At 38.2% G+C, this 72,089-nt stretch overlaps 1 protein-coding gene and 2 long non-coding RNA genes across 10 annotated transcripts; 2 read left to right on the top strand and 1 right to left on the bottom strand.

The window, feature by feature from the left end:
• The first annotated feature begins 11,675 nt into the window (after positions 1–11,675).
• Positions 11,676–14,220, top strand: LOC125485527. The gene is made up of 2 exons (XR_007264237.1): positions 11,676–11,874; positions 14,104–14,220. It is a non-coding gene; the product is annotated as an uncharacterized LOC125485527 (long non-coding RNA).
• Positions 14,221–26,224: 12,004 nt separating this feature from the next.
• LOC125485524 lies at positions 26,225–27,641 on the bottom strand. Its single transcript, XR_007264229.1, has 3 exons — positions 27,558–27,641; positions 26,922–27,032; positions 26,225–26,770 (listed from the first exon to the last, which is right to left on the bottom strand). It is a non-coding gene; the product is annotated as an uncharacterized LOC125485524 (long non-coding RNA).
• Positions 27,586–47,969, top strand: gata5 (GATA binding protein 5). 8 transcript variants are annotated; one of them, XM_048608630.1, is made up of 7 exons: positions 27,586–27,695; positions 31,016–31,737; positions 36,398–36,564; positions 37,738–37,863; positions 41,923–42,010; positions 46,513–46,637; positions 47,020–47,969. In XM_048608630.1, the coding sequence occupies exons 2-7, from the start codon at positions 31,209–31,211 to the stop codon at positions 47,182–47,184; spliced, it is 1,200 nt and encodes a 399-aa protein (XP_048464587.1). In that variant the 5' UTR covers positions 27,586–27,695; positions 31,016–31,208; the 3' UTR covers positions 47,185–47,969. The 8 variants fall into 8 exon arrangements, with proteins under 8 accessions (XP_048464587.1, XP_048464590.1, XP_048464586.1 ...); XM_048608633.1 differs by having other exon boundaries at positions 27,636–27,653; XM_048608629.1 differs by lacking the exon at positions 27,586–27,695 and adding an exon at positions 29,950–30,051.
• Positions 47,970–72,089: the final 24,120 nt, after the last annotated feature.

The following is a 72,089-nucleotide window of genomic DNA, read 5'->3' as shown; positions in this document are numbered from 1 at the left end:
AACTAAAAACTGATTTATCCAAAACCTTTCCTACCACCGCAGAAGCTCCTGATATATAGTCATGTGAAGGAAAACTATTTCCTTTGGAATGGCTTTGGAAACTGATTCTACTTGTAACAGCATGAATCTACCATTAGTTTCAATAGTAAAATTAGCGACAGCTTTATAGTATGAATGCTCAATGAGTGGAAGTAGTTCTGGTGGCAAGACTTATTTACCTTTGTTAATTGGTTTATCTAGTTTGATACTGGTCAACTTCTTCCGGCCATCCCCACCACCCACTCACCGCTTTTAGTATCTCACTGAGGTAGCTATTCAACAATGAGGAGAACATTGAGAAACTGAAATATTTCTACTAGGGCTGAGAATACTGCTGAGTGACCTGACTGAGGACTTCAAGATTAAAAGGATTATTGTAGGGTAGATAGTGATTGATTGTCTCCACCGGTCAGCAAGACAGTAATGAAGGGCCACACATTTGCAAGAATCAAAAGAATTAAGAAGGCAGGTTGTTAAGAATGTTTTTTATGCAGTGAATGGTTAGAATTTGAAATTTTCTGTCAAGTACTTTTTTTGAAAGACCCAATGAGTTATTTTGGAAATGAATTTGGAAAAATAGAATGAGGAATGGAATAGTGGCATTAGACCAGGTAGCTTATTTATAAATAAAAACAACCCAAATTGGGGAGCTACAGGTCTGGCCTGTGCTGCAGCATTCTGTAATATGTAACTCCAAAAATGATTATTACTGGGGATTCATTTGTGGAAAGTATCACAAAAGAGGCCAATTCAGATTGAACCTGATGTCCTCAAACAATCACCTCAAAGCTTTGGTAACTCATTAGAAATTAAGTGCAAGAACTGTAGCTGATTTTAATAAAGATATAGAACCATCACCTCATTCTTGCTAGTGCACCCACTTTCTTTCTTCTGTTTCTTCTTAAAAGGCAATATTTACCTGGATTCAATAGCCAACCATGTTAATAAATCCCCTGTTACATTAAACTATTATGTAGAACTGTGAGTCACAGATGACTCAGCACAAACCAGGGATCTTTTGAAGAGTTTCATCTTTCTACTAAAGAAAAGATATTGCCTGCAGACTTGCAGATTATAGATTTTCCTTTGTCAATGGGCAATATGTAATAAAACATGTTATAAAATCACAAGTATTTTTGTAACTATGCTTTTGAGTGGAATGAATTCCATTAATAACAGAACGCCTAAACCCATTCAGTTTTATTTTAATGCATGCAAATATGCATGTAATAATTTATATTTTGTATAAATTATGCAAATTAGAGGTAATGACATATAAAGGCAACATAAATTGGTTGCTTGATTTATGCAAGTTATAACTGATCTTTTTTCATTTGAAAGCAGAATCTGCCTAGAATTGTGTATTACGATGTAACTACCCTCAATTCTTAGAAGTGTGATCCTGCCCTTTGCTGTCTACTCAAACAGAGGGAGACATTGGAAGCTCTGATGAAAAGTTGCCAACTTGAAATATTAATTCTGTTCTTCTCTCTCCACAGATGCTGCTTGATCTGCTGATTATATTTCAGTACTTCCTGCTTTAAATTCCACATTTTCATCAAACGTGGTATTTTCTTTTGTTTAAGCTAGAAGCAAGTTACTTCCCACTAGGAGTGCAAGACACTTTCATTGTGACTGGCTCAAGAGCTATGTTGGCAGATAGTTGACAGTGAACAGCTAGACTGTCCTTTGGATCAAGGAGTGGTTAACAATACAGAGAAGCCTAAAAAGATTGAAAATAAAACCCATAGGAGAAAGCAGAACAATATTTTTTAAAAGAAGAAAGTTGACTATGCATATATCATTTGACAAAAGTAAGGGTTACACGATGTGTTCATTTGGACAACATTATACAAAGTGCACCAGGTAATAATGAAGCGTTACAGTGAGTTTCAAGATATTTGTGACTTTATCAGGTAAGTTTATAATCCATAAAATAAATGACGTGTCTGCTGAACTGCAGTTGGCCTGTATTTTTCTTCAGAAATCCCATAACCCTTTTCAAAGCTTTATATCACTGAAATTCAGGGTGAGCCAAAGGCAAAACTTTCCATTTCGCTTAAACAAATAATACAAGCAAATCACTTTTGAAACAGGTCATTTACAAAGGATATTTTTCACAGGAATTGCTGTGCATTTGTTCTTACTTCTTCAGCCAATTTGTCTCATTTACTGAAGCGAGGTCTACTGGGACACAGAAGCTCAGCCCAAATTCAGAGATAGGCGTCTGACAAGGTAAAACAAAGCACAGAGATTAAAAACATGCTCTGGGCAGACAGGAGCCTAACTCTCCCTGTTAAAGATTATTCAGACTCCTTCTCTGGAAACCTCCACATTCTCTGAAATCCTGGCAGTAGTCTAGCAATCTTGTGTAAATTGACTAAATTAACCCATTGCATACATGTTGCTGTAAGTGCAAGATCCATTATCTATTTGTAAATCTCTCCTTAATCAGTCTTTAAAATCAAATATAAAATAGACAGTGTACTTTTGAAGAACTACGGTTGCTAAATGATACTATTTTCATGCCTTTCACAACTATCCATGTAACTTCTCTTATGTTCGGAGGACAGACAGTTGAGATGCAAACTCCTCCATTCCTTGCAATGTCAATTTTTTCTTCATAGTTTGACTAAGAAAGAGGGTGTCTAGTGGGCACTCTTTAAAAAATTCCTTTGCATTTATTTATCGTAGGAAATTGGAGCTGACACTTTAGTACAGAACTAAGAGAGTTATGGAAAATAGAACATTGGCAAGGTGGGGGGGGTGGTGTTACAATTCTGTACCACCTCTCAGTGAGTCACAGAACATTGAAAGTCACAGATTAGACAATGAGTAAGTTAGAAACATTTAAAAGACTATTATTGCTCAAAGGGTGAATAAAGGTGTCCTGCAACTCTGTACAATTGCACAATTGTTCTGTAATTTGTTCTGCTTTCGTATTTACCTGTTTACTGACATTTTGATGCACTCTCTGATGCAATGTATGTTCACAACTAATTGCCACTACTCTATCACTTGTACATGTGTCTTTCTGGCATTTTTGTCAACTGACTTGAAGTGGACTCAATCTCACAATCCATCAACTTTGAAGTAATGTTGACCAATCTACTACACAAAAATAGATATTTAGCAAAGTAAAACGAACACTTGAATTACAGAACTGCTGGCCTTTCTTTTTGTAATTTTAAGTGTTCATATTAAGTAGAGTGATTGGTTGCAGCATCAGAAATTTGAACATTTTTACTTTTAAGATCCAATTTCTGCAACAAGTTTTCTCCAGTCAGGTTCAGAAAAAGAAACTACAAGAAAACATGGAATGAAAAATAGTAATCTATCTCACAAGCTTAGAATTGGCTGCATGAAAAGAAGTTATGGTTAGACTTATATGAAGCTTACTCATTTTTGGAATCTTTAGCAATATTTTTCACCGCAGGCTCATTGCTGTGATATATCAATCTCTAAGGATCTATTTCTTTTAATTAGTGAGTTAAAAATGGCAAAGTGTGACTCACTGCCCTTCATAACACTTACATCTAGGGACTCTGGCTAGGAATGCTTTAAAGAAATACATGAGTTGCAAAGCCCTTCACTACCTTTAGTAGTTCAGCAGGATAGTCAAATTGGAAATCCAGATAAATGACTAATTTTAGCAACATTTCATAATGGAATATGCAATATTGAATTAAAACCTTATTTCAGAGAAAGTTTAAACATTTCTGCATACAAAGGGATGTATTGATTGACAGCTTTCCAGTATATGCAGACTTCTAACACAAAATGCCCTTTAAAAACTATAACGCTTTAAAAGTCACAATAAATCACATAAGTGCAGTGACATTCATGACCAATATGAACATTTTATTCTATAGTATCAATAAAAAATTTATGAAAATTTGGCATTTATAAAGTCATTTAATAATATCAATTTCATGATTGTATCATTTTTAGTTAGAACTGAATATTTTAAGTTGAACACATTATTGTGTGAAAAATTCCTTATTTTCTTTACCAAATGATCTACTCAGTTTTATTGTTACAAAATACTGAGGTTTATTCTGACATTGATTCTACATAGCCACAATTTCATTACAAAGGGACTCCTAAACTGACTATTAAGTTCTCAGTGTTGGTTCTGCAGCTGAAGGTACTGGGTTAGCTCAGTACACATATTACACTGTTAACTTTTCATGTGTTCTGTTTGCAAATCCAATCTCTATTCAATTTGTCTCACTATTCGGTTGTGTTACTAAGTAATTGTCATGTTTATCAGTGGGAGTTGTCCAGTAACTGCCAGCAGACTAACAGAACGCACATCTCACGAAAAGTCAACACACCAGAAATGTTTTTGTTTTCCACTGTCATGGCCAGTGAAACAGTGAAAACTTTAAGAGTCAAAATATATTGAACATGAAAAATACATATATATATTTATGAAAATTGTGGACTGCAAATCTGAAATAAATAGAAAATTCTGAAAATATGCAAAAGTATTTGTGTCCTGTTAAAGAGAGAGACAAGTTAAAGTTTTGGGTATTGACCCTTCTTCAAAATTACTCAGAGAAAAAGTTTATATCCAAATATTATTATATTTTTCATTTTACACTCTAAATGTGTATCCCACATGTTCTGCAAATATTTATCTCAGCATGAAAGCATTTTATAAATAAATAATGATCTCTTGTGAACTCCAAATAGGAATGTCATCATAGTTTTAACAAGCCTGTTTGAATTTAATTACAAATTGGGCTATCTTTTTAAGGTGAATTCTAAAACAAGAGTCAAAACAATATTCACCATTTCAATTTTTTATCATTGGGGTAAACAATGTGTTCTTTAAAATTTAAATTTGGATGTCCATGTTCTTAAAATAGTGCAAGCACACAAAATACCTGTATTAAATTTCTGACAAGGTAAAATTATACATGTTCATCAAATGCCTCAACATTTAGTTGAACTAAAATACAAAACAAATCAATAAGATTGCATAATGAGATTGGCACACCAATCTATCCTTCATGTGGTTAGTATCAATAATATCAATAGTGTTTTGTAATACTATTGATGTAATGAGTCAGTCAATGCACAATATTCAGAAATTAATACATGCTTGAATAACAGCTCTTGAAAAATCGTTTTTGATAATAGCAAATTAACAACAGACATCCAATACTCGTATTATCTTAAAATGAAACTCCTTGACAAAGTTGCAATTTATTCCTAAAACACACTGTTCAAAATAATTAGTATAGCATTTTGGTAACATTTTGCATGTAAGAAATGAACCACCTCAGGGCAAATACTACTGGTTAGATATTGTAAGGCCTTACGTAGGGTTTCAATTTTGGTTTGAGTACATAAAGTATAAATGAATGAATTGCATGAAAAGGCATTGTACTTATTAATTCAGTACTTAATTGAGAATACAAAATGTACGGAGTGTGCAAGAATCTCACCCTGTATCATGTTAAGCTCCCAGGGTTCAACTGTGAAGTTTGTAGGGGGTCTATGATTGAATGACCTTGCCAAATTTACAACCTCAGCTCACATATGAATATTGGAATTAAGCATTGAAACAATATTCTGAATAAGAGTCACTAGACCCAAAACATTGACTCTGCTTTCTTTCCACAGATGCTGCCAGACCTGAGTCTCTCCAACAATTTCTGTTTTTGTTTCAAATTTCCAGCATCCTCAGTTCTTTGTTTTCCTTTGTTTCATGAATAAATAGTGTTGGTCATAGACTTCGTTCCTACATTAATTCACACCTTGATGAAAAGAGGCAAAAAGTTGGAGGAATAGCTTCTAATTTCAGCCAGACTAATGAGTTACAATGTTTCAATTTTTTTCTTCTTTACCACCTCCAGGAGTGTTGCTAGAACATAAAAAGATAAACTTGGTTTATAATTACCATTAATTTACAAACTAAATGACCCATAATTCAATATGTATAATTTTACTTACAAAGTTCTTTAGAACGGGTGGTGTGCAAAAGTTCAAACTCACTTTGGTGCATTAAGGAATGCCTTGTTATGGTTAAAACTTGGGAATTTTTCATTCAGGTCATTATTAGACATTTGGACCATCTGCTTTTTCATGTCTTCCTATCATATGAGAGGGTTTCTGGCTTCAAAAAAAGACATCTGTGTGCTACTACTGACAGTCCTCTGCTTGATAAGTAAAAGCTTTCTTTCCCCCAGTGGAATTTTAGAAAAGAAACCCTTGAAATGTATAAAGGTTATGCAAATTGTATGCATGGGAAAGTTGAGAATCAAATATTAAAAATCATGCAATTGTGGAAAATTTTACTTGCTGGTTTGATTTTTCTTTCCCTTGCAATGTGCTCATTTAGATATAGACTGATTTCTGTCAAGCAAAAAACCCAGAGTTTTTTATAGTTTTAGTTATTAAGTGTAATAGAACAGATTGAAATATTCTGTTTACAATCCAATACACTACAAAGAATACAAATAGTTAGCAAAAGTAACTGAAGATCTGTTGTATGCTGTAGTGTAATATGTACACAAACAATGCCTGCAGTCAGCTGGGATGTTCACATTTTATTGAACCATACACTTTGATAACTATTAAAATACTACCATAAAGCATGACAAGAATTAAATTCAAACAAGACCATATGACCATAACAAATAAGAACAAGATAAGACTGTCCAGCCCCTCGAGCCTGCTCCACCATTTGATAGCATCATGACTGATTCAAAATTCTTTACCCAACATTCCATTTTGCTGCCCTTGCCCTCTAAGCCTTGATTCCATTACTGAGCAAGAATCTATACACGAGGAATCTACCCAGCACCTTTCCGTGGCAAGGAGTTCCAAATACTCACAACCCTCTGAGAGAAGGAATTCCCCTCATCTCAGTCTTAAATTGGCACCCCTTTATTCTGAGACTATGCACTGTAGTCCTAGACTTTCCCATAAGGAGAAACATCCTTTCTGCATTTACCCTGTAAAGCTGCTTAAGAATCTGATATGTTTCAATGAGATCGCCTCTCATTCTTCTAAACTCCAGTGATTAGAGCGCAAACCTGCTAAGACTTTGGTCATAAGACAATCCTTCCATATCAGGGATCATCCTAGTGGACCATCTCTGAACTGTCAATGAAATCATATCTTTTCTTAAATGAGGGGACCAAAACTGCTCACAATATTCCCAATCTCATCTCAACAGCACCTTGCATAGCTGCAGTAAGACTTTTCTACTCTAATTGTCCAACTGCCTTGAAATAAGGGACAATATTCCACTCAGAGATAGTAAGAACTGCTGATGCTGGAGTCAGAGATAACACAGTGTGGAGCTGGAGGAGCACAGCAGGCCAGGCCAGAGGAGCAGGAAAGTTGACGTTTCAGGTCAGGACCCTTCTTCAGAAATGGGGGAGGGGAAAGGGAGCTCAGAAATAAATAGAGAGGGGAGGGGTGGAGCTGGGGAAGGTAGGTGGGATGGTGATAGGTGAGTGCAGGTTAGGAGTGGGGGGATTGGTCAGTGAGGGGGGAGGAGCAGAAAGGTGAGAGAGAAGATGGACAGTATGTGTCAGATCAAGGAGGCGGGGATGAGAGGGAGGGTTGGTCATGGGATGAGGCCGGGGGTGGGGAAATTTTGAAACTGGTAAGAGCTTGAGGAGCCGCAGTGTAAACTGTTTTTGGAGGATCTGGATGTTGTGTACGTAGAGGTTGTTGCGGTCAGGACCAAATTGGGATGGCCTGAATGTAGGTTGGAGTCCATGGGGATGATCCAATTCTGTAGGCAGGTACTGAGAAAGGCAATGTGGCTGTAGTACCTGGTTTGCTTGAGTATGTGTTCAAAAAGTTTCAGGGCCGAAGAGATTACCAGAGGGTTGCAGTGGGAGAGAGATCCACTGAGGTCTTTCCGGAGGGAGGAGGATAACTTCTTCAAGGTAGGCATCCTTAGAAGAAAGTATCTCACAATTTTCCACTAGCTTTCTTGATTACCTGCTACACCTTTTTGCTAGCTTTATGTGTTTCAGGCACAAGTGCTCGCAAGTCCCTTTGTGTTGCAGCATTCTGCAATTTCCCTCCATTTAAATAATATTTATTCCTTTATTCTCCCTTCCAAAATAAACAAGTTGACATTTTCCCATATAATGCAAATAAAATGCACTTTGATCAATATAAGCTATATGATGGAAATGTTTCCTGACAACCACATCATCCCAATGACAACTTCATGCCATGTTACATCACTGTTTCTCAACCTTTTCCAACTCATTCAGCCTACATTAACGCAATGACTTTTCCCTTGAAGTATTCTAGTTTGGATCATGCAGTGACAGTTTCAGATGTAAGATGCTGCAGTGCACCTGATCCTGAGGTTTGAGACCCTCTTCAGAAGGTTGACACAAATTTTGAGTTCCAGAGCGTAGACTGTTTCAGTCTTAAAATATGTAGCCAAAAAATTTCCACCAACACTTCCAGATCCCTGCAAACAGGAAACATAAATTTACAAACAATATGTCAAAGCCACTGAAGTAAGCTATTCCACCCTTCCAATCTGTCAAAGTGTGGTTGATAAATGCTCAAATCCATTCAATCACCATTGTTTCATATCTCCTGATATAATTACCTAACACAAATCTAACAATATCAGTTTTGAAAGTTATAACTGGCCCATCTTCTAAAGCCTTTTAGTAGGAGAGTTCCAGACAGCCTTAAGATATTGACTTCCAGAAATCTACTTACATGAAGAAGATTCACCCCTAAATTACATCCTACCTGTTTGACACAGTAAAGTAATATTAAACAGTATAGTTTGCAAAACTGAAACTTGCAGCATTGATCAATGTCCTGAAAAGTTGACCTGATGCTTTCATTCTATACAATGCAATACTTAGAAGTCTCAAAACTCTCTGGCCAGTATCAGTCTGCAGTAACAACGATGCAGTATCCGCATGTTTTGACACTTTTGTCCAAACTGTTAGGTTTTAACATTTGTATTAGGGTGGGATGGATGACATTGACATTTTCTTCATCAACACAAAATTAGATGAACTTGCAGAGCATGCAATGGGCCCTTACAACTGTTAATTTGGCTTGTTACCACATTACAGATTTAGTGAAACTAGCGCAAACTCCAATTAGTATGAGATAGCATCTAATAATGGGTTTGATACCAGGTAACTTTGCAACACCGAACAGAAGTTTAATTAATATTGATATTGGGTTTTTTTTTCTGTATCCTAATGAATTAAATGCTTGATGTACGTAGCTACTTTTAATTGTTTAAATTAATCTATCCAGGCATGGTGCAACGTACCTCTGAGGCAGTTGGAACTTGAACACAAGCCATTTAGTGCAGAGGTGGCTCTCTACACTGTGCCACCAGACCCAACGGCTCTAACCCCATTCATGCTGATGTTCAGTCTAAACTATTTCATTTTGCTGTAAACAGGCACTATACATTTTCAACCTTATTGTAAAGTGTTTTAATTGTGTGCAAAATTAAATCTATAAGAGCCCACCCTGATTTGAATCAAATTATTATATAAGTAAGGTACATGGATACCACTTCTCGAACTTTGAAATTTAGCTAATATGCAATGTTTCGATGACATCGTGAATCAGCGAAGAACGGCCTCACAGCTCAAAATTGGAATCTGGCATTTTCGATCTCCTATTGGTAGATTTAATTTTAAATCTATTTTGTTTTGACCAACTAACCTTGCTTGGTATAGTTCTGCCTGACATCAGAGCAAAAAGACAAATCCATTTCAAAATATTTGATGCGGGATAGATCTTTATTTGTTTGATATGAAAATAGGGCTGAGAGAATTTGCGGTGTGTTAACGCCACAGTTTTAGCATTACCGTGGATCATTGTGGCATTGAGATGGATATGTAAATATAGGATCGGATCGACAACTTAACATCCAGCTACACCGGAATAAATGAAGCCCTGGAGATCTTGAACAGTTCGGCTTTTCCTCTTCCCAGCGTCATGGCATCAGGAAATATCTGGGGATTAACACTAGGGAACTCATAACGAGGAATTGAGGGTTGGAAAGGCCGCTGTGAATTAGCTCCTACTGAAGTGCCCCAAAGTTGAGGACGATTTGTGTTGGGTTACCGTATCCAGTGCGAATGCACTCTCAGGTTCAAGTGATAACAGAGCTTCTGGCGCCATAACGCCTTTGGAGGCATTATCCAAGTTACACTGAGTCACACTTTGCCTTAGTTTGAACTCCGTGGCAACTGAGAAATGAGCTCGTTATGTTTTCAGTGGCCTTTTCAGTCAGTGTGATTTCAATCCCGACAGATGCTATTATCCTTGATAACGCATCCAAAACCACTTCGCACCGATGCAAAGGTCCCCGAGAAAGTCGCTGGGGTCCCGCTGGATGAAGGTGAAACTGACCCCGTGTGAAACTGACAGATTCCCGTCTGAAATGGAATGCTATTTAAATACGCTATTCGGGCAGAGGGAGTGATATATAAAAACCTCTGGGCCGTCAGGCTATCGTATCCGTTAGCAAGTATTAATAAAGCATCAGCATGACATTTTTTTCGAAGCATTGGTGTTAGCAAAACTGTATTTAATTTATTGTAACTCCGCATTTGCTCAAATTTCAACTAAACGAGTTTATACTAATTGAGGCGTGCTCAAAGAAGTTGGACTGTATGGAATATTAGGGACATTTGCGTGAAATTTTAATGACATTTCAGCGGGTTACACAATATTCTGAAGGATACAGGCCATCTATTTATCAGGTTTCTATGAACTCAATCGTGTGAATAGTTTCCTGATCAAGGCAAATAAATTCAACAAACAATCGCACAATATTCCTCTTCCCGATTCTGCGTTTCTGAACTGTTAGAAAATTCAGTTCCTATCTGATGCTAAAACTGATGCTTAAAGTAAAATGTAAACGATTATTAAAGCCCCTATTCCAGTTTCAATGCAAGGGCACAGCGTTTTTTATTAGACTGGAGGGTGGGGATCATTTGCTTGTATGGATTTGCTGTCGTTTCACTGATTATTAGGGTTTTGGTAACTATTTAACAGGGGCGTTTGCATTTATCAGACCTCGGCTTCTGGTTCCAAACAAGGTAACTATGCAACCGATTTGCACTGTCCCTAGCACCACGAAAATGTTGTTAATCGCATTGTTGCAAGATTATTAGCCGCAGCGGCCTGTTGTGAGCTCCCCAGAGGCGAAATGTACATACATGCATACATACATACATACAATTGCTCTTTAGCCTTACGGAATTGACTTTAATTCCGATATTAACCTCGTTCCAGGTGACACTGAGTCTGCTGCCTGGTTGTTTCAACACAACTGCGTCTATCCCTGCAGTGTTGAAAGGTAGAATTGCTCGTCTTTATTTTTTCTTAAATATTAATTTCTGCACACAACCTGTAGCGGTTTGCTTAATATAATTAATGCGGTAGACCCAGAATGTAGTCGGTAAAGTTTGCCCCTATTCGTTGAATCAATTTCATTTCCATTTTATAAATGAACTGGAGCTCAGAGCCCAGGATAGGAGTGGAATCTAAAATGTTTCCATTATATAAATAGTAACATATGGGAGCCGTATTCAGACTGAGTGAACCTCGTAGCTGTTTTTACTCAGGCCCTGTGCAGTATGTTTAATTTCCAATGATATCACTAGAATTGATCGTTGGGTGGGAATCTCGTTGCATGTGTGTGAGTTTATGATCCCATCTTGATAAAGGGTCTGGAAAGGTGTTTTCTTGACATCCCTTTTGGACTGGCAGTCCTGGAGTAATGGGAAGGCAACACACCGTGACCCTCAGCAATGCTAGCCCCAAAAGAGTGCAGGATCGCTGCAGTGAGCTGTGAGTATCGCAGTAGACGGGAGCACTCGTCAATAACTATGACAGACATATTGATCGTTTTGAAGAACTATCTTTCAGGTCGATAGTCGATCTGCATGAGAACAATGTCGATGGTTTTGTCGAGGTTGTGCAATGTCTTCGTTCACAAATCAATGAGGGAATATTTCATTCAAACGGAGCGTTCTTTTCACAGTTTGATAATTCTCGCAGCAAAGCAGGGAGCTTTGGTGACAGTGATGGGAGAGCAATTTCATCAATTGCCCGTGAAAATTAACCCACCCACCCCCTCCAAAAGTAAAACTTTCGGCCCTTCAACCTTTACCGTTTTCTCCTCCATCACTCAGGAAACGGGGAATGTCAAGACAACTTTTCAGTTCAACGTCTCCAAATATTTCTTTCAATTTTGCTAGAAATGTACGATTCCATTTGTGGTTTTTATTTTGGATGTGGGGATTTATTTTCTGTATGGAACGCGTCCAAACAAAAGCGAAAATGCTCTGTTTCGCCCGATTTGATTGTTTATTTATTTTGCATGAAATTTGAAAGAATCTACCACTGTGTGCCCCTTTGTTGAAATGCTTCAGGTGACTGCGCTGGTTCAGGTCCCCTCCTGCAAAACATCTACCTTTAAATGTAATATTGATTGTCATCGAATTTAAAAGACTTTACTTGAAGAGTATTCCCTGAAGCATTGAAATGTCAGTCGCTGAGGCGCATCCCTTTTCAAAAGGTGACTGGAACTTTTGCTGTCAGTGGCGACTGCTATGTCATAAACTCTCAGCTCCCACACGTCTGTGGGTTTTATTAGTCAATATCTGAACAAAGTAGAGGAGGTGGGGGAGAGTGATACAAGACCGGGTCCCGGGGGCGCCGCCAAGTCTGTAAGAAAAGCAAAAAAAAAGGACCTGGGGAATATATTTATTTAAAAAGGAATGATCAGACCTTGTCATATACATAACCCTTATCTCCTTCGTCGGCGGCGATTTTCCAATCGAATACAATGAATGAAGACGATTCCCGTAAATTTGGGGCCAACACTTCCAAGCACTCACATTTTTTGCTTTCGAGGGGAAAGTGGATTTTTGAAGATGCTATATTGTGAAGCTATTGAGACATTTGAAGGATTTAATCAGCATTATGTAAAATGTTGGCAACAATTGAACAACTTGTGCCAATGGTTCAATCTGCATCTATCGACAATCACCTATTAAATTGAAGTTATTTTGCAAACAGTACAATGAGGGTATTTAGTTAGTTCACTTATCCTGGCTTCTTCGTTATGAGGCCTCGGTATTGCTGGGTCCACTCACACACCTTGTCAGAGCTTCGAAATTAGCCGCCCACGTCCTCTACGAATGACATACTATTCAGGCAAAAATTCAGACAAGTTGACAGGACGCCAGTGAGGTTTCGAGGAATGTTTAGATACTTAAATTTGGGGCGATAGAGGTTCAGTCTGCAAACGACTAGACAAGGGAGGTGAGTGCGTGACTCCAAACTGATCCACTAACTGCAACTGCACCAACAAAAAGAACAGGGGCATCGCTAGGAATTTGTTGCTTTCGGTTTAATATATTCGGGCCAGACGGATTTACAACTTCCATTTATATAGGGCCTTCCAATGTACTGAAACGTCCCAAGCCATACGTATGATTGTTTGTTGAGGAATAAAACTTCAAATGAAATTAGATAGTCACCAGCACAATCTAAAAAAGGCTAAAGTGTTTTTTTTTTACATAAAGAGGCATATTTCTCATTACTTGTTCTTAATCTGTTTTCGAACATTTTCTTTTCAGTTTATCTTATCCATTTGGTCACTTGCTCCCACACGAAACGCCTTGCAAAAGATCCTGAAATTATCGTTTTTGAGCCAGTTTTATGCTTGAATTATGTTTGGAATATAGCCTGTCGCTTAACGATCAATTTGAAATCATAGGCTCCCAAGTGAGCAGCGTTCACTCTTGTTTAAATATTATTTGTTTCGATGCTATTTGCTTGACACGTTGCAAATAATAAAACTATCGTTAAATGCGACTGTTTAAACGAACGAACGTATATCTATGAGCTAGTTTATCATTTCAATTTAACACCTCCAGTTAAAAACGCTTATGCAATTTTAACGCTGCAAAACACAAAATATATTAGCTCAGTCAACATTGCAGAGTTGCCTTGAGTTAACTATTTTCTACAACTATTACTTTATTTAATATGCCTATCTTTTTCTCGTAGGTTTAAATGGAGCGAGCAGTTTAAATTCGCCAACATCGAAGATTCGACAGTGAATTAAGGAATTGCGTATGTTCCCGGTAAAGGCTAAAACAATAAACTTGTGTATACAGCTGGAGATCTGCGGTTTTGTTTATTGCTAAGTCACGTTAAAAGTTTGAACGAAAAAACGAAAGTAGATGAGTTTTATAGAAATTCTCATCTTCCATAAAAAAAAGAATCTTCCTTCTAACAGCGAGGCAAAGATACTCTCTAAAATTGCAGTAGGAATTGGGAAGGATTTGTTTACCAGCCCGAGAATGCTACGGCTTCTGTGTTGCCAAGTGTGAGCTAGAAAATCCAGCCCTTCAGTTCTTCACTCTGCACATCGGAAGAAGCTAACCAAAAATAAGAGAAATCCATAGGACTTTTACAAATAAAGGAGCTCTTTTTAAAGTTATTTGATTTCTTCAGAACGTAAACTAGCAGAGGGACTTGACAAACATTTAACAGTCTTTGGAATCGGAATTGCTTCAAAGGCATTAGCTTACAGCATCTGATTTAAATGGATTGAAGCTACTGGAGAAAGCTTTCACTTTTGAAACCTACTTCCTGTAGCCATAGTATGTGTTTCTTATCGCATTTGATGAAAAAAAAAGCCTTTTCTAAATATTTATTTATTTAATTAATTTGTGTGGCTAGAAGACAGAGAAAGCCATCCTGTTGCTTCAAAATGAGGAAGTCTCACAATTTACTCCCTGTACACCAATTAATGGTACAGATGCAGCACATAGAATGAAACAGTGTACTGATACCAATACAGAGAAAGAGTACAACTAAACAGCAAGCAGAAATACCATATTTGCAGAAGTACATACAATCATCGTTAGAGCTTCACAGCTTTCAATTGGAGAAAGAGATGACATAAAGGAAGAATTTGAGATAAACACTATTATGAATGTTCCTTCTATGGCTGTAATAATTGTAATAGTTGAGTCTATGTGGTGGAAAGATTTTGTGGACACCTACAACCTATACAATGGAAACAGGAATGACTGTGAGTATATTTGTGTTGTGATCACGCCAATGCAAAAACTGAGACCTTAAAGTCGAGCTTTCACTTATCTAGATGCCTGGGTAACTGAAACCTATATTCCCAAATCTCAAATGTGTGAATACACCCACTAAGCCAACAGCACGATCATAAAATAATGCATAAAATTTCAAACCACACAAGAAGAGTGAGATATCTCCTTGCAGAGATCCATAAGCCTATGTACAAGCAGACAGATTCCATACAGACTATAATGCAAATAGTCCACCACACCTCATGCAAGGGGAAAGGTTGAGAAGGAGAGTTCTTCACAGTAACTTCAGCAGAAATTGAAATCAAACAGATGGTGTCACTCTATATCATGAACCAGTTGTTCAGCAACTGCACATGCATCAACTCAGAAAGAGATACTCTGCAGTCACCAATTCAAAGTAGAAAAACTACTGTATATCTGCAGGTAGATAGAGGCCTCATACAAATACCAATAGACAGTGAAACTTAATTCAGACAGAAATACAAATATATTCAAGTTGATGCCATTATTTAGAGAGAGATCTCACAGGACTGGCAAAAGATATAAAGATCCCACAAAGATATATTACAGATAAGGAGATTCATTCATCATTACAATAAGGACATGTCCATAATTAAATCAGTACAGGAAGTAAAATCCCATGGCAAAATACTTCATACATCTCTATTAAAGAAATGAAAACCTTGTATTGACACCAGGACAGACAGTAAGACCTTATAAAACACTATTATACAGAGATAGAGGGAGAAAAATGCCCTGCTGCCAAAGAGATACAGAAGTTGAGACATAATGTGTGCTGTGAGTGAGACTCCATCCTGACACTGAAGGCTGCATTCTCATCCAACTGCTTATCCCTCAACCAACAGATCAGATCAAAGCTTTGCAGTCCAGCCACAATCAGTTGTGTGCAGTGATAGACGTTTAAACAACAAACCAAGGAGAATGCTTCAAATCGTTACATTTCATGAACATGGAGATGAGCATGTGAGTGCAAAAGACAAGGTTGAAGCATTTGAAACCACCTTCAAACTGATGTAGCGAGTGGATTATTCATCTTAGACTCCCCTTGATGTCCCCCAAAAGAGTATACAGCATGGAAACAGACCCTTTGGTCCAACTCGTCCATGCAGCCCAAGTTTCCCAAATTAAACTAGCCCCACTTGCCTTTGTTTGGCCCATATCCCTCTAAACCTTTACTATTGTGTATCTGTCTGAATGTCTTTTAAATGTGTGACTGTACCTGCATCTATCACTTCCTCTGGCAGTTCATTCCACAAAAGAACCACCCTCTGTGTGAAAAGGTTGCCCCTCGGGTCCCTTTTTAAATTTTCTCTTCTCACCTTAAAAGTCTGCCCTCTAGTTTTGAACTCCCCGACCCTGGTGAAATGATCTTTGCTATTCATCATATCTATGTCTTCATTATTTTATAAACCTCCACAAGGTGACCCTCAACTCCAGGGGAGAGAGTTCTTGCAATCTTCAACCAATTCAATTCACTCCATATGATATCAAGAAATGGATAAAGGCATTGAGTATATTGGTGATTATGGACCCTGAAAAATCTGCAATTGTGATGTTAAAGGTATGATTTAGAACTAGTTGCATCCATAACCAAGCTGATCTTGTACAGCCAGGGCACTGCTCAACAATGTGGAAAATTGCCCAGGTACCTATGCTTGGAGAAAAGTAGGACAAATCCAATCTGGATATTGCCAGCACTTCAATTTATATCATCTGCAAAGTGGTGATAGCTTCTTTGACAGTACTATCAAATGGCACCAGCTCACCAATGACCTATTCATCAATGTTTAGTTTGGTTCATCCAATTCCCATCCTTGCTTAGTGCAAACATAAACAATGGAGTTCAATTCAAGTAGTGAGGTGAGAACCGCTGTCTTTTGACACAATGATATCATTTGAGTAAGTGTAGCAAAGAAGAGCTTTAGCAAAATTGAGATGATTAGGCATCAAGAAGGAAACTCTATGGTAGTTGAGTTCCTAAATAGCACAAAAAAGATGGTTGTGCTTAGTTAGAATGCAGTCATCTCACAGAATCATTGAATCATACAGGACAGAAGAGTCCCTTTGGTCCATCAAGTCTGTATATCCAAAAATATACTACTATCCTCACTAGTTCCACTTTCCCATCTTAGACCCATAGCCTTGAATGCTATGACACTTCCAGTGCTTTTTTAAAATTGTGATGTTTCACACCTCAACTACTCTCCCAAGCAATGCACTCCAGACTCCCACCACCCTCTGAGTGAAAAAGGTTTTCCTTAAATCCCCTCCATCTGCCATTGATCCACCCATCTGACCAATCTGTTTATATCGTCATTTAACCTAATACCTTCCTCCACACTGCCAACCATTTGACCAATCTTTGTATCATCCACAAACTTGTTTATCATCTGTCCCAAATTCCCATCTACATCATTTATGAATATTACAAACGATAAGGGGCCCAGCTCTGATCCTCTGATATGCCACTGCACAGCAGGCTCCAGTCACACAAATATCCTTCTCCCACTATCCTCTGTCTCCTAATTAAGCCAGTTTTGGATCCATCTTGTCTAGTTATTGTTTTACCTTTTTTTATCAGTTTCCCATGTGGATCTTGTCAAAGGCTTCCCTGAAATCCATATAAACTACATCAACTGCCTTATCCTCATCCAAACATTTGGTCACCTGCTTGAAAAATTCCATCAGATTTGTTAGATAGAACCTACCTCTGACAAAACCAGGCTGACTATCCCTGACCAAAGCTTGCCTCCCTTAAAGGAGATTAATTTTCTCCTTCATTATTTTATCCAATAGTTTCCCTCCTACTGATGTAAGACTCATCAATCTCTCGTTCCCTGGTGTATTTCTACCATCCTTCTTGTAAAGTGAAACCACATCAGCCATCCTCCAGTCTTTTGTCACCTTCCCTGTGGCCAGAGCAGATTTGAAAATTTGGGTCAGGACCCCTGTAATTTCCTCCCTCATCTCCCACTGCTGCCTGAGACGCAATCATCCAGACCTGGACATTTGACCACTTTTAAATCTTTCAACATCTCCAATACCCTCTTCCTTCTTAAATCAATCTGCTCACCCCAGTACTAGCTTCAAGAGTTCCTCAGAATGAATCATAGAATCCAACAATTTTCAGGGTTTTGTTTTAATCAAAGACCTTTCTTGGGGCCAGAAGGAGATGTTCACAGTGTTCAGGACCATTTATAACTCCTCAATAACCAAAGTAATTTTCCCTACATGCAGAAAGAGCTGAACATCATTCAGGCTCAGGCTGATAAATGGCAATAGTATTTGTGCTACACAAATAACAGGCAATGACCATCCAGCACGAGCAAAACAATTAACTTCTGACATTCAATAATATGACTATCATTGTATCCACCACCATTAACATCCTAGCAGTTATCCTTGACCAAAATCGTGTGGCTACAAGAACAGATCAGAAAGTGGGAGCTCATCACTGAGGAACTGATCTGACTCCCAAAGCCGGCCCTCCATCTGCAAGGCCCATGTCAAAAGATGATGGAATAATGTCCACTTACTTGATTGAGTGCAGCTCCATCACATCTAAGAACCTTGATACCACAGAGGTGAAAACAGTCCCCTTGACCAACATGACATCCACCACCTTGATCAATATCAGCATCTGCCACAAAACACAGTGGCGACAGTATATCATTAAAAAAAAGATTCCATGAAATAACTCCTTCAACAGCACCCTCAAAGCATGTAACTTCCACCCACTGGAAGGACAAGCAGATGCATTAGAAATCCATCATTTCTACATGTCCTTTCAAGTCACACACCATTCTGATTTGGAATGATATAATTGTTCCATCACTGTCTCTGGCTCAAAATCATAGTAGACCTTTCCTGACAGCACTTTAGGTTTACATGCAGCATATGGATTGCAGCAGCTCAAGAAGGCTGCTCATCCCCACCTTCTCAGAGTCTAATAAGAATGGACAATAAATATTGGCCTTATCACAATACACACGCCCTACAAATGAATAAAAACAAAGCAACAGTATTGTTCAGTACCTTTGGAGTGAGGAAGCAGAAGCTGCTGCTGTTATTCTTCATCACTGCAAGACTTATAAAGGTCAAGGAGAGATTCAATGACTTCTCAAGGGTAGCCAAGGGAAGTCAAAGTACTCTTGCCAATTCACATCTTCTCTCACTCACACAGCCTTCACGTACCTCCACTCTGTCAACAACTTGGTGTTAGGAAACTCACTTGTGCAAGAGAAAACTTTGGAAAGCATTGAAGCACCATCCTTACTCAAAGTTAGTCTGGATGCCAGAGGGCCTGCTGCAATTCTTCAACTGCACTTCATTCAAAGTGACAAGGCGCTGCTACCTCTCATCATCATCATCATCATCATTGTGGATGCACATGTTCATTTACGTCTGTCTATCGCACTCACATGCCTTGAACATTGGTTTCCTTCCTTCCATAGGAATTATTGGCCCATAACCAGCGTCCAAAGAATATAATTACAGGAGGATAAGCTTTGTATTAGCATAAGCATGAAGTCAGGTACAGACTCAGGAGGAGTTGGATGAACAGAAAGTTTGTAAAGACTGGGAAATTCTCCTCATAGATATATGTTCACTCAAGATTTCACATTGCTTCAACACATGACCATTATAAATGTGAATGTAAGCATATCTAAATAGAATATTCTGTGATTCACGTTGTAATAACATTAGAAATAGGAGCAGTCATATGGTTCTTCATACCATTTAATAAGATCATTGCTTATCCTCAGCCACCAATTCACTTTCTTGCCCAATTCACATATTGCTTGATTTCCTTACAGTCCTAAATTCTATTGATGCCAGCAATGAAGATACTCCATAATATTGCCTCGGAAACTCTGGGTTTAAAATTCCAAAGATTCATAACATGCTGGGTGAATAAATTGTTCCTTGTCCTGAAATCTATCCCCTTATTTTGATATCCAGGCCCCTATATTGTTATTTCTTTTCTTAGGGAGAGATGCTTTAATGATTTGTAGAAAGAGACCAATTTTTTGAAAAACTACTTAAGGCATGCTCACAGTCTGCTGGCACAGTCAGATCTTCAAACATTAACACTTCCATCAGAGTTTCTTTACTGCTGCATCATTAGTGCAAAGACAAACATTTTGGAGAAATGACATAGGGAGCCAGAAGTATTCAAATTTGTTGAAATTAACTCTGTCTGTTAACTGACAGTTCAATTCAATGGGTGCATTTTGCATGGCATTGCCATTACTGTTCAGAGTCCACTTGCCAACTCTCCCTCACACAGTATAAATGTTGGTTTACCTCTTTAGTTAATATTCTTGTACAATGTCCTGATGAATGCAAGATGAAAACTTCAATGAAATATTTATTTTATCAACAATCCAAAAGTAAATAAATTGTTTGTGGATGTTGCATTCTGAGTTCATTTCCATTAACCTTTGCAAAGCTTTAAGATAGAATGAAGCTGGGGGTTCCTTTGACTTTCTAACTTAAAAAAAACTCATTGAAAATAAGAAACATTCCAAATTACATTAGCGGAAAGTGGATGGATATAAAGTACTTTCATTTGCTGAGTCAAACTTTATTAATTGAAAATAATGCACTAACTATATTTCTGATTGTTGACAGTTCTAGTCTACCATCTCTCTTTTCAATGTAGCTATCTCATGCCTGTGGATGGTGGAAGTTCTCCACACTCTTGTTTACATTAATTTCTTCTTCATTTTCTGGAGAAACACATCTTTCTTAATTCTGAAGTTATGTGGAATGCAACAAGCTCCAATAACTCTGGAGTTGTTGTTTTAGTATTATTGCATAATATCACTGCATTTATCCAAGCATCTAAGATGGGACTTGTAAATGGCTACAGTTTGCTCAATGATGTTGCATGGGCCTCATTATACCCACTGTCTCATTCAAAAAGTGAAAGCACTATTGGCATATTTCCATGATAATTCCAATCATTCATAAACATGGCTTTGAATCTTAACGACAGGTGTGATAATTCATCACAAAAATTAGTTAAAATGGTAGCATCCAGGGTATTTGAACACACACAGAATCAGGTGATTGAGATTTCACACTAAAATCACATTATTAAGGTAACATTATTCTCTGTGCATAAACTTGAGAGTGTGGTCAAATGGGGCTTTGAATTTATTTAGTCAATTGCTTCTAGCACCTGTTAGACCTGGTTAGTCTATAGGTCCTGGTTCTTGATCTACATTGGAAAGTACACAATTTACGCAGTTTTCGTGAATTAGCAGGCATTGCTAATGAGACAACCTCTCATTTGATTGAAAAAATTTGCAGGTCACCAGATGTTGCTTGGGAGAATCCAGTTTTAAGGGCAATTTGTGACATAATGGTGACACAGCTGAAGTGCTAATGTGGGGACTCAAGTTCATGCTTCGGAAACAGGGCAGGTGATAGAATTTGATTTCAATTAATAAGTCTGGAATGTAAAGTGCATCTCAGCAATGGTGACCATGACAGTTATCATGTATTGTTACAAAAAGCCATCCAATTCACTAATGCCCTTTATGAAAGGAAATCTGTGATTATTACCCAGCCTGAATTCCAGGTGACTCCAGACCGAGAGTGATTTTTTTTTTAATTTGTTTACTGGATGAGGGCATCACTGGCCAGGTCAGCATTTATTATACATCCTTAATTGCCCAGAGGGCAGTTATAAGTCAACCACATAGCTGTGCGTCTGGAGTCACATGCAGGACAGACCAGGTAAGGATGGTAGTTTTCCTTCCCTAAAGGACATTAGTGAACTCGGTGGGTTTTTTCCCAGACAACCGGCAGTGGTTTCATGGTCATCATCAGACTCTTAATTCCAGATATTTCCTGAATTCAAATTCCACTAGCTGTCATGGCAGGATTTGAACCCAGGTTCCCAGAACATTACCTGTGCTTCTGGATTAACAGTCCAGGGATAATACCACTAGGCCACTGCATCCCCTGGCCTTGCTAGCAATATCTGTATCCCATAAACAAATACATATTTTTTTTAAAAGTTACAAACAAATTAAAGACTTAGATGGATGAATAAACTATTGTTTCCTAATGGAAATGAACTTCCTATCTTCAGCCAATGATGCATAATTTCTGCTCCTTTCCACCCCATCCCTAAGCCAAGTGGATTTGAGCAAAGCAGAGCCTTCTGAAACAGTGATTTCTGGAGAAGTCTAATTAAAACATTCTGATTTGTACACAGTAGTGAGTCAGCATGTAGGGGACAAACATCTTCTGTGATGTCTCGCTTTAAGAGTCATATTCTGCATTCGTCTGTCTCATCACCCGAGTGATCCTTGTTCCATGCCAAAGTGCAAAGATGCACGTTTTGCATTGCTACTAAAAATAGCTGCCAAAGTCCTGACAAAACCTCCAAAGCACCAAGCAGATCTACATGCTGCTGAGTAACATAAGCTTTTTGCCTTCAGAACACCACATTGGTGTTATACAGTAATAATAAGTCTGTGCGGAAGTGAGAGAAAAAAATGGTCAGACTGCCACTTAAATGCTGCAGGACAGACTTCCAACAGTTCTGAAAGAAGAATTATGATTTTTGAGGAATTTATTTTTTGTAGAATTTTGGAGCAAATATTCTGTACAGAAAAGACATCCTGCATCATAACTCTGATTCCTGGGATGATGGGAGTGTCTGATGAGGAAAAACTGAGGAGACAAAGTCAGCATTCTCTGGAGTTTAGAAGGATAAGAGGTAGTTGCACAGAAAGTTACAAAATTCTTAAAGGGAGAGACAAAGTAGATGCAGAATGGATGTTTCCCCTAATTGTGAGTTCTAGAACCAGGTGACTGTCTCAGAATAAATGAGATGTTGAGACACTAGAACAAAGGTTGAGATGCCCATAAGGGGACAAAGAAGAAATTAGAATCCTGAACAAAGAACCCTATATGGAGATCAGTACTGAAAATGCAATCCATACTGGTAGGTTTAGAATTAGAATTTATTGTCACATGTACTTTAGTACAGAAGTACATGAGTACAGTGAAAAGCATGCAATGTTGTCATTCTTAATGCCATCTTAGGTACAAAGGTAACTATGTATAAAATCTTAGGTACAAAGTAGAAAAATAAAGAAACAAAGTTAAATGTTAAACATTACAGTCCCCCTTAGTATAAAGTAGAAAAAATAAAGTTCAAAGTTCAACAGTCTTTCTTAAATGCTTAGCCATGCTGAGCTCACAATCCCTTCAAGGGCTCAATACAGACTCCAATAGAAAGACACAGAGACCCCATAAAAGCCATTTACAACTGAGATAAGGAGAAATTTCACTCAGAGAGTGGCAAATCTTTGGGGTTCTCTATCCTCAAGGTCTTGTGGAAGCTCAATCATTAAGTTCAAGTCAGAGATTGAAAGATTTCTAGTTATTAATATTAGCAAGGTAATGCAGGAAAATTAAAATGAGGTAGCTGGTTAGCCAAGATCTAGAATGATGGAAAATGCTCAAAAGGTTGAATGGCCTACTCCTGTTTGAATATTCTGATTTCACTTAATAAGTTACCCCAATTACACTCCAAAAGGAGCAATCCAACCATAATACAATCCTATCTAAATATAAATAAGAAACAGAAAGTGCAGACACCAATAGAGAAGGAACGACATGAATATATGCCAACTAAAGGTAGATAAACCCTATTCAGATAAAAACAAATGGCTACGCCTTATAGATACTCATATAGTCATAGAAATACATCAATATAAATAATAAAACTCCATTCAGAATCCATTACAAGGATGCACACATACACTGGAAATGATCACATCACATCACATCACACCACATCATGTCAAATAGAGTTACCACATACAAATACCAGTCAAAAGAATAAGATCTCCATACTGATAGCAGTGCAGTAATTCATGAATAAAGCATAATAGATTCCAAAGACATAGAAAAAATGAGTTCCCATTGATACATTCTAAGAGTCCAGTGACAGATACCAATGCAGAGAGTCAGGTACCATGTGTAACTCTATATGGAGAAATATAGACCACATTCAGTGAACAACGACAGAGAGTGGGACCTTATAAAACTCCAAAATAAGGACAGACACCATCAACATTGCAGGTGTTGACACACTGGAACAAAGAGTGAGATGCCTATATGGGGACCAAAAGAGCAGCTAAGGGTGCAGTTAATAAAAAACATCAGGCTATCAGAATGAATCATTACCTGGCGCTATAGATGCCTCCTCTTATGGATAGAATCTGGCACAGAGAACCCTATGCAGAGTGTGCATCTACAGAGATTAATACTGGAAATGCAATCCCTACTGTACTATAATATTGTTTTAGGCAGGTTTAAAAGAGAGGTAAGAACGAATTACTTCTCTCAAAGGATAGTTAACCTGTGGAACTCACTAACCTGGAATGCAGTAAATGCCAGAACATTAAATAAATTTATGGATGAAACAGATTTTTAATTAATAATGGGTTAAAAGGTTATGGGGAGTGGGCAGGGAAGTAGAGTTGAGGCCGAGATTCGATCTGCCACGATCATAATAATCGGTGGAACGACTCAAGGGGCTGAATTGCCTGCTCCTATTCCTCTTCCTTATGTTCTTATAAACAAAAAGAGGAAACCAATGCAGATTCCAATAAAGAGAGAGACATCGCACAGACCTTTAGTAAATGACAGCACATGGATACATATGTGGAATGACCTTAACCACAGAGGTGCATCTGCAAATGGATACTCAACATAAGTACAGATATCTGAATTTAAGTTGCAAACTCAAGAATGCAACCTCACACTGAAGCCAATAGAAAAACTGTGAGTGCTAATAGAAAGTGAGATATATTGATAACTGAAATGAGTGCATTGTCTTATAAGGTTGGACTACTGGGCTTGTTTCCACGGGAGTTCTGCATTGTCAGGATGCCTTGGCTGAAGTAAGTAGGATCCTGAATGGTCTTCACAAGTTTGATATGGGTCTTTCCTCTTGTGGGTAGGTTCAGAAACTGCCAACATTGTTTTAAATTTGGGAGTTGTCCCTTTTAGGACTAAGGTGAAGAGAACATTTCTCTCTCCGAGTTGTGGGACTTTTGAGCTGTCTACCACAGAAGGTAGGAAGTTAGGAATACTTTTGGGAATACTTTTAAGACAGAAGTATAAAGGTTCTTGTTAAGCTGTTAAGCTGTCAATCAAAATTTATAGGGGTCCGCGACACAGAAGTGCGGAATTGAAAAGACAAACAGGTTAGCCATCATTTTGTCCAAAGTGGAGCAGGCTCCGGGGCCGAATAGTTTAATTCATGGTTTCATGGTGCAAAAAAAAAATTTACAGCTGGGGTGAGTCTATACAATCACCAAGTGTGTGAATTCCTACACCAAAAAGCGAACACCCTCCTCCTCACTCAACATACAAAACCTCTACTACAGCAAGACCTCAAGTAGTAATCTATAACGTGTTGATATGATGGGGGTCGGGATGGGGTGATTTGGAAGAATCAGAGAGCAGCCCTCCGACATAGTGCGCGTCCAAAGAATTGAATCACTGTCGAACAGCATCAGTGCTTCATTGTGGCGCGACTTATTTTACAGAAATCACTTCACTGCGGCACTAACAGATATTTTGCTTATTTGAACATGAAGTTCACGCCAACTTTTTTTAATACGTTACAAATACGTAACTGGAACGTTCTCGATTAAACATACTCAAGCCATATGGTTCATATTATTCTCGGCAAGTATTAACGCTTCCCGTGTTTTGATGCTGACAGTAATTTTATCAAAAGTGGACATCTTACCTCATTGACCAGATTCAACAGGCACGTCAATTATTTGCAACCGTTTTGTTAGAATAATAAAGAAACTTTGAGTTGATTCCAATAATAATATACAGAAACGTTGCAAAAATAACAAATTAAATCTTTAATGTGACATAGTCTACTGTAAAAGCGTCTTTTCAACTTTAAACACGCAGTTTAAAATATATACCATTCGGTAACAAGTCAACTACTTTTTCAATTTAAAGTCTTTACATGAAATTAAACGTGCACACATACGCAATTAGATACGATTAAATAAGTCATCATTCGGGTTAGCAGTGATGGCGGAGCTAAACACAGCCAGATGCAATAATTGAATGATTTATCAGAAACGCTGTTTTTTTTGCCGGTGCTGGTACGTTTAAAATACACATTAACTTTGGAAAATAAATGTGGACTTCATATGCAAAACGGACGAAGAAATTTCGAGAATTACCAAATGGCATTGGAAACAGTGAGTCAGTAAAATTGATTCAAACCTGTTGTTCGCAGTTAGGATACAAAATACATCAATTTCGAAAGTTACACGCAAATGTATAATTTAATGTAGTTAAGGTAAACAGCTTCAAATCTCTAAATGTGCATCATGGTGAGTAAATTAAAAGTCATATAATCATTCTTGTCATTTATTATCTACGATTACTGCGGATCTTCCACGTGGTTTTCGAAACAGTTATATTTAGTTTGAACTGACCATTGAAGCTATTTTATTGTAATGCGGAATTTGGAAAGCATTCCGAAGGTGAGTCCCTCGCAGTCTCCTGTGTACCTGAGCATTGAAAACACATTGGGGTTTATCCCGTTAGAAATAAATGCAGCGCGCAGTAACGAGGAATCTGATCACATCATCCTCGCTTCGCTCACTCTCTCTTACACACGTACACTGTTTCTCTGTCTCTTTTAATTAAGAATCTATTTACATTATCAGTCGAGGGAAAACAGTGTAAGATGACATTTTCTTTTCACTTGATTGCCCCTCCTTGGACTCCTCCTCACGTCACGAGTCAGCAAACTCCATAAAACCTTGTTACCTTGAAGCGGAGCACACACACAGTTAATGCAATCATTGAAGTCATCTAAATTATATTAAACACATCCAGTAAAGGGGGATTTTACTGTTTACTGTTTCGATATAATTGAATTTACGTCTGCTGTCAGGAGCCAGTTATTATTATCTCAGAGGCGAACAAACACCACAACCAATCACATTACAATGCGTTCATTTACTCCACATCTCCGAGACAATTGCATCGTCACAATTTTGTCCTGATATTCCAGACCATTAAATAAACTACCCTAATCCCTAACAGCACTGGCAGAAAGAGATTACGCCAAATGATCAGCATTAGGATTAGTCAAATTTTATTTTTTTTTGGCTGATATACTTGATGCTATATGATTTCTTGGCCATTTTATTCCAAAGATTATTTTTAATGTTTAATTGTAAAAAAATCAGATTAGAATTGATTACCACGTCATTGTATTCCTGAAACGAATCTGGAATGGGCAGCTTTGTAGTTGGGAAGCAGAAATTTCAGAATGTGCCTTAAACTCACTGTTGTAAAATCCTTCTGTTGTCAGGGTCTGGCCGAGAAGACAAAGTAAAGTCACTCCACACGTACGGTTCAAGATAACCTCTTGCACTGACGGAGGTGCGTTTATCTACAACAGAAACATTTCAAATTGCAAAGGAGGTAAATCTAATGAAGGGATGGAGTGAGATTTTTCTTGAAATTACGGGGGTGGAGAGGGAGAATATTTTTAAGTGCATGCTCCACTTGGAATCAAAGATATGGGCAACGCGAAATCAAAGATATGGATAAAGAATGACCCGAGCGCTACATCGCATGGTTTCAATGCCGTTAACAGTCTCTAAAATGTCTCATCCAAGCAGCAGAGAGACTGACAATTGATTGGTGTATCGCAACCTTTTAAAAATGCATTGATAAGCTTTTTGCTACATCTACGGTCCTTTTACATTTATGTCATACTGCTTGCTAAATAGTTTGCAAGTTATCCTCACTTGCCTTAAACTATCGAGGCGTTCTGTTACTTCAGTTGAAAACGCGCAGAGTTCTTGCTACAGAGTTAAATGGCTTGGTTCAAGTTATCTCCCAGGTCGGACAGGAGAATGGAAAAATAATAGCAACGGGTCAACCTGACCCAAGAACACCACAGTTATTTTCCACTTCGTTTCGACTCCTGGCCCTGCTTGAAACAGTCTCTATGAGGAATTTTACAAGGATACAGACATGCACACACGCATTCAAACACACGCCCTCATAAAAACATACTTACATATACAGGTACATACAAACACGCGTACATGCATATACATACAAACGCACGCATACATACAAATACTCAAAAAAGATACACGCACATACAAACAAATGTATATGCAGGCATGCAGACACACACGTACAAGCATAGATCATGGATATTTAATTCGATCTCAATCAACGTCCTTGAAAAACTCTTGGTAACTATTAGATTTTTTTAGCCAAAATGATCACGAATTAAATGTGAATGGACAAGAGTGAAGCCCCAGTTTTTACTTTCTGGTCTAAAACGCATGCGCTATAATTATTCCGCCGAAAAGTGACAGCATAGACAATATCTTGGCAAATTGTGGCATAATGATTTAATGAAGTCCTCTAAGCAAATCACGGATGATTTTAAAATTGGAATGCACTGATTCTGATATTTCTGTTTCCATGGTCACTGCGGATAAATCATTCCAACGCAATCATTCAGTGCACGAGAAAGGATGATTTATTTCCCGTCTAGTTTTTTTTGTAAGACTGCGAATTTGGAATGCACTTACATATCCAAGAGTTAGTCGCATGCAAACTAAATTGAAATGTTGAATATACAAGGCGAGCTCACGTTATATTGTACACTCCTGTTCTGGCTTAAACGTTAAAAATTGAAATATTACAAATCAAAGATACATATAATTTCAATATTACCGTTTCTATGTTTGTTATATATACTCATCACATGAAATGGCAACATGCATATTTAGATAGATATGCCCAGGTTTTATATTCGGAAGTTCTATACCCCTTTGGTTTTACAAAAGTGAAGGAGAACTCTTACTTCAATCAAACGAGAGTGAAATTAACAATTCAGAACGCTCTAAATGGGCGACAGAACTTTCGAATAGAAGCTCTATGGACTACGAAATGTGGCCATTCTGTGCTGAATATTTACAGGGAGTGCTTGACTAGGCCTCTGGCTCTGTAAAGGCGGAGGTTTCACTGTTCACTCAATTGAAGATTGAAAAATCAAATTCGCATTAAATAGGAATAAAATGAGGAACTTCAAGCAAGGACGTTGATAGTAATTTCGATATCAATAAATAAATGGTATCTATAAATTGGAGATGCATTGCCCGGTTTCATATTCCACTCGAAAGACTAAAATGCATTGGGCAGAATGAGCAAATCCAACATAAATGCAATGTTCTAATTATTAAAACGGATCCCCCGTCAGCAGACAAATATTTTGATCTCTGTCTGTTGCGTCCATTAATGTTACACCTACCGATCTTTTTTTAAAAGAAATGACCTCTTAAAACTGTATGGTTTTGCTAAGTTTTCCTTTGCGTTTGCATCAAATTTATTCTCAGCGCCTAACGCCAGTGTGTCTTAGGAGAACGCGAGCTGAAAGACAACCTTAACTTCTGAAATACATCAATTCATGTTCATGTTTTGCTGTTTATTTCACATCTGAGCACGTGTGTTGGCCTTCAGAATATTATTTTTCAATAGCCCCTTTTGGTGCGGTTAAGAAGAACAGACGCGTGACTAATATCTTGACATTGTTAATTCTCCTGAAATTGGATTATGAAGGCTAACATGAGCTGGGCGCCTGTCTCTTTAAGACACAATGTCCTGCTATGTAAATACAGTGGAGGAGGAGTGGGTGGAGGGCCGGAGTCACGTGATCTCCGAGCTACAATTAGTTCGGGCAATTGGCAGGGTTCAAGCGGAGAAAAAGCCAGCCAGCTTTCTGAAATAAGTCACCAATCAAGATAGGAAACAGGTCAGTCCGTATCAGAGCCACCCGGAGCAACAGTTCCTTCACCGTTGCACACCGGTACAGACCAATAGTACAGTAATCTCCCCCAGACAATACTTTTGGTAATTGTTTTTTTTAAAAGAAAACGTTCCTCCTAATTATTGTTTCTTGCGACTGGTCGCGCTGGATTCGATTTGTAAGTATTCCCGGCCAAAATACTTCGCAAAACTGTGAATCCGTCGGTTGTAGGTTTTTTTTTCTCTCTCTCCCTTTGCGCCCTCCTCGCCCTTATCTGTCATGTTACCTTATCTCCCAGATAGAGGATAAATGCAATGCCTTCACTAACGCGCTATTAACTTGGGGGCCGGAGCAGCTATCGAAACCGTTTTGTGATTTGTGTGTTCGCAGATAATAGAAACTAAACGCCAGCTCGCAAAAAAAAATTATTATATATATATATATGGCGCCTTCTGTTAAAGGTATAGGCAATCTCTCATGGGAATCCTACCTGGGCCTGGGCGCAAAAATCTCTGGGATGTTCTGCCACACACGGACTGGGAGCGGGGAATCGCTCACTTCGAGTACCTGTGTGCAATTTATCCCGAGGATTATTGTCGAGCGGAATATCCGGGTCGAATGGAACTTTTCTGCGTTGAGGCCAGCACACGAGTGAAATTGTTTCTAAAACGCTCTTTTCATCTACTTTATGTGGAATCGCGCAAAATGTCCATTTAATGCGAATTTCAGAGAGGTTCCCGCCCAGCTCCCACCCTGGTCGATTCTGAATTGGTTCAACAGCTTTATTAAATAAAATGACAATCATGTTCCGAATGTAAGGTGTCATGACGTGAAGTTACGGAAAGGTTTGCAAAGTTAAACGGAACTTTCCAGCAGGTACTTTATATCTGAATGGAATCGAAACGAGTGGCAGAATTTGTCTTGGGGATGTTCTGCCAATGGCCTGTAACTGATGCCTTGTTTGTTTCAGGTCAATTCTGACTCGGGGACAGAGAGCGCGGACAGACGCGAACAAAAGGCTATGATCACTCGCTGGTGTCTGTTTGACTGAATCGTCTTGTTGATGAATAATACCGGCCTGAAGAAGATTTCAGTACATTCCGAACTCAAAACCTTCCTACGTGCTTTTTCGCAAAGCGCCAGGACCTTCCACCCCGCAGAAAATGTACCAAAGTCTGACACTGGCAGCGAACCACGGACAGCCCAGCTATCCCCATGAGGTTTCGGGCAGCTTCATGCACTCTCCGACCGCCTCACCTGTGTATGTGCCGACCACCCGTGTCCCCTCCATGCTCCCCAGCATACCGTACCTCCAAAACTGCGAGTCGGCCCATCAGAGTCACCATCTGAGCAACCCGACCGGCTGGCCGCAACCAGGTACCGACAGCTCCGCGTTCAACCCCAGCAACCCTCATCCTTCTACCACCTTCTCGTATTCTCACAGTCCCCCCATGAGTCACGGGGCCGGCAGGGAGGCGGCTTACAGCAATCCCTTGGTCATCAGCGCAAGTGGCCGGGAACAGTACGGCAATGCCCTGGTCAGATCCGTCAATGGATCTTACTCCAGCCCGTATCCCACCTACGTCGGCCCAGAGATGACTTCGACCTGGCCACCTGGGCCTTTCGAGAGCAGCATGATTCACAGTCTCCAGGCCAGGCAGGTCTCTATGTCTGGGAGGAGGTCCAGTCTGGGTAGGTCACCAACATCTCTTTTCCGATTTGCTAGACAACCCAATAAGACACAGGCGTTACTGTACAAGGAGCGTATCAAAAATGCAAGTGTTGGACCGAAGGGCAGCGGGCTAGTCTCCAAATAGAATGTAACTAAATAGTGTGCATCTGCTTCGGGCGGGTTAGGCCCTTTAGCCACTTGTGTTGATGCTGGTTGACAGTACGGTCCACGTGTGAGTCAGGCTGAGTTTTTCAGTCAACAGTCGTGATGATGACAAATAGGGACAGCATTTGGAGCTCTACAGCAAGGAAGCATGACCTCAGGGGCAGCAGCGTTTGGTAATTACTTGAAATTACATTCACCCAGGGAGTGTCATTTCATTTTAAAGAAAACAAGTCTTGGGCCACATTTTCACTCAATTTCGGGCGATTGTTTTCTGATGCCGGTGAGCAGTTGACATCAGTCATCCAAACCCATTGCTCAATGACATGTTATTCGGTAATGGCGCAACTGTTTCCAACTTATGACTTCAGTTCAGATAATCGTTAATGATTAAAAGAGTTTGGAGATTCTAGAAACCCATTTGTCTATCTAATTTGTCTAGTATGCATCCTGAGATCAACAAAACGCAAAGATTCTTATTGCAACTGACTGAAACCAGTATTAATCTCTGTTCACGACATTCTGTTTTAATGGATAGAAAGGGGGAAAAAGACAAGTTTTTTTTTAGTGCATTGAGCCTCATTGTATTGATTGAACCATTTCAGGCTTATATTTGCTCAAATATAGATGTATCACATGGATTGCAGACAGGTATCTCATATGCAACCTATTCAATGTGCATTCAGTCAACCCATTGAACTTGCCTGCATTTGCATTGATCTGTTACATTTGGAACAGACATCCCCTACAAATGCTGCGAATCTCTGATAATGCAACACTGAAAGAGGATATTTATTTTTTCGTAAAATCTGATGCAGCTAAGCAGAAATGAACCGAAACGCTTTAAATTCGATTAGATTTTACGACGTGCAAAGGAATAATTCCGACCATCTGAATTCCTGCTGGTACTTTCAGTTTCCATCAATTTCATTTTGCTCCTTCTGCCATCTCTGGGTTTGTTTTATAATTTTTTGACACACCTACGTATTTAATTCTGTTTCTTTTAAGCCCAGCGTTGTTTTCTCATAGTTGCCTCATATTCCAAGTGAGAGGACTCGGCCTCTAGGATTCTTTCCAGAGGAAAAGGTGTATATCTATGCTTGCAACATTTGAGCAGTCCCTGGGAGGAGATGGGAAGTGGGCTCCAATTTAACTCTGGAGCAGTTAACCAAAAGTCCTTTTAGACATTTATAGTATATACCTAAGGAAGCTTTTGATTGGAGCTTGTAACACATTTCATGGATACGAATTAATCAAGGGGTTACAAGGCCGAAACGAAAAGATGAATCCTACCTTATTCTTGGTTCAGGTGTTAAGAGTATTTTAATTGACAGTATATTAATTAAAAGTCTTTTAAAAGAGAAGTCACATCCATTTCTTGCATTTATTCACTCAGATTTTAATACCTGACTTGCATATTTAAACAATCTTACTGCATCTGCTCTGAAAACGAGTCAATATTTAGGGATCAGATATTACGATCATCTTCCTTGGAGTTGTGTTTATAACAAGAGAACGTAGCAGCAAACGCCTAGTGAGCATAGAAGTGTTAATTTAGGCTTAGAGGCACCCTGCCCTTCGCATATTAAAATCAGATCGTTCTCTTTTATCCATTTGGGCACCTAATGGGGTGCTGAACTGTTCAAAATCGAATTGATTAGTTGGTCTCATACCTGTTTTATTCAATCCTTATCTCAACAAAAATTCAGTTTAGAAAACGCGAGACTGTAATTTATGTCATCGGCCCCGGCACTGAACAATGGCGATTCCCTGACTCCTCCAGTCATTTTCTAACACTAAACAGTTTTGAGGATGTTTAAAGTAACATTCGAAATTTATGGTTTGCAAGCCTATTAAGCACTTTACTGGATCACATTAGCTCAGTGCAGACTCCTTAAAAAGTTAAGAAGTGCTCTGGCCTCATCTCCAAAACAATCTACAGATACAACCCCTCATTTACTACAGATGAAGAGAGAGAGAGAGACAGTGAAATTTGATCAACCATTTGAAGTATCAAACACACTTCATTACTCGTTAATACCCGGCGTCAACTTAAAGTGTCATAGTTCAGAATTGATGGAAGGGTTTCCCCCGAGAGATTTTCATTGACAAAAAAACTAAATATAATTCATGTCTCTAAGTTATTCAATATTAACTTATTTAAATGATAAACTATGATATAATAAATCTCAGTGACTTAAGTCCAGACTGAAGGACAGTCTATACAATCTTGTTTTCTTTTGCTCAACATATATTATGAATTTTGGTTCTACGCCATCAGCTAGTTCAAAAAGTATTTTACACTGCCAAATATATTGTCAAATTCTTTTGGATCTGTCTGCAGACTTTTAAAGATTCTCATCATAGCAATGCTATGACTCCCAACACAGACCTCGAGCTTTTAGTTTAAATACTAATTGGGATCTCCACACTTGCCGGCAGCACTAAACTTATCAAGGTTAAATTTGTTTGGGGGAAGGGGGTGTTTTCAACGTTCTAAAATGTATACTCATATTATTTGGATGTCGATGTTGTTCACTCACTACAGACACAGACACATGCAAATATAAATCTTGATTTCAGTGAAATTCCTTTTGTAATGAATCTGATGTAAACTTAGCTTCGCGCTTCTTCGGCACTAGAGACAGATTACTGGAACCGCTTCGTTTGATTTGATCATTAAGACGATTTTCGTTCTTTCCAAAAAAAAGCGATAGACGGGGTAAAGCATAACAAAGTGATATGTGTATTTTATATATATATATCCTTCATATATATATATATAAGAAGGGGTTTGTTTATTACACGCTTTGACATCTTGCGGGAATCAATCCAGAATGTTGACCTGCTTTCCGTCCATAGGCTGTTATTTGTCACCCGAGTGTAATAGGTGTGATTGATAAATCGAGTAGTGGATCACAGAGCGTTCTGTAACACAAATGAGCATTCCATCAGTCTTGTGAGCCAGTCTCCTTGTCGCCACCAGTCAACATCCAAAAAGACTTTGATGAAAAACGGGAAAGTTTGGCAAAGCGTTAGGATTTCTATCGCCGACCTTGCTCCGAAAATGCCCACAAAGCAATCTTTTTTTCTGTCTCTCTGCTCCTCAGAGATCATTTCTGCCTTTCATTAAAAGACATTTTTACAGGGTAGGGCAACTATGACACGTTTGGATGCCATTTGATTTCCATCGGAAGAAAATTTATCGCTCCTAGAACTGTTCCCCCGCAACCAAAATGACCATATGGATTCCTCAGACATATTGAACCACACGACATACAGAGTTTTACAGTGTGGACATCAGATATGTATCTTAGTCCCAGTGAATTATATACACTTATTATGATCCCGCATATCATTTCAAACATTCTTGCAATGACGTTTTGCCATTTACTTGGAAAATACACTGAAAAAAAGTGCATTTCAGAGATGATTATCGTTATTGCTACTTATTGGAATGGAAAGTCGAGACTTTTGTCTGCAATTCTCTGCCAGACGCTTGGGTTTAATTTCTTTTGCTTCCCAGACAGGCAGTAAAAGTAAAGATTTATTCTTGCTCTAATATTTTTTTTTAAATATTTTAAAATGCTCAGATTGCCTGGTTTCCCCTTTTATCCCAACAACGTATAGAACCTCTAACACTAAGAATTGTTCGACCGTGCAGTTTCTGGGGGAATAAAGGGTAATAGAGGGACAAATTCATCCACTTTTGAAATTAAGAAATCTGGTTGAATAATCGGTCATATTGGCCCATGATTGATTCCTTTCCCCTCGGTTCCACCCTCCACACCCCCAACGTGCACCCCCCCTTCCCCACCAAAGCTCGCCCGCGCGCGCGCGCACACAGACACAAGCAAACCAGTCCTTCTCATTGTGCATCCAGCGAAATATCAGAGGAATGCAGAAATGTCTATGCTGTGCAACTTATGCCCAACGCAATGAAGTATCTCACTGTGCATATATGACAACATGGTTCAGCTACCATCAATTTTGTTTGTCAGATGACCCGAGCTATCTTTGAATTTGAGGTCCAGAGGGTCAATAGCCGCTTTGAAATCGGTTAGCCCCACAAATAAAAGTCGTGGTGAGGAATTTGGACTGATGGAACGCCTCAGATACTAGGGAGAATCTTATTTTGTCAAATGCCCAGTGTTGAGTGGTGTTGGAACTGAATGATCTGGACACTTTGTGCCAGTTGTTGGCAGTTTGCGAGCGGACCATTCAGTGATAACCCAGAACTCTAGTTCAGGTTGGCATGGAAATGAAATTGTTTTCCTTAAAATGTTCGAGACAGTTGCCCTCTGTTGCTTCCAACTATGAAGTGAATGTAAGATAACATTCTCCAGGACCAAGCAAGGTAATAAATCATGTAATTTATTAGAGGTAAAACTTATTATTTAAAGATCACTTTTTTTTAACAGGATGCATTTTTCCCGACAGTCACAAATGTCTATTATGCAAACCAGATGTCACTGATTTTCCCTTTCACCACCACCCCCCAACTTTTTTTTATGATAGAGATGTTGGAAGATTTCCCCGAGGGCCGGGAGTGTGTGAATTGTGGGTCCATGTCTACTCCGCTCTGGAGACGGGATGGGACAGGCCATTATCTGTGCAACGCGTGCGGATTGTACCACAAGATGAACGGGATGAACCGACCGCTCATTAAACCACAAAGGAGATTGGTAAGCAGGCCTGATTGATCTTGACTCGTCAAGAAATATGCCCAACAGTCCAGAACGTCTCCCCAAGCTCCACTCCTTTGTCCGTCTTACAGCCCACTGTTTTGTAAAGTTGAACAAGTCGAGGCGGCCCTTTCCATATTGCCTCTTCTCCACCCCATATAAGGAAAACTTAAAATAAAAAAAAATGAAAGGACTTTGTTCCCATCTGAACCTAGTTGAAAGATTATTTCAACTGATTATCTTTCCGGTTAAAAACCTAAGACTTTTCCCTCTCCTTTGTTGCCAGAAAATGTTTAGTGGTGGCCTGGAGTGTAAATCAAAGCTTCATTAATTTTGGGATGTGAATGTGACAAGAAATTGACAATTGATGGTTGGTTTGGGAGAGTGAGTGAACGTTCCACCACCAAGTAACCAAAGGCAGCCCAGGTTCATTCATTTTCGAGAGTAAATGAAATTTATGTCACATACTGCAGAAAAAAAATGTATTTGACTTTCTGTCTTCTATCAGTATTCTATGTAGAATGGGGCTTCAAAACAAACTCATAATTTTTATGTGTTAAATAACAACACTACATCACAATGTTGGGGGTCAACAACTTCCTTGACAAGGTCAGAGTTGTGAAGAGGCACCCTTCAGAGGCCCATTCCCCATTTTGAATAAACTACTTAGGCCTTGACAATATAAATTATTTTAGCCTTGTGCCTTTCAATAGCAGGAGGGGGACCTTGATCCTTTATCTCAGTGTGAAAATAATGCACACCAGTGTGACTAGGGTCATTTTTGCTGCACAAACCATTTAAGCCTCTAATAGCTGATACCTTGCAAATTAAAATGTAGCACTCGCAAGAAATTGTGAGGTTCCTTTCTCAATATGGAATAAAACACAGTAACACAATGAGACAAGTATTGAATGCAATGCTTTATTATAAAGTCATTAGATATGTTTATATCATCATGAACGTAGTCACAATAAATAAAATTGGCAGCAGGGGAGAGTCATGAACATGAAATGTTAAATTACAGTCTTGTGACAGCCATTCAAAATAATTTTGCCATTTGTTAAGAACATTGCAACAGTGTTGCATTAGAAACTTAGATCATAATAAATAATAAATAGAGATGACTGTGTTTGTAACATTATTGATGGCTTGTGCAAATCTTTTGTTTTATAGTCATCATCTAGACGAGCTGGTTTGTGTTGCACTAACTGCCACACCTCTACTACAACCCTTTGGAGAAGGAATGCTGAAGGGGAGCCGGTGTGTAATGCTTGTGGACTATACATGAAACTTCATGGGGTAATATTTCTTTACTTTTTGAATTAAATAGATCTGATACTATAACACCTTGCAAACTAACAGCAAACTATAAACATTATATTAATGCTAGTGCTTCTTCCCAATAATCAGTACCTTTATTAAAGGTTCTTCTTTATTTATTATTTTCAATTTGAATGGTTAAAACTTGTTAAATGGAAACTGTAATGTCAGTCGAAACATTTTCTCCTCTCCACTCAATCATAATTGTGATAAAAGGAAAAGATCATGTTTATTGGACTAGTTCCAATTATAAGTTGGGCGGCTTCACCTTGAGCAGCTTTGTTCTTGTGTTGAAATGTTTTCTTGGAAATGTGTTACATAGAACTGTATACATTATATACCAAAGGACTTGTATTTCCTACTCCCATATATGCTTATCAAACGTCTCCATAGATGTATCTATCCGATACTGCTTAACTAATCTCAGTGGAAATACATATTCACTGCTCTCTGGAGAAAGAAGATCCTTTTGATTTCCCTATTTGAGTACTCAGTGATTATCTTTTATTGATGTCTTCTTATTTTGCTGTTGCCACAAGTGGAAGCATTCCCTCTCTCTATGGAAATTTCATGTAGTTTTAGAAGACTTATTATTACAGACTGCCACCAACTCCTTCCATGATAAAAGAGATCTAGCTTATTCACCCCTTCCTGCCAGATGAAATATCACATTTCTGGTATTATTCTTGTAAATCATGTTCCTGTTGCATTTCTCTGGTGCCTGTAAATCCTTTCTATGACATGGTGACCAGAACTGTAGACAATACTCCCCAAGTATCATTTAATCAAGGCTTCACAGTTGATTGGTATAACTTTCCCATTTTTCATTTCTACCCCCCTTTAAATACATCTTCATGCTCATTTTATTTTCTTAATGTAATTAATAGATGAATAATATTTAAATATAACAAATGAATCCTAGACTATAGCCTTGCCTCTGAATCTGATACTCAGATTCATCTTATTCTCTATCACAAAGGTTTCTGGAAGTTATTCCGATAGCTATAAGAAAGCTGTAGAACTAAGTGAAATAATCAGTGTGAAGTTGGAAACCATCAAGTGTAATATAGATTGCAAAATGTTTTTGAAGTATGGCATGATGTTTCCCTGTAAAGGTCTCTTATATAAAAAATGGTTGTTATTTTGACAGTGCATTGTTTCAAAATCCTTCTTGACAGGTTTTCATGATTTCAGTTTCAAAGTCCAAAGATGTGCAAGTTAAATGGATTAGCATGGTAAATGTTGGGTTATGGGGCTAGGATAGGTATCTGGATGTGATGTTCCTTGAAGGATTGGTGCAAACTTGATGTGCCAAATAGCCTGTTTGCATACTGTAGGGATTCAAATGTGTGTGTATATATATTTCAGGAAGGTATTGACCACTGGCCTGATAACAGACTGTTTCATCAGGTGTATATATCCATGGCATAGGTGCAAATGTGTTAGGTTGGTTTGACATGTGGTTGTAAAGTTGACAGTAATGCTGTAGAATGGAAACTGGTTGCCATGAAATCTGATGAGAGAAGTCAGATTTCTAATTTCATTAACTTGATAGAGTACAGTAAAATACAAAGTTTTGTCTAAGGAGCCTTAAATTTGTAGATTGTACCAGACTGAATGCAATGAAGTATCAACATGTTATATTCCAAAGGAGCCTAGACAAGTTAGATTAAAAGGCAGAGAGGTGGTAAAAGGAGTTTCAACATGGCTGTGACAAATCATAAGATTAGGTGGAGAAAGCAAGAATGTGGATGACAGAACAAATATTTTTATTGCACATGAACTGTGAGATAGGTTATTAACGTGTGTTTTAATGTTTGACGGAGGTGAAGAAAACAAACAAATTGCATACCTCAGAGGTGTCACTTATTGAAGTCATCTTAATCTGACTTTCGTGAAAAAATATCTGAAGGACTGTATCAATTTTTGATTGCCACATTTAAAGGAAATTTAAGATACATTAAATACCTACAGGTTACTTGGTTGATTCTAGGACTTAGAAGGCTATATTATGAGCAAACACTTATCTATATAAATCCTTTACTTTCTGGAGATCATAGAGGCCTTTCAAATTTAACTGACAATTGTAAATTTTGATGCAGGGAAGTTCTTTTGTTAAGCACAGAATTTAATGATGATGGACCACACTTCTAAGTTAAAGTTGACAAAGAAATGGAATTTTGGGTGCCCTGTTTTATAAGGAGGTGTATGATTAGATTATCAGCGGCTGACATGAAACAAAATTCCATGGCAAATATTTTTAGAAAAGGATGAAATGAATTGATGAAATGAATTGCTATTAGAGAAGGAGAAAGAAAACTGTAGTTTCATTATCTTGGTAAGGAAACCTGAGGTTTGACAGGAAGGACCAATTCCTTCTTCCCTAAATAGTATTATGCTATGACAAAAGACAAATTTTAAAAGTACAGTGATATCAATTGAGGTATCAATGTTAGAAAATTCTTACTGTGCAGATTTTGCATAGAACACACAATTTACTATTTGTCGTAGGCTTGTGGAACCAGTCTAATGTAATTGGATATTTCACAGCAAGCAGATAATACAATGAAAGAATCAAGAAGATCACATACATGTGTCAAAGTTTCAACAGAAGTGGAAAAATAAAGACCACACTTGCATTGATATAACATGCCCTCATGATACATCAAACCACTTCACAAGTAATTAATTATTTTTGAAATAAATTCATTCCTATTCAGTAGTTAAACACAGTGACCCAGTTGTTCACAAAAGTAAATGGACTAAATTGCTATTTGGTGGTGAAGAGGTGAATGGTGGTTGGGACATCAGGAGAACTCTGCTGTTCTTCACAAAATGCCATTGCAACAGATTAGGCAATGCCTTGGATTAACATCGTTTTTGTTAGACAGAATGACTGACAATGCGGAATTGACATAATGGCTTCACATTTAGAAGCAGGACTTTAACCTGTAACCACTTGATTCAGAGATGGGAGTACTACCAGTAAACCCAGCTATCTGAAATCTATAAATCCATTACCTAAGGGATCAGATTACCTTCAAAACATTCAAAAGTTTGTCATTTGGATTTGATTTAAAACACAGGCTTTTGGATGTTCTAAATTGTTGAACATAAAGAACGCAAGTCTCAACTTGTTCTTTTTGGTTTTGAAATGAATAACATGCGTCCTTGTTATGAAGACAGTGCAGGAAGTATATCCTTCAATACCTGAGCCTTATGCTGAAATCAGAATACTTCAACATGTCATTCGTACAGCAGAATAATGTCAAGTATTAAGAAATGTTGCACTCAAAGTGGAATCATTAAACACAGATGTTGGAACACAAAAAAAAATCAACCATTATTTCCAACTAATTGGCTGCGCATTGACCTATCTCATACAAACATGGTCTTATTAACAAACCTTATTCAAGTGATGGTGAAAATGAATGTTTTTTGATTAGTTAGAACTGCTAATATTCTTCATATATATTTGAATCATTATCCCACATAAACTATACAAAATGGTAGCAAACAGCTCCTCATACTCTTGTTATGTCAATAGGATTGGTTACTGCAGTCAAGTGACTGGAGGAGTGACTGTCCATAAATATCACAGGTTGACGTGGTACAAGGAGTGCAATCACAGTTGCTGCATTTTGATGAATTGAAGGGGTGTTGACCACAGATGTTCATACCCATCTACATAGAACTTTCAGCATTGCAGTGCCTTGGAATATGATTAAACATATATCGTCAATTTAACACATTTTGATTTCAAAATAATTACCGATAGCAGTTCCATACTGTAAGATTTGTAGCTTGTCTGTGTTGATAGTGAACTTAATGCTCATGAACATCCTGCCAACTTCAAGGCTCAAAGGAGAACAAGCTACAAGTGATCCGGGGTTTGAGCAGGTTCCACAGAAACTACTCCAAAAGCAAAACATATCTAATTTTAATGTGGATTCATGTTGAACTTACTGCAACATGCAAAGTGATATCCTGTGTTTGATATGGGATTACAGTTAATTATATTATTTTCGTATTGTGCAGGTACCACGCCCACTGGCCATGAAAAAAGAAAGCATTCAGACAAGGAAAAGAAAACCTAAGAATGTTACCAAATCCAAGGGTTCCTCAGGTAAAAGGCTTAATTATGCTTCTACATTTAGTCATTTCTCTGTGCTATCCCATCACTGTCTCACCAAGAGAAAGTGGAAACTTTCATTGCCAAGCCAATGTTGCTGGATGATAGGAGCTGCATGCAGGAATTTCTTGCTTCCTACCGACATGTAAGCGATAATATCCAGAAAATGATTTTTCCAGTGCTTGGTGAACATATTGATGTTCCAGAACTGTGCTCCTCTAGATCTTCAGCCAGACTTAACACTCTCCAAAAGTATTCATTCATAATAGTTAAAATTTGATCTTCTTCTTGTACTTTCAGGCTGCATTCTCATTTATTCAATGTAAAATAGTATAACGCACATCGTAAAAGTCACATCCTTTCACATTAATTATACCTCTAACCTTAAATGCGTGCAAAGCAGCTAGAATCATTTTTCTCCAAGCCTCCCATTATCATTCTAGCTTACATCATAGTGAGAAATGGCAGAAACAATATGTAATCAATCTGACATATGTTAATTTGTTGAAAAGGTCTATTAGGATTGGGTAGTTAAGATTAAACAAAGCAAAACATACTGTGTGAAACATTTAAGTAGATGTTTGAGTATATATCATAGAATATTTTTAGATGGTGAAGTATGAAATAAAATATCCAGAAAGGGGTTCTGCACAGATGTGTCTTAAGGAAAGCAAATTAAATCCCTTACCAAACCATGCAGGGATATTTTCATATCTTTTGATATCACAACAGAGATATTCTCAAGTGATATAGAGGAAGCAGATCTTGTATAACACCCTTTGCACACCAAGAGTAATTAGATTTGTTTTTGATAGATTCTGTGATGTAAACACTATTACCAATATGTCCCAGTTATAGGTTAAGCTTGAGTTAATGGTGTTCCAGTCCCAAAGGCAGAACTGAAACCGTGCACCATTCATACTCCTGCTTTCTCCCATTTCCCCACAAAATCACAAATTGTAATTTAAACAGCCAGTCATATGCAGGGGAACCACTTAGAATCCCTACATTTTGGAAGAGGCCATTCAGCCCATAAAGTCTGCACCAACCCTCCAAAGAACATCCTACCCAGACCCAGCCCCCCACCCTATCCCCAAAACCCTATATTTTCCCATAGTTAAGCCACCTAGCCTGCACATCCCTGGACGCTACGGGGCAATTAAGCATGGCCAATCCACCTAACCTGCACATCTTTGGACTGAGGGAGGAAACCGGAGTACCCGGAGGAAACGCATGCAGACACGGGGAGAATGTGCAATCTCCATACATTCAGTTGCCCAAGCATGGAATTGAACCCAGGTTCCTGACACTGACAGGCAGAAATGCTAATTACTGAGCCCCATGCTGCCCTTGAGATTCAGCAGCGCTGGATCATTTTCCATGTTAAATAGCCAAAAGCTGACAATATGGCAGTAATAGGAGATCTTTGAAAGAGCATTTTGGGGAAACAAGGAGTCTCTGCCTCACAGCCACAATTACCCTGCTCAACTCCATTAAGGATTTTTTGTTTGTTCATGGTATGTGTCTGGTGCCGGCTAGCCTGGCACTTATTGTCCACTCCTTGTTGCACTTTAGAAGGAGGCAGTGAGCTGCTGTTGTCTTGAACTACTGCAATCATGTGGTGTAGATAACACCCACAACATTGTTAGGGAGACAATTCAAGGATTTTGATCCAATAGTATTGAAAAATGGTATGTTTCTTCGTGGGGATCTTGCAGGTGGTGGTATTCCTTTATTCTTTTACATGATTTGCAGGTTTGGAAGGTGCTAAGGAACCTCAGTGAGCTGTTGCAAGGCATTTTATAAAACATTACACACTGCTGCCACTATGTTTGCCAGTCAAGGGCATTCCTTTGTCCTGGAAAGTGTTAAACACCCTGAGTGTTGTTGGAGCTGCACTCACCGAAACAAGTGGAGAATATTCCATCAGAGTCCTGACTTGTGCCTTGCAGATGGTTAACAGGTTTTGAGAAGTCAGGAATAGAGTTACTCGCTGCAAGATTCCTATCCTCTGATCTCCTCTTTTAGCCATAGTATTTATTTAGTGATTTCAGTCCAGTTTCTGGTCAATGGCAACTCCGAGGATGTTGAAATTGAAAGCACAAAGGTGACACAGGTGTTTTTCAAACTTAAATTTCACTTGTAAATATTCACATTCCATTGATTTTACTGCATTGATGTGAGCATCATTGTCAGTTGTTGAGACTAATTTAGAGAATTACAGGCACATCTCATGGCTACAGCAGAGGTAGAGCATTTCCTTTATTGTGGAAGAAACCCATGGTTGTGTTTTTTTTTGTTTATTCCCTTTCGAATGTTCATGCTATAGTTTGGTGTTGTACTTATCACCCTGTGGAACATGTGGTAACTTGCAGCTTCAGATGACCCTTTCATTTTTTAAAAATTAACAGTTTAGTTGGATATTTCTTAATCATCCTATTCAGAGATGTTATGGCACACTCTGAAGGAGGTGGGACTTGAACCCAGGCCTCCTGGCTCAGAGGTAGGGACACTACTACTACTACACCAAATGAGTCCCTCTCTTCTGTATTGTTCATGACTGTCAACTAGGATAATTAAAATGATATGGCTGGGCACAAACCCTTGTGAGGACTCTGCCAGCCAACACCCTGGATACTCAAACGGGCAGATTCTGATAGCACTCTTTAGGCCCTTTCATTCCTTCCTTGTCTGCCCCTGCTACTAACCAACACAATCAGGATACCAGACCCATCTCACTTCACCTAACCATGCTCCTTACCCATCCTTTGCCTTCCTCTGGTTCCCTCTTCTACTCCTCCATGAACTCAACCTCGTGACATAGTCTGAGATAACAAGGTGTAGAGTTGGATGAACACAGCAGCCCAGGCAGCATCAGAGGAGCAGGAAGGCTGACGTTTCGGGCTCTACACCTTGTTATCTCAGATTCTCCAGCATCTGCAGTTCCTACTATCTCGTGCCATAGTCACCCATTTTTTCATACTGACTCAAAATTTTGCAGTCCAAGGAAGAATAATATATTCTGCTGCTCCCCTCCCTTTTGGTGTAGAGTGAATGAAAATTTCTGACCTTCCACACAACTTCACAAAGCCACCTTTACGTGAACAGATGCCACTGAAAAACTAGTTTTAAACAAGTGACTGTTCATGAAATGTGTGTATTATAAGCATGAACCGAGAGACCAGGACAAGGCTTGATGCACCAGTGAATTTCCCTTTGCAGCTCAACCCACATTCAGAAAATAGAGATACCCCACCTCATTAGGCCACATCACACACCTATTTTCCATCCTTCAGACTTCATAAATTCCCTGCCTCCCCACCCTATGATTGAATAATTACAATTTTTTTGAGTAGACTTTGAGTGTCTAGTATCATAGTGGGTGAATGATTCATTCTTGTAGAAGGACATGAGTGTAATAATTTTTCTTGTTAAAGGTGGTAAGACTGTTTAATACTATAACAATCCACTATGATATGAAAACTCAGTATAGTATGACAGTGCCAAGACTGTTATATTACTGCTTTGGGAACATTTTTTTTCAAAGAATCATAGAATCCCTACAGTGTGGAAACAGGCCCTTCGGCCCAACAAGTCCACACCGACCCTTGGAGCATCCCACCCAGATCTATTCCCCCTATAACACACCTAATCTATAGACCCCTGAACACTACAGGCAATTTAACTTAGCCAATCCACCTAACCTGCACATCTTTGGACTGTGGGAGGAAACCAGAGTACCCGGAGGAAACCCCCGCAGGCACGGGGAGAATGTACAAACTCCACACAAGACAGTTGCCCGAGGGTGGAATTGAAGTTGGGTCCCTGGCGCTGTGAGGCAGCAGTGCTAACCACTGAGCTGTTAACTTATCAGCAGAGTGAGAAAAAAATTATACACGCCTTCTGATTTATTGTTGCATTGCCAAATTGAATTCATTGCTGGCAGTTCTGCATCTTGGATTAACAAGTTATGCATCTAAGCCACAGTTGAGCACATAATCTATGCTAGGGCATAAGTGCAGTTACTGATAGGAGTGCCAAATTGTTGGAATTACTCTCTTCCCTGGCACTATTTGAATAAGAGTATGGACTTCCAAGATTCGTGCTTCAACTGACGCCACCTAGTTAATCATTCATCTCATTTGCTGTTTGTCAGGTTTTTCTATATGCAAAATTGGGTGCCTGCAAATTCTTCAAAAATAACTTACTGGATGGAAGAACCTTTACCATAGTGGATGAGAAAATCTGACATGGCATAAAACAGAGTGCCAATTTGCTGTCATTTTGCACAACAAGCATTACCTAATTTGGTCACCTCATAATTTACTTCAGAAGCTGTGATAGTTCTCTCTACATTAATTGAAAGAATACCTCAATAATCAAATAGGAATTTTATGTCTTTATATATCTTTGACATAATTTGAACTTTGTGTATCTTTGATATAAGTCACGCTGATAATAAGCTGAATTAATTACCAAATTCTGTTTTCTTCAAGGGACAGCTTCAGGAACCAATTCCCCATCTTCTATGTCTAACTCTGAAAATGCATCAACTATCAAAACTGAATCTGATCTGGCCTCATCTCCATATGCAGGTCAAACAGTTGTGTCTGTTTCTCAGGTAATGTAAGAGGAAATGCAATTTCCTTTGGTATTAAATGTGATCAAGCGTGTAACCTAAGAAAACAATTACATAAAACAGGTAGATTGATTATTTAGTAGTTGGAATAAGATAAACAATTACTAAGTCTTTGCATGTGGTTGGAAAATATCTCAAATGTAATTACTGAATTTTATTTTGTTAATGGATTAATTGTAAATGAGAAAAGTATTATCTTAGTGATCATAGAATAACATTTTGTAGGTATATAATAAGCTGCACTTATACTTCAAAGTTCAAAGCACAAAACTTAGTTGGAAAGGAATAAATATACATATTTATATAAAATAAATTATTCCTTACACCATTACTGGAAAAAGTTTAATGATTCTTATTTCTGTAGGCTCCATCCACAGCTATGTTAAGTCGAGAAGACTTGAACCGTGGTCCTTCACAATTGAAATATGTACCAGAAGATTATTCCTATACCTCAGCCACTGCAATCCCACAGACTGGAGTTAATGTTCCACTCAGACAAGACTCTTGGTGTGCTTTGGCACTGGCATAAAGTATGATCTTACAAATTTTCTACTTCTATCATTCAGAAGACCCAGATGCTGAAGGAGTTGAAAGAAATAACTTGAACCCATATATTTGCATGGCATATTTCTAATTGGTGAAGTATCACAAAAAACTCACATACCTGACCATCCCTACAAACACACTTGATTCCGGATGTAGGTACAAGCTTTATTGTGAATCAGTAAATTTCAACATCCCTGGCAACAAGCGATCAAGTGAAACGTATGCTGTTCATCTCAAATGTGAATGAAATCAAAACCATTCTTTCAAAGTGCCTTCTTGTGAACTATTTGTGAGTGCAATTAATTTCATTAGATCAGCAGTAATGACTGATCCTGTTAGGCTGAATAACTTAATAATTTAATGGGAAAGTGTGAACAGAAATTATTGTATGTTATGTTGAAATATTGGTTCTTTCGATGGACAGATATTTCACTTTTGCTTTGAATATTTTAATGTTATACTAAAAAGCATTCAGTTCCTTTTTTGTAATTGAACTGTTAAAATATTTTGCCTCTTCAAGAACAGATGAACCAATTCATCTATAATCTATAAATATATATTACAATTCAAGGCTTCCAATCTCTATACAGAAATATACAAAGATTGTTAATGGGGTAAAAAAAATGAACAGCATTTGACATGTATATTATGTTGTAGAAAGGTTATGTTAACAATACAAATGTTTTGCATATCCAAAAAAATACACAAGTTGTAACTACCTTTGAGACACTGTTTTAAAATGTGTTGTGAATAAAAGTGTAACCATGACAGCGTTTTTTTTTAGCAATTATTATCTAAGAGCTAAACTATGAACCAGATACTTATTATTGATTCATGAGTATTTAAGTTGAGTTATCTTGAGGTGCAACTAAGAATTTAGTCTGTAAACTGTAGACAATATCTCAATTAGTACACAAGATACCTCAAAATAATTTAAGACAGGTATTTTCCATTATTAATCATTTGCATTAAAAATGCTTCATTATGTGATTCTTATTTCATCTCTAATGGTTTATTCTGAATATTTATTAGCCAGTTGAAAATTGTACAAGCAAACATTGCTGTTACATCAATGGCAAATATCCCATAAACAGTTTGAACAAAAACATAGAACAAAGATCAGCACAGCACAGGAACAGACCCTTCATCCCACCAAGACTGCACAAACACATGATTCCTTTCTAAAATAAAAACTTTCTGCCTCTACATGCTAATATCCCACTATTCCCTGTCTCTTCATATATCTGTCAAAATGTCGCTTAAAAGTTGCTATTGTATCTGCTTCCACCACTGCCTCTAACAACACATTCCAGGCACTTACAACTCTCTGTGTAAAAGATTTGTCTCAGTTTAAACTTAACCTTTTTGCCTTAAACCTATGTTCCTTGCTAATTGACATTTCTACCTGGGAAAAAGATTCCAACTATCCATGCTATCCATGCCTTTCAATTTTGTGAACTTCTACCAGGTTGGCCCTCATTCTTCAACATTATGTGAAAACAGACCAAATTTGTGTAATTTCTCCCCATAGCTAAAACCCTCGAAACTATGCAACTTCCTGGTAAAATGTTTCTGTATCCTCTCCAATTCCTCCACATCCTTCTTGTACTGAGGCACGAGAACTGTACACAATATTCCAGATGTAGCCTAAATAAAGTTCTATACAGCTGCAACATGACTTGCTAGTTTTTATACTCTCTTCCCTGACCAATGAAAGCAAGCATGCTATATGCTTTCTTGACCACCTTATCCAAGCTATGTTGCAACTTTCAGGGAACTGTAAACCTGTACACCCAGATCCTTTGTTATGTTAACTCTCTGAAGGGTTCTGCTATTTGCTGTATACCTTCCCTCCTGCATTGGATCTTCCAAAATGCATCATGTCCCATTTGTCCAGATTAAACTTCATCTGCTATTTCTCTGTCCAAGCCTCCAGCCAATCTGTATCCTGCCATATCCTCTGGCAATCATCCTCACTGTCTACAGCTCTCCCAATCTGTGTCAGCCACAAAAGTACTAATCAGGCCACTTACATTCTCCTCCAAATATATGCTATATCTATTGTTTACTATTATATATATTGTAAACAACAGGATCCCAGCACTGATCACCGGTCACAGATCTCCAGTCAGAAAACACCCTTCCACATCTACCCTCTGTCTTCTATAAGTCAATTCTGTATCCATCTTACCAGCTCATCGTAGATCCCAACAACTGCTGCTAATAAAATAAGATTCAATAGAAATCAGAGGAATTGTTTTCCAAGCAATTTTGCAAAGTACTGAAATATGGAAAGAACTGACTACTAACATAAAATGACATGATAGTGAAGCTTGAGTTAAATGTGGGTTCTCTTGGATGATAAATGATATGGCAACTGTTTTTTTTAATTATGCAAAATATGGTGCCTAATTGCTACCATAATAAATTTAAACCAAATGATAAAACTAACTGCAAAGAACTAGAAAGAGATGATTAGTTTTAGAAAATACATAATTGAAGTGATTTGAGTATCACAATATGCCTCCTGTTATTGATCTTCAATTTACTGACTGTATCACACATTTTATACATTTTATCTAAGTAGAGTATTGTGCACATTTCAAAAGTCTAATTAGTTTATGATTGATATGGACAAGGAAATTATTACTTTCAGTACTTTGGCTGTCAAATGTTTCATCCTTGTAAGGCTGATAATAAATACAGATAATTACTGAACTCCACTGATGCTATATATTGAACAATTATTTTTACATTTACATGCTTTGCTTATTTTTCTTTCCATAATCTAGAGGTAAATATACCTTAAAATTAAAGATCAACTGATTTCCACCTTACTAAATATTTCTAAAACAATATTTAAATATTTCAATAATTTATTATAGCAAATTAGGATTTTAATCAGTTTTTCTCCCCTGAAACCTGTTTGTTAATCATCTGTTCAATCCTATTTGACGTCCAAATAGATATATCAATTAAATACATTGTGAAATAAAAACACCCAGACCACCCCCACCAAGGAACTTGTGGGCTTTCTCCTTGGCCTGGTCAATGGGTTCTAGGCTAGAACCAATCCCTTTATTCATTCATGGGATGAGGGCGTCGCTGGCTAGGCAGTGTTTATTTCCCATCCCTAATTGCCAGAGGACAGTTAAGAGTCAACCACATCGCTGTGGGTCTGGAGCCACATGTAGGCCAGACCAGGTAAGGATGGCAGTTTCCTTTCCTAAAGGGACATTATTGAACCAGATGGGTTTTCCAATAATTGGCAATGGATTCACGGATATCATTAGATTCTTAATTCCAGATATTTATTGAATTCAAATTCCACCATCTGCTGTGGTGGGATTTGAACCCAGGTCCCCAGAATGTATTTTTTGGTCTCTGGATTAACAGTCCAGTGATAATAACACTGGGCCATCACCTACCCCCCATTCATGAGGCTGATTACTCTGGTTGTGTCCCAAGATTTGATCTATATCTCAGTTATCCGTAGTCAAGGAGCACACTATATGCTTGAGGCCTTCAACAACTGATAGGCACTGCAGTGGGCCCAAGTGCATGGTCAACACTGGTTTAATAGAGTGATTTCAATTATTAAGTCCCCTTTCTTTTGTACAACTTTATAACATTTTTGGCCATTCTAAAAGTGGGTACTTTTTTTTGATTTCTTTGGGGGTGATGACATTAGAACAACCCAGTGGGTCTTCATAAGACCATAAGATATAGGAGCAGAATTAGGCCATTTGGCCTATCGAGCTTGCTCCATCATTTGATCATGGCAGGTATGCTTCTAAACCCCATTCTATTGCCTTCTGCCTGTAACTCTTGATCACCTTACTAATCAAGAACCTATTTATCTCTGTCTTAAATTACACTTAATGACTTGGCCTCCTCAACCTTCTGTGTCAATGAGTTCCACAGATTCACCATTCTTTGGCTGAAGAAACTCATCCTATTTCATTTTGAAAGGGTCGTTCCTTCCGTTGAAACTCAGAGTCCTCAACTGTTTCTCGTACAAGGATCATTCTTGAGAAACTTCTCTAGGCTCCCTCCAAAACTAACACCTCCTTCCTTAGATGCAAGGCTCAAACTGCACTCATGGATGAATTAAATAAGACATTCCCACCTCAGTCCTTTCTTATTGCTGGTGTTTTCGTTATCTGGATCTGTGTTAATTTCCTGCTCCTTATTATTGAGTGATCAGCAGGCCTAGAAAATATAGTTATTTGCTTCCAAACTTATCTCAGGTAAGGTCTGAAGATTTTATACTATAACAAATACTAATTTGTTAAAACTGACACCTATTCATTCCTTTGGCCAAAAGTGCAATTAGTAGCCAATCATGTAAAAAATAAACACCAAAAGCGTTACAAATAAACTTCTGACCGTGTTAGCTTTTCATGGACAGCTTTTCCCTGAAACTGGATTTGGAAGGTTTAAGTTTAAAATGTAGATATATGTTATTGAACTCAATTTTATATGGTATAGTAACTAAATTCTCAAATTACCGAGTTGGTAAATCCTATCTCAATCCTTGGGCAATCCCTCAGAATCAATGGGTTCTGAAAAGGTTTGTAAGCTCAACGTGTGATCTGCAACCTCATGTGGGGCAGGTAAAGGCTTGAAGAGTTGTGTGGATGAATTGTTTGGAAGCGAAATCTTTATACCCTATCTGAACGACTATTATGTATATTGTACCACTCCTCTAAATATTATCAATTACAAGGAGGAACAATGATGCAGGGAATGAAAGATATTTAAAATTAAATGCTCACCAAATTTGCTCACCAATTTAAACCAGACCACTGGATTTGCTGCTACAGTCTATTCTCTGTTCTACAATTATATTCGCAATTTACTTTCTTGCCTGAATTCCGAAGGGAAGGACTAGTGCAAGTAAAATGTATATCTGGACATTCCCATCCCCAATCACCAAATCGCTAAACATTCCCCTCCAGCCCTCCACCCACTCTCTCTCTCCATTTCTCCCCCACCCCTAGTTGAGCAGCTGAAGACACCCCATCCCCTGATGCAACAGCTGCAGTCCCGCTATCAAATTTTCACTCTTAAGTCATAAGAAACCTTGAGCATTGAAATTAAGCTAAACCAAGTAAAAGTTGGTGAAGCACTTATTTAAATCCATTGTCAAGCTGGATGAACAATGAAGCTTGGATGAATTCCAAGCTACACTAGTAGTAATCTCCCACTCAACAATTTCTCGTGACAGAAACTTTCTCTTTTTAATCATTTTTCCCCTAACATTTTGGCATCATTTCAGGGTAAAGTCTCATCAAATACTATTTCTAACTTACAATTCACCAAAGCTGTTCTTTCCTCATTTGAAAAGGCTTGAACAATGATTAGCCTTCCCTAAATTTGTCTCCCTCTTCTTTAATCAACAATCATCTGTACATTGTATGTCTTACTATCACTTCCTAGGATCCCTGCAGCCAAGGTTAAACTGGCCTCTGGTTTCCCTACGTTGTGCTGCTACCTTTCCTATGAGGTCGTCAAACCATTTGGATTGGAGGTATTGGTCAAAATGGTGAAAACTCACTGGATTCTAAAAGGGTTCCAGCAGATTGGAAAATGACCAATGTGATTCCCCGGTTCAAGAAGGCAGGGAGACAAAAATCAGAAAACTATAGGCCAGTTAACCTAGCATCTCTTGCTGGGAATATGCTAGAGTCCATTATGAAGAAACAAATAACAGGACACTTAAAGAAAACATAATCAAACAGAGTCAACATGGTTCAATTAAAGGGAAATAATGTCTGATAAATTTGCAGCAACCCTTCGAGGATGTGACAAGTAGATTTGATAAAGGGGAACTGGTATTAGTAGTGTATTTGGATTTCCAAAAGGCATTTGATAATGTGCCACATAAAAGGTTATTACTCAAGATAGGCATGCTCACTATTAGTAATAACCGAACAGCATGGATCGAGGATTGGTTAATATACATAAGACAGAGTCAGGATTAATAGGACTTATTTCAGACTGAAAAGATGCAATGATTGGAGTGTCACAAGGATCATTCCTGGTGCCCAAATTATATGGTATATATTAATGACTAGGAGCAAGGGGCTGAGTGCAATGTGTCCAGATTTTGCTACTGATACAAAAATAGGTGGGAGGCCGTTTAGGATGAGGGCAATCTGCAAGTTGGTATAATAGGTTAAATGAGTAGACAAAAATCGGATGATGTAGGAAACGTAAGAAAGTCAGAGATCATGCACTTTGGTAGGAAGAATCAAAAGGCACACTATTTCTTGAATGCTGCGAGTGATTCCAAGAAAAGTACAACACAGAGAGATCTAGGTGTTACTTTGCATGAACCATTAAATGTTAGAATGCAGATGCAGCAAGTTATGGAATTTTGGCCTTTATTGTTTGGAAATTGGAGTTTAAATATAAGGAAGACGTGTTAACATTTCAATGGGTTGACTTATTAAGAATGGCAAAGTCATTTTGGCTATTATTTATTAGAGCTTAGAAGAATGAGGATTTCTGAAGGTAGGATGGTGAAGAAGGTGCTTGGCACACTTGCTTTCATTAGTCAGAGCATTGAGTACAGGCATTGGGACATCATGTTCCAATTGTACAAGACATTGACAAGGCCTCATTTGGAGTACTGCATACAATTCTGGTCACCCTATCAGAGGACATAATTAAACTGGAAGGGTGCAAAAAGATTTACAAGGATGTTATTGAGATTGGAAGGTTTGAGTTATAAAGAGAGACTGGATAGGCTGGGACTTTTCACTGGAGTGTAGGAGGCTGGGAGGTGACCTTGAGGTTTATAATGTCATGAAGGGCATAGATAAGGTGAATAGCCAGGGTCTTTTCCCCAGGTAGGGAAGTCCAAAACTATAGGGCATAAGTTTAAGGTGAGAGGGGAAAGATTTTAAAGGGATCGAAGGGGCAGCTTTTTCACGCAAAAGGTTATGTGTATATGGAACAAGCTGCTAGAGGAAATGGCAGAGGTGGGTATAATTACAACATTTAAAAGATGTTTGAACAGGTACATGAATCAGAAAGGTTTAGGCAGATATGAGCCAGATGCAGGCAAATGGGACTAATTCAGTATAGAAAACATGGTCAGCAGGAATGAGTTGGGCCAAAAGGGCCTGTTTCCATGGTGTATGACTCCATGACTAAAACAATTCTGAGGGGCATTCACGGGATAAATGCTGAGGAGATGTTTCCGCGAGTGAGGGTTCTCATAGTCACAGAATAAATGGATATTCATTTAAAACTGAGATGCGAAGGAATGATTGGAATTCACTACCCCACAACGTTATGGAGGCTAGACCACCAAGTATTCAAAGGTAGACAGATTTTTGAAATATCGATGAGTTCAGGGCTACAAGGAGCTGGCATGAAAGAAGAGTTGAAGCTTGGGGCAGATCAGCCATGATATTATAGAATAATGTGGTTGATTTGAGGGCTGAATGGACTACTCCTGCCCTATTTCTTATGTTCAACTCTTTGCTCAATGTATGGGATTCATCCTTTGATTACTGCAAGAAAAGAAAGTATAACAATACATCCAGCAGGATTTGTGTCTATCTTAGACCCCTTATATTTGAAAGAGTTTTTTTTAAAAGCTTGTATTTTCAATAACTCACATTTAAATTGCAAAAAAAATTACTAGCAAATCTGATGCTAATAGAATTTGATTGGGTGGAAGAATGCAATTTTCCCAGGCAATGAGATGAAGGTTTGGACACATCTAATGATTTAAATCCGCTAAAGTGATGTCAAAGTGGTACTTAGACATTATTCTATCCTTTTCTGCCTTTCCCTGGCATGGGTTCCTTGATAACCAGGAAGCTTCCTTGGATCTGCTGGGAAACCAATTAAATCAAATTGAAAAGAAAATTACGAACTTATTTAACCCTGTATTCTGACTTTGCCAGTGAGTCCCATTCTGTTTCAACCCAGTTGGAAGAGGTTAGTGAATATCAGGAAATCATTGCTCACTGAAACTGACCTAGCAACTGTATAATGGAAGAAACTGGCAAGACTGTAGTCAGCTACCATGAAAGACTCAAGTTGTTGAATGTAATGCTTTCAGGTTGAATTCACGGATTTCTTTGGGAACAGCAGCTCTGTCTAGTAATTGTGAAATGCCTTGGTGTCCACTAAGGTCAGTCTTGACTTCTTGCCTGAGACCCTGAGGGAGAACTGGAGTGTAGTCCTGTGCAGCAGCCACATCAACTTCAGTAACAGCAGTAGATGCCTCCTTCACAGCCACAAGCAAATCCATGGAACTGAGAGAATAAACACTGGGCTGCACCACAAAGGGGGTGATGCCCCAGAATAGAGTCTATAGACCAAGGGCATCCTGGTTGACATGTCTGTGGAGAGGACTAGAGCTGGCTCAAGAGAAGGAGGAGCGCGCCCAGACTGCTGTGAGAAAGTAAGTGAGGAATGGAAGAGGAGGAGAAGGCTGAGAAGCAGCCAGTTGTGTTTCTGAGGAAGGGCCATTGACCCAAAAGGTTGACTCTGATTTCTCTCCACTGATGCTGTCCACCCTGCTGAGTTTTTCTAGCAATCTCTCTTTTTGTTGCAGACGTTGAACTGGTTGCCAGGGAAGCAGTCATTCAAGCATGTCTCATTTAAAAATTGTCTTTGCAGTATTCCATGCTTTTCATAAAGACCTCTGTGCAAACTGCACCATCACCCACTCTGCAACCTTGAATCTACAGTCACCTCATCAACCAGCACTTCTTTCATCTCCACTGTTCACTGACCAATGAAAATGGAGAATGCAATGAAGCAGAAGCAATAACAATGAAGGTTTTACACTAGCTCTTTTCTTCAATCAAATAAAGAACATTAAACAGGAACACCTGAATCAGGGCCCAAGTGAATCTCCGAGTGAAAATAAAATATCTTTATCTCCATTTGTGGGATGTGGTCATCACTGGCTCCACCAGCAGTTGTTGGCTATCTCTAAATGCCTATGAGAAGATGATGGTGAGCTGCCGTCTTGAAGTGGTACAGGCCATGGGGTTGGATGCACCAACCATGCTGTTAGGATTTTGACTGAGCAACGGAATGGAGAAATAGCACCAAGTCAGAATGGTGTGTGGTTTGGAGGGAAACTTATAGGTGGTGCTTTTCCTTTCCTGGTTTTTATTAGTTCTACATAATCCTACTCCTCTGTTATCAGCAGAGCTAGAGGCAAGCAGTTCAGCCCCCTTGCTCTAGCACATGAGATGCCTATAGTAGATGTCCTCAGTATTTTGGAATCAAAGTCTATGCTAAGAGGACCTACGCAGATGCAGACTCAGTCATCTCAGCGAAAGACAGCTTGTGTGGGTCTGTCTGCTCCTCCCACCCTTGAGGGACAAGACGTCTCTTCTAGCCTACAGTACCTTCAACATGACCTTCATTAATCAGATAGCCAGGGTGAGACAATCTAAGTCTTGTCTCCTCACTGGGGTTGGGAAAAGGATGTTGGCCAGCCCCACTTAGTAGGTAATACTATAATTAGCAAAGCTGATAAACAAGAACAACAGCAACAACTTACATTTATATAGTGCCTTTAATATCATGAATAATAACTCTCCAATAATTGTCCAGCCTCTTCAATTACATTTTTATTTTTATTTTCTTGCTGCCTAGATCTTGCTGTTTCAATGGTTGTTTGTTTTCCACTAGGTCCTGCTTGAATTCTTACACTAGATCACCATTTCTAGCATTAATTGCTAGAGTGAATTGAGTGACTTGCTACATTTTGTGTGTGCTGTGTTTCTGTTTTTGCAGATTTGTGCTTTTCTTCAGCAATGGAGTATCTGGTAAAACAAGACATACCCATGTCCTTGCAACACTGCAGTCACCAAGATAACTGCACAATTGTAAGTCAAGACTATATAGTGATTTTGCAAAGTGATGTAAAGTGTGTGAGATATATAATAATATCTATTTTAAGGACTGGAATTTAAACTAGTGGCATGGGTTTTTTTGTCTATATATATGAAAGGTAATTAACTTATCTACCTTTCTGGAGCCACAATTTTAAGCCAGTATGTGTCCAACAGCAGCTGACAGGAGCCCTCTTGGAGTGATAATGTGTATTTATTTGTACTATGACAGATTTATGGTTGGAGAGAGCAAACATTGAAGGAACCAGTTTGCTTTTGGTTTAGAAGAATCAAGATTTGATAATTTACACATAGAATAGAAAGCTTATGGGCAATTTGTAGATGACCCAACTGGGATCAGATGTAAGAACAGTTTCTCCTGGAAAAAGGAGTTAGTTCAGAAGTGTTAGAAAATAGTTTACATAATTATAACGGTTTTACTTTGAAAATTCCAAACCAGAAGTGCTTGGCTAGAAACCTGAAGGGGTTATTTGAAGCTAAGAAAATTTAAGCACATAAATACAACAAAGACTTCTAGATGCTGAAGATTTGAAACAAGAACAGAAATTGCTGGAGAAACTCAGCAAGTCTAGCAGTATCTGTGGAGAGAAAGCAGAGTTAATGTTTCAAGTCCAGTGGCCCTTCTTCAGAACAGAGTTTAAGCTTATTTGTGTGAATAACCAAGTTAAAGATTATCAGCTCTCACAACTGGGAATTGAAGGAAATGGTTAAATCAAATCTATATATGTGATAGAAAAGGGAGGACTATAAACTGGTGGCTTGGCAAATACACAGGATTTTATTTTGCCATGTGTTTTGAAATCTTTCAAATTGTATTATATGTAAATAAATTGGTTTGCTTTATTTTGTGTTTATTTACATTTCGTAACCAACTTCTGTCTCCTCTTAAAACCAAATCTGCAGTATTGCATGCTTATGTTTCACTGTAAGACCACCACATGAAATTAAAAAAAAAACTATCAATCAGATATTAGTCTGGGATCTGCCTTCTCCTTAAGTAAAATCAACTTGTATCATAACAGTAATCAATCATCCCCATCAAATCACATTAAGCTAATGCTGTTTTCTTAACCGTAAAGGAGATGTAATTTGTTAAGATACTGATTCATGTATTCAAGTAATACATTTCCCATTCACAAACCTCCAATTTGGATTCCCAATAAGATCATTTAATGATAAGTTGCACCATATATTCTCCAACGTCCATTTCTCTAGATTTATTTCCAGCTCACTACTAATTTATTTGGTTACTTACTCAATGTATTGTGCTGGTAAGCAGTAATACTATCTGTCATTCTGATTCTTCAGAGAAATGTACCTGAAAAGTTTGTTCATTAAGCTCAAATCACAGTGATTCGCTAAAGGAAGTATTGAATTTGAACCAGACACCCTGGTAAAAAAAAGCAAATGGAGATTAATTTTAATTTTTACAGTAAACAACACACAGCAGTGGTATTTTTGTCTGACATTACATTTTTTATTTTAAAGTTATGAAGATCCTGTTGAGACAAACTATATTTCATTCAGTTTTCCTCTCAAATGCTCCCCATGGAATGGTTATTTACAACTGCCAGGAAGTTGTCCAATAATAGTGTCGTTGTACAAAAGGGCATTGGCGCAAGATTTCCTTGAATGCTTCTTCCTGTTGTCCATGAGTGTTACAAAACCAATAAATACATAGTTGCTTTTTTGTTATTGAAGGTTAAGTGCTAGAAATATTCTGTTCAAGTTCTCAGGGGCTGAGTTTTAGACTTTACTAATTTTAGTGGAAATGTAGAAACAAATAACATGTATTGGAATAATAATAACTATTTACCTAATGTTTAGAGGAAATGTTCAAGTGCCATCCCTTTGAGAATTTATAAACTTAATCAAAGTGAAAAGAAGACTATTTAAGATAATCAATTACACTTCCTTTCATACAGTTTGCTCCTTATCAAAATTGACATGAATTAGTTTAATGAACAGGAACTTTTTGAAATACCAACATAGGCAGAGGGTTAGGAATAGCTCAATGAGACAATCTATTGATCAAAATGTGATATGGTTCACATTTTCCAGAGAAGAGTATGAAACTACATTTAAAGAGAAATAGCAATAAATGTAGATTAAATTAGTTGCCACATTGGACAATCCATTCTGTTTTAAAAATGGCAGACCTAGAAATTTCAGATGGGCGGTATAAGTATTCAATCTTAAGGATATTTGGGCATATATATCTCCACAGAAAATTTGTGATCTTTATTTTGTATATTTATGATCAGTTCACTGAAAGACTGCACTTTCCAAAGGATAGAACAATGGTCATCTATGAGGTATTTAACAACTCTCCTTCTTTGTTTATTGCAATGTCTTTCCAAGGAAGTTGAAACTGACCAGGGCAGAGCTTTGATATCAGTCATGAGAGCTTTCTGCTATTCTGATGAATTGTGTAACTCAGCTTACCATTTTAGATGCTGTTAACAATAACTTTCCATAAATAATTTTGATGAGTGTAGGTAGTCTGCTGGAGGTTGGATGCAGCTCCTGCAGCTAAAAATGCGAAGCAAACTGATGCAATGTTCAACCTACATGCCTTCAATGCAAAACAAATGCAACTTCAAGCTCAGTTATTGAGATCCAGAATGTTGGCAATGCTTTTGTGTGCTGTCATGATCTCAGCTGATGGTGATACTCTGTTAGTCATATGTCAGAATGAAATCTGACTTTATTGATCACATATTTAAATTTTGCAGTTCATTACTGTGGTCATTAGCCAGTGAAACTTACTTACATGAGGCTGCAGATGTTCGTTAACAATAAAACATAAGTTAATTTCACAAAAGAAGGTATAAAGACACAAACTAGAAGACAGTTAGAAAAATCCTACTGCAAATATCAAAACGAAGTTTCAACCTATTTCTCAACACTATCCTTTTACAGATACTCAATTCTAGAGAAATATAATTATTAACCCAGCTTTTTAAATCTTGACTGAACTACCTCAGTTTCTTTTCTTTAGATTGCAAAGGCAATTTTAAGGCTTCTTTCCATATCTGCTGGCATGAACCATTCTGATGACCTAAACTTTCTCAGTTCTAACGACTTGAAGTCATCTAAACAAGCATTCCTGGTTAGGAAATTCCACAGACAGGAAACCATTTCAGCTGAGGTGACTAGTTCCCTTAAAGAACTTGATTCTCCTGCAAGGAGGAACAGTTCTACCTTCTGAACTGAAATCTGAATTCTCCTGAAATGAAGACTTGAACTCTGTCTTGAAGTAAAAGCTAAACAATTTGCCTTAATGTGTTTACTTAATCTGCCATTAACCCAACAGTTTAAACATTTTATTCATTAACACAACAGAGCACTGCTAAGCATATAACATATGCCCTGTTCAAAATGACATATTTAGGTCACTGCCCAAATAACGTTTTGACCTTCTAAAAAAAAATTAGTTTACAAAACTGACCCACATACATTTGTATTTATTTTAACATTCAAAACTCAAAAATGATAACAAATTAGACACATTTATCACAGTGTGTGCACTCTGAAACAGAGCTCCAGATCATTGTCCATTCCTTCTGCAAAGAATATGAGAAAATGGATATTTCATTAAACTCCTGGAAAACTATGGTCCTCTTCCAACAGTGCAACACTGCCCTCCATCAATTTAGATAAATCCTGGAAGAGAGAGATCTGGAAAATGTAAACTTTGGGCACCTCCTGTCAATGAAGGTGGACTAAACAATGAAAATTATCATTGCTTCCAATGTACCAGCTTAACCTTCAGCCATCTGAGGAAAAGAATATTTGTGGACCATGATCTCAAACCTGAGACTAAAGTCATGGTTTACCAAGAAGTAATGATCACTGTGCTGCTATTAGGTTTGAATACTTGGACAAGCTGGATCAGGCTCTTCAAAACATTGAAGAAGTACTGCTAGCAATGCCTTTGCAAGATCCTCCAAATCCATAGCAAGAAAGTTAGTCTGCCAGCAAGGTCCAATTAGATTTTGAGGGTTCATGATCACAGTTACCAAAAGTAGACCACTCATAAGGAATTTTCAGATAACTTATTAAGTTTGTTTAGAGGTAAAAGTTTAGATGTGATCCATCAGTTAATTAGGCAGAAAAGTATAAAATCCAAAACAGATTAAAGCAGTGGAGGCAGCATCCTTGTCTTTCAGCTGAAGAGCTCCATGGATCTTCTTCCTCCTTTCCCATGCATCTTCCACCTGAGGGGATCAGCTATTTAAGGAAGACTGGCACATATCAAGGAGTTGTTTTTGTACCCAGTTTCTAGGGGCTGATAGTTTATGCTATGTCAATCACCCACTTGAATCATTCTCACTAATGGACACAAGATAACTACCCACAATCTCAAAATAACTATTGTCAATCTTCATTGAAAGGTTTATTTTCTAGGAACAAAAATATTTTCATAAACAGTTTTGATAACTGGGTAACAGATATTTCTTTGGTGTCTGCTCACGGAACATAGTAGCTTCAGTGGACTTTATTGTTCCCTTCCTTTTATGCTTGTTTATTAGAAATTGTTTCTGTTTGAGAAAGGAACATGAACTCTCATGTGAAAAATATTAACTTTAAGAAGAAACTAATTTCAAACAGACCCCTTGGAAAAGAAAATATCCTTAATGACTCCTTGCAACTATTTCATAACTAACTTACCCACTTCTAAGGTTTAAGTTTAGCTTTCTAACTTCTTGAATATATATCATGGATAACATACCAAATCTATTATAACTATCAACTTCATACTTTTGTAGGCTACTAAACAGTTACATTCTCAATTTAACTGATGTTGTCTACCAAGTTATATCAGATACATTCCCCTAGTTTTTGAATTTCCTGTTGTTTTTCAGTGTTTCACTGGACCATTTTTTAAATAGAATCCCTACAGTGTGGAAACAGGCCGTTTGGCCCAACAAGTCCACACCGCCCCTCCGAAAAGCATCCCACCCTGCCTCATTCCCCTGCCCCTGCATTTCCCCATGTCTAACCCAAACATCCCTGGACACTACAGGCAATTTAGCATGGCCAATCCACCTAGCCTGCACATCTTTGGACTGTGGGGGGAAACCAGACCACCCGGAGGAAACCCACGCAGACACAGGGAGAATTGGCAAACTCCACACAGACAGTCGCTCAAGAGTGGAATTGAACCCGGGTCCCTGGTCCTGTGAATCAGCAGTGCCAGATGTTTTTCTAAGTTAATGGTCCTCTAGGATAGATGTCATATTTGGGATGAGTAGGGAATTAGATGAGCCAACTGGGAGATTACTTTAAGGACCTCATTCTGCCTAGGGATATATATTCTCAATTCTGCAGTGCTATACTTGGATATGGGGACAAAGAAGTGATCTTTTATTATAGTTATCTCAGTATATTGGAAGCAGAAAGTAGGCTTCCAAACTGATAAATATCTCTGCTGTATTTCATTGTTCTGGTTTAGTTGATAGCTAGATCCCCAACTCTAATGGTAGACAACCGTTTCCTCTAGCTTTATTGTCCCGTTGGTCTCCCGGTTTTGTTTCTTCCCTCTTTCCTTATGTTAAGTTGTTGGATTTCTCCCTCACTGCTAAACCTCAGCTTGTCACATGTTTTGGGGACAAATGCAACTTTTCTAACGCAATGCTTTGTTTCAAATTAAAATTTAAGATTAGAATTTACACCATTACGACACAGAAAGTCACTTTTTAAACACTTTTCCGTAAGCCAATTCTTTTTAACTTTGTGATGCATTTGGATCACACTTTGTTTCAACACTGAGTGCACCTGAATGTAAGAGCTCTTCTCATTTTGTTAAGTGCAGTTCTTCAAGGGCTCAGGATAAGGATTTTGTATCAAGTGACCAAATTCCATTTCCACATTCCTTGCCCTCTTTTCTGTCTTATATTCCCGGAGGGAAAGGATCATGTCCTGTAAATATACTGAAGGATTCTTTGTCACCCACTTCTGGATCAATCCTTGCCCTGTCCCTGGGGACATTGTCCACTTTTTTTGCCTCACTACATCAGAGAGGCAGAGCACTGGGGGAATGAGCTCTCAACTATATCCCAACACAACCGAAGTGTACCTGTCTTACTTTTTGAGATATTAGACACAGCTGCTGTCTTTTTACAGTGTTGGTGGGCCCAATACTGCTTGATTTTAGCTAGACATGGAGAGAGGTCTATTTCGTGTTCTAACTTCTCACTGATTTTAATATTTTCTGTCAGTAAATCAATATCCAGTTCATGTTTAGTTTAATAGCAGTTTTCTCCTTGTTAACACATTGCATTGTAAAGGATGGTAGTACTTTCCTGACACTATTACCTTCCCCTTGCAGCATATTTACCAACTCCTACAGTTCTTTATTTTTCCTTAATACCAGCTGTAAAGCAGAGAGCTGTGAGCGTAGGATACCTTATTCTAGATTGCTTCTAACTCAATTGTTCCTTTCATAAACTCATTAAAAAGCCTATCAAGGTCATGCTCATAATTTTCTTTAATTTCCTATACAGTCCTCGTTACTGAAGTCCCTATTTTTTCTGTTATATTATCTATCTGTTGCATTCTTGGATATTCTATGGCATTGTACCTTCCATTTACTCCACCAGTATTTACTTACAGTCTCAGATAATTTGCTTCCATGCCTCTCAAATTTCAAGCTAATTATAAATCAATTCACCTCCTGACTCCACAAAGCCTGTCCATCAACTAGAAGGCACAAGTCAGGATTGTGATGGACTACTGCCCACTTACCTGGATGAGTACATCTCCAACAACACTCAAGGAACTTCATACCATCCAAGACAAAGCAGCCCACTTGATTAACAGTTCATCCTTAAGCATGCAGTTCTACCACCAACAATTCTCAGTCATCCACAAGCTGCACTCCAGAAATTAACCAAGGCTCCTTAGACAGCACCTTCTAATCTCACAACTCTACCATCTAGAAGGAGAAGGACAACAGATATGTGGGAAAACTGCCAGTTCCAAGTTCCCCTCCAGCCACTCAAAATCCTGACTTGAAAATGTATTGCTGTTCTTTCAGTGTCACTGGGTCAAAATCCTGGAACTCCCTCCCTAGTAGCATTGTGAGTCTACCTACACTAAATGGCTTCGAGCGATTCAAGGCAGCTCACTACCACCTTCGCAAGGCAACAACAGATGGGCAATAAATGCTGGCTCCGCTCATGTTGCCCACATCCTATGAATGAATAAAAGCAAACTTCTCTGGGAATACCTCTTCTGGCACTGTTTATTTCATTTTGGGGCTTTATGACCAGAATTACTCAATATAGGCAGTTGACTATTCATAAGGAATTTTCAGATAGTTGGTTAGAAGCAACAGTTGAGATATGATACATTAGTTAATTAAGCAGAAATGTGTATGACCTGCAACAGATTGAAGTGGTTATTGGCAGCATTCCTGTCTTCAGCTGAAGGGCCCCTTTGGTCTTCTTCACTCTCTCCCAGCTCATTTTCCAACTGAAGGAGGCAGCTATCTGCAGAGAACTATAGCTTGATGTGGAGAAATTGATGTACAAAATTTCTAGAGGCTGGTAGTTTACAATATGTCAGCCAACCACTTGAACACTTCTAGCCAATGGACATGGTCAACTACACATGACACCAGGATAAGCATTGCCCAACTTCATCTTATTGTTTGTTTTCATTCTTTCTAGGAACAAAGCCTTTAGTTTATTAAACACTGCCTTAATAATAAGGTACATTTGGTGTTAGATATTCCTTTGACATCAGTTTATGGAACATATTGGTCCTGGTGCCCTTCATTGTCACCTTTCTTTTGTTGCTGTTTGTTGTAAGTTGTTTATGTTTGGGGAAAGGAACATGCACTCTTATAATAACAAGAAATACTATTAAAAAATCAATCTTAAATGGAACACAATTTCTAACAGTTTTTTCTCCAGCCAATGTCATCGTATTAATCATTGAAAAACAGCACCTTTGGGAGAAACATGGCCAGTGGACTATGTCATTTGGGTGCCTGACATTAAGTCCCTGAAGCAGCTGTGCACTTGGAACTCTATAGCATCAGCAGACCACCAGGATGACAGTGAAAATTCTATTGGAATGTCCTCAAAGCATCTCTGTGCAGATCAGACATTCCCGTTGGCTTTTGCAAGTCTCTTTCCTGTAATTGACCAAGTAATTTTCACATTTATTCATAGGATATGGGCTTCCCTTTCTCATTTCTAATTGCCCTAGAGAACGCAGTGATAAGCCACCTCCTTGAACTGCTGTAATTCATCAGTGTAGGGTCACCAATGGTGCTTTAGGGAGGGAGTTCCACGATTTGATCCAGCAACAGTAAAGAAATGGCAATGCAGTTCCAAGTCAGTATTTGTGACTTGGAGGAGAACCGTTGATGGTGGTGGTGTTCCCAAGTATGTTTCCTTTCTTCTTCTAGGTAGTATGTACCATGGGCTGTCAAAAAAGACTTGGTGACTTTCTCAGTGTATCTTGTAAATTGCATACACTTTTGCCACAGTGCCTCAGCACTGGATAGGATCAATGCTTTAGGTGGTGGCAAATCAAACATGTTGTTTTGTCCTTGGTCATGTCAAGCTTCTTGAGAGTTGCTGCAGCTACACTCATCCAGATTCATTCAAGAAGTCACTGAATATGTTCATGAGACTTTGTTGGGAACACACAGAGCAAAGTCAAGGCATGAGAGAGAGAGCTCAAACCCATCAAATATTTTACATGCTCAACCCTTCAAGGACCATCTGCCCAGCTTGCAACAGAGTTTGTAGATTAAGCATTAGACTTATCAGCCATCACTGAACTTCTTGAACCAGAGCGGGAGCAAGTCATCTCTGATCATGGGGGGACCATAAGAAGAAGTCTTGACATTACTATCAAGGCAATACTTGTTCTATGACACAACTCACCTAGAAAATTCATATGTTGACCTCCTACATAGTATTGAGATCATCCTCCACTCTTGTGGTTGTAGAGTCAAGTGAGTAGTCAACACATTCCGACTGTTCTAAGAGGCTTCACTTGTGCACTTTCCCTGAACTTATTCACTGTTCAGTGGTTTTGACTGCATTTCCAATATTTTTGCTAGGTACGGTAAAAATATTTCTGAGAGTCAATGGTGTTATCATGTCAGTTTGTTAAATAGAAACAAGATCCAGTGATTTTTTTTTCATGTTATCTGGAGTAAATGCATCTGTTTATCTAATTTATGAGAAATATAAGGATTTCTCTATTTTCTTTTTTGTCTTTGATTACATTATCTTCAACAATCAGATTTGTGCTTTAATTTATACCAAAACTCTTTCATGTGATTGTTGTTCTGGTTATCCAGAATTCTCATCAAGGAATGTTTTAGGACAAAAGCATATTCTAAGACAATTTAGAGATCACAATGATCTTTCTCAGCAAAATCATTGACGTTTTATGAGTAACAGCCTGGGCCTTTTGTACTTGGACTTGCTCTTTATACCATAAAAAATTATATGCACAGGGATTTGCTTAAATTTAAATAGCTAGTACTAATCAGAACGAATCTATAAAGATTATTCTTTTATTTCTAGTACCTAATAAAGTATTGAAAACATTTGGATTTTAATAACCAGGGCATTTTGAAAGTGTGTGAAAAAATGAAAATATCTAGGACAATTGCTTCAAAGAAAATGCTCTTAAAGGAACACCTCACATCCAAAAGTTATTCAATTTATCCAAATCAATGAATATCTTTTTAATCAATTTAAGAGATTGAATGGCTGCAATACAAGATGCAGCAAGTCCCAACTGCACATTTCTTATGTTTGCCCTAATCAGTCCTCTATTCTCCTAATATTTCTAAGGAAATATCCAACAATAATTGATAACTGGCCGAATAAGTGACATAAGTATGCAAAAACCCAATCCATTCCACTGGAAATGCTAAAGATTTGTTCTACTGATTTTTCCATTATTTGATCCAGTCAAAAGCTGACCATTGTCATACATAATGCCCCTGTGAAATTAGTGAACAGTCCTTGTTATTAGTACTTTTTGTTTGTTAAATGTTCAAATGATTGGAATATTAAAGCTTCCTTGGGGTAGCAATTGTAATTCTTTACAAAAATGTTGCTGCAATGTATATTTGTATAGCACCTGTGATGTAATAAAACATCCAAAGCATACATAGTGGCATTATGCAACAAAATATGACTCTAACCAATATGAAGAGATATTACAGCAGAAGATCAAAACTTGATTTAAGCAGAGTCTTGAAAGACAAAAGCAAAATTGAGAGGTGAATAGCCCTCGAGAGGTAATTGCAGAGCTTAGAGTTTAGGTAGCTGAATGCACAGTCAGAAGTGATGTAGTAATTTAAATCAGGGATGCTCAAAATGCCTGAATTAAATAAGTGCAGATATTTGGAAGGTTGTGGGGTTAGAAGAGGTTGCAAAGATGGGAAGGAGTTAGACCAAGGAGGGATTTGAAAACAAGGATGAGAATTTTAAATTCTATGTGTTACTTAACAAGAAGCCAATGTAACTTAGTAAGCACATGGAATGATGACTGAAGAATAACATTTGATACAAGCAAAGACATGGGCAGCATAGATTAGGAAGACCTCAAGTTTACAGAGGGTAGAATTTGGGAGGCATTAGAATGAGCGAGTCTAAATAAGATTGTAACAAGGTTTTCAGCAACAGGAGAGTTACAGCAGTGGAGGAGGATGGAATAATCATGTGTCAAAGGTTGAAGAAAGGCCAAGAAATATTAGAAGTGGTGTTCCCTCTGAGCTGCACAGTTGCATGCACATACAGCCACTCCATTGTTCAATGCATGGTGATCAGCATCGGCACGCCGAACACAGCATTGACTTCTGCCACACAAGGCTTTGGAGCCACACGTAGCTAGGAAGAAAGGGGAACTCTGACTAGGAGATATAGTTTATCTTTGTTATAAATACATGGGGTCGTTTGTGATTTTGATAAGAGCTATTTTGGTATTCTGGCCTGAATGGAAATGTATTGGAGGAGTTCAAACGTAAAATATAGACACAAATTTGGGGTACAACAACACATTCAACATTATTTAGTGGACAGGGTGTTTGAGATGGGTGGACAAGGAGAATGGTTAAATTTTTTTTAAAGGAGAGTGTGGTGACAGCATAGATAGAAAAAGGATATTATAAGAGAGTATATACATTAGCATGGGAGATAAGAAGGAAATTTCAGTCATTATTGGTTTAGCAGGAATGGGCCCCAAGAAAGCATGATGTGTGAACAATTTTGGGCTCTTTATCGAAAGAAAGGTATACTGGTGTTGGAAACAGTTCAAAGAAGATTTACTGGGCTGATACCAAGTATGGAGGGATTGAGAACAGGTTGAGTAGAATGGGCCTGTACTCACTGGAATTTGAAAGAATGAGAGGTAACCTTATTGAAACATAGAAGTTTTCTGGGGGGGTTTAACGAGGTAGATGCAGATAGGTTCCATTCCTTTGTGGAAGAGCCTAGGACCAGAGGATGTAATCTCAGAATAAGAGATTGCCCACTTAAGGCAGAAATAAGGCAGAATTTTTTTCTCTTATAGGACAATCAGTCGTGGAATTCTTTACCGTAGAGAGCTGTCAAGGTTCAGTTGTTAAGTATATTCACGGCTGAGATAGACAGATTTTTAATCAGTAAGGGAATCAATGATTATGTGTAAAAGACAGGAAAATGAAGTTGAAAGTTATTAAATTAGCCATGATCTCATTGAATTACAGAAACAACTTGATAGACTGAATGGCTTATTTCTACTCGGATGGCATACAGTCTTATGGAGGTAGGTGTTGTTGACAGGATGCACTTGGAGAGGGTATGAGAAGAATGAGGAGGAAATTAGGAAAAAAAACACGTTCAAAGCCAGTGCCAGGGGAGAATTAGAAGAAGCTCAGTGGGGAAAGGAGGAAATTGACAGTGACAACTGATCGATGGTGTCAATCTTGGTGACAAAAAAATTCAAGGTATAAATCCTGGACCTTCCACCCTAACGGCATTGTGGATTTAATTTTATTACAAGGGCTGCTGGACTTCAAGAAAGCAGCTCACCACTGCATTTTACAGGGCAGTTAGGGGTGGCCACATAAATGCTGGTCAATCCAGCAATGCCCATATCCCATGAATGATCTTTAAGACTCCACATCCTATCAAAGAGCAAATGGAGCTGGTCAATAGTCAATAGAGATTATGGCAACAAATTAGATCAGATCAGTTCTGAACTCCCAGACATATTATCCACAAAACAACTCCACATAGATAAATTGAAATAAAATGGATGATCAGTTAATAAGATTACATACACTGCAACAGTTGTATGAAGTATCAGTAGATCTCCCTCTTGAGTCACCTGCTAACTTGGAGCCTAAGGTATTGGCTATTAGTTAGGTACATATTAAAAATCTGCTGCATTGTTCAGTCTCTGAGCTATAACAAAAATGAAATTCTGATGCTGTAATCAGGGATGATGGTGCAACTGATGCGAGTTGTGTATCTAACCATGCTGCTGAGAGGACTTCACAATATTACTACCCCACCTACAATGGGGTATTGTTAAGGTCATGTAGTTAAGTTGCCTTATAACCAGGCAATTGGTATTATCCTTTTGAGACCAAATTTATCTGTGTGGTGTTGATAATTGACTGCAATATAGAAGTGGCCACTTTCACTGTTTTATCTATCCCACGCATGGCAGATAAAGGTATATATTTAATATATGTAATTATTTTGCTTCCGTTTTTAAAGTTCTCATACGGCTCTTCCAACTGTGAACAACTTTCCTCATTTCACAGTCTCTCAAGCTGCTGCTCAAGATTTTAAACTTTGCTGTTGGTGAATTTGTCATTTCAAATTAGATACACATGGAATCCAGCAGAATTTCTGATGAATGTGAATGAATCATTTGCCCATTCACCTGAAATTTTTGATTTTCCTCTTCATTTTTTCCTCTCTTCAGCTCCTAAGGATCAGCATGTGGTCCCAGAGCCACAGGTTGCCAATCCCTGACTTAGAAAGACAATTTAGTAGACACATAAGAACTTCAGTTGAAAGCCCACCATTCTGAGTTGGAAATTTTTTGCCATTCCTTCATCATTGCTGGATCAAAATCCTAGAACTCCCAAACTAATAGACTACTTTCACCAGACAATCTGTCACAGCTCAATAAGACGATTCACTGCCATCTTTTCAAAGTAATCAAAGATGGACAAAAATGCCAGTGACACTGACATTCTGTGAATGACCTTTTTTTTAAAATGTAGCATTCATACTTATTCCAAAAACTATAAGCACCAATGATGGAACTAAGCAAGTTTTGTAAACTCCAGATAAAGCAAAATAAAAATTCAGCTTCAAAGTTTCTTTTAAGACAATATAAACATACTTTCTGAAGTAACTTGATCTAAGACATATCTCCTAATTAAACCATCAGATTGCTTAGGGAAATCATTCCCATTGTTAAACAAGCTGCAGTGAATAAATGATACATTATGAAGAACAAAAGAGGAAAACATAGAATAACAGAAAATGGGAGCAGGAGTAGGCCATTCAGCCCCTCGAGCCTGCTCCACCATTCAATGTGATCGTGGCTGATCTTTCAACTCATTACCATGTTTCCACTTTCTCTCCACACCCTTTGACCCCTTTATCCCCAAGAGCTATATCTAACTCCTTCGAGAAAACAATCAATGTTTTGACCTCAGATGCTTTCTGTGGTTGCCACAGAAAGAGAATTCCTCAGGTTCACCACTGTATGGGTGAAGAAATTTCTCCTCATCTCAGTCCTAAATCACCTACTGAACATCCTTAAACTGTGACCTCTGTTTCTATCTAGACTCTTCAGTCTAGTTCTGTTAGAATTTTATGGGTTTATATGAGATCCACTCTCATTCTTCTAAAATAGAAAATAGTTACGAATAGATTTGTTAAACATTGACATCAGAAGAGGAGTCAATGTTCTGGATATATTGAATTTGATATTCTGTAAAGTTCCTTTGCCATGGCATTGATACTGGTTGAGTAGAATTAAGAAATGGAGGAATAGAAGGAAGTGAGTTCAGATTGCTCAGTGGTCTATTCAAGATCAACAAAAGACAAGACTCCCGCAATGTTAAATCTATTGTGCACTATGGAGACAAAAAAAACTACTTACAGTTAGTTACCTATGACATAATAGTTAACATCCTGCTGTCAGATGCAGCACATGTAAATGAATTGTATGGATGGCTAAATTTGAAACTATTTACCAAACACAAAATATTCAACTATTGAAATACTGTGTCTAGATTGAAAAAAATAACTTTGTGCACTTTAGATAAATGCAAGTGATAACAGAGAAAGGATTGTTCTTGACCAACCTACTGAGGAAGGAGGAAAGGTGTGTTTCATTCAATAATTCAGCTGAAAAATAGTGAATAGAAGAACGATATAAAGTAGAAAGAAATGCCATAGATGGCACCAAGATCTTAGTATGTTGCTGACATTTATATTTAGAATAATCAATACTTCTTTTACATAATAAAGTGCACCAAATTTTCCAGTTACCATTTCAATTATTTTAAGCTTTGTAACTATAGGACAAACCCGGAGACACAATTTATCTCTAAAGTCTCACAAATTTGACCCGTTGTTGTTGTGATCCACATAAGATATGCAAAAAATTATGTTCAGATGCCAATGGGCACATCAAAGATTTTTACATGGTTTAATTATCGTTCCAATTGTTCCACAAATGCATTTGAACTACAATGGGCTTAATTCTAAACATTGATATTATCTGACAGAAAAATTGTGAGTTAAAGGTTTGCCACTGGTATTTTGTGCAGAACTTTGAGCAAGAGACAATTTAGTTCTTGCGCTCCTTGCCAAGCTTCAATCATTTGGCAGAGGTCTTGAAAACCATTAAAACTTCTTAATAAGCAGGAACCTTGGTCTCCAAGGTTCAACATTTGCACCCAGCTGAGCAGTGGTTGGAAAGACCTGCAGTC

The sequence above is a fragment of the Rhincodon typus genome, chromosome 19, assembly GCF_021869965.1.
Source record: "Rhincodon typus isolate 14 chromosome 19, sRhiTyp1.1, whole genome shotgun sequence".
NCBI classification, from domain to species: Eukaryota; Metazoa; Chordata; class Chondrichthyes; order Orectolobiformes; family Rhincodontidae; genus Rhincodon; species Rhincodon typus.
The sequence above is the reverse complement of the archived record's forward strand: the minus strand, read 5'-3'. Positions and strand labels throughout refer to the sequence as shown.

Excerpts from the sequence above, each read along its gene's own strand:
- gata5 (XM_048608630.1), top strand. The coding sequence starts at position 31,209 with ATGTACCAAAGTCTGACACTGGCAGCGAACCACGGACAGCCCAGCTAT. Across the intron at positions 37,864-41,922 it reads TATACATGAAACTTCATGGG|GTACCACGCCCACTGGCCAT; the intron begins GTAATATTTCTT and ends CGTATTGTGCAG. Across the intron at positions 46,638-47,019 it reads CAGTTGTGTCTGTTTCTCAG|GCTCCATCCACAGCTATGTT; the intron begins GTAATGTAAGAG and ends TTATTTCTGTAG.